Raw genomic sequence first — 70475 nt, 5'->3', positions numbered from 1 at the left:
TTCCATGCATCCATTTCCAACCTAAAAACTTCCACAGCTGAAACTGAACATTGAAGTAATGAACATTTTTCTTGCTGTAGGTGCTCAGAACAAATCCGTTCCCCCCCAGGAGTTGTGCTGGCTCTGCGTGGCCATGGTAAAACAGTTATTATCCCCGAAGGGGAGAGTCTGGGCTAGCCAAGGAAGCAGAACTGAATCATATGCAAATATTTGTTACCTCACATCAAACTTAAATATAAATTCACGTTTTGCCAACATGTTGTGGCCACACATGTAAGCAATATATCTCACTATGCATTATACAAATAATTTTCAACATGATACCAACTTCTAGCATACATAGTTTGCGTACTAACAAAGTAACTCTGGCATAAAATTCAGAAAGTGGATTTAATGGTTCCAACAGTTCTGTTATAACCCAACTGGATAACGATGGGTATTTCTGTATCTAGGATGTGTGCCATGCTTCTTTTAAAGTAAAAGAATGGACGTGTGTTCTGCAAAACCCGCGGATCCTGACCTTATCCTTAAAAACATTAAACATACCCAAATACAGATCGGTGATTGATTCAGCAGCTTGATGGTGAAACACAGAATTAGTGGGATCAATAGGTTCTCCATCACCCCGGGATTGGTAATGCCACGGTTACTCTCCTGATCTTGACAGAATTATTTTGGATTAATCTGATTCAGCTGAAAGGAAATCTGCTCCCTCCGGGCTGTCAGTGCAGGAGCCCAAGCTGGCTGTGAAGGGAAGATGGTTTGTGACGGCCTCTGTGAATCACTGGCACAAGCAGAGCAATGTCCGCATGGCATCAGCCGCTGCCACGGCTCCTGCTCAATGCAGCCTTTGTCACCGCTTCGCCAGGGCGGCCAGGAAACAAACGAGCAGGAAAGAATGAGCTCCCCTTTGGCTCTCGCCCTCCAGCACCCACAGAAACTGTGCGGCCCAAAAGAGCATGTTTCTATATTCATTTACTTAAATTGGCGCAGTCACTTTCTGGGTGGGAATTCAGGTGAGTGGGAGGCCGATGTGAGCTGCTCTGCGTCTGGCCTCACACCGGCCAGCTGGGAGTTGCATCACAGACGCTGCTGGCTGAAAAAGCAATTGAGACACAGCAGGACTGTTGCTTTGCATGGTCTTACAGACATTTTCTCAAGGAAGGCAAAGTGAATTGATGCCAAAGTTCATCGTATTACTGCCTGGACTTTACCCTGCATCCCCACTGCCTTTCGAGCATGAGATGAGTAGAGCTGTGCAGCATGGGCTGCGCATACCCAGGGCCCTGACGGAGCCATCACCGGCTGAGAGCTCAGAGCTGCTGTGGCCGTGCCCCGTGCCCTCCTGGCCTTGGTTTTGGGGTGGCTGCAGGAGGAAGGAAGGAAGCAAGAGGACTCATGCAGAGGGAGAGGGGATGGAGTCACCCGCTCACCCTATGCGTGCATCCCTGCCAAGCCGGGGAGGACCCACCGCCCTGGGTCAGACCTTCCCTCCCCTCCCTGCAGCTGCCCAGAGCGTGGCTGCCCTCCGCCTCTTGCTCTGCACCAGCAGAGCTCAACACATGCACACCTTCCATACGTAACCTCCATTCCTTGAGAGAGGGCAGAGGAGCGGGGGCTGAAATCTTTCTTGAGAAAGAAAGTAAAAAAGAAATTTAACACAACTCCTGAGAGCTAACACAGGCACATAGTGCGAAGGGCAACGAATATGTTAAAAATACAGCAGGAATTTAGCCAGCCCTGTGCAGACACTCCTGTCAGCTGGTCTGTTCCTCACCGCAGTACGGTATGTTTAGTGCACCCTCCCTACGAGACTTTTAAAAGCATATTTAAAACCCCTGTGGAAAGTGTCCAGCAGCTGTGACGCTACCTAATAAAGGCAGGCCCCGCCGGGAGGGCCTGACAGCCCATCCATAACCCCGCTCCTCCGGCACGGCCCCGGCTATAAGGCTGACTCAGCCGGCCGAGGTCTTGCTCAGCTCATAGCCGAGGGAGTCGCGGCGTGACCGCCCCACCCTGCCTTGGGAAAATCGCTCCTCCGCGCTAGCTTGAGCTCTTTATTCGTCCTCCTCTGTTGATACGATGCTCAGCTGTGCGTTTCGGTGATGCATCACAGATGTGGATGTCGTAAGCCAGCAGAAGACTGAATTCCCACCAGCTTTGAAGAAACAGTAATTTTTGAGTGTCCACCATGGGGGCTGTTGGGAGCTCAGTCCTCACTGGGTGTTTTCGGTGCTTTGACACGGCTGGGGTGGTGGCCGAACTGGAGCATCACTGCCTCACACTCGCCTGCCTTGGGTTTGCGCAGGTGGAAATGCCCCAAGGAAGAAATGATGGGAGCTGGCTCCTTGCCACGGCCTCACTGCAAAGCTGCAGAAGTCCATAGTTTGGTTCTAATCACATCAGACCGGCGATACATTAGCACAGGGTGGATCCCAGTAGATGCTGGTGGGACAGGGCTTCGGGGACAGAGGAAGCTGGGGCTGGAGCTGCATGTGATCTGAGTTCCGTTCTGCCAGAGTCGGTGGGAACCAGCCCTGGCTATTTAAAGTACCCCCACCAGCACCAGGGAGCTCGGCAGAGCCCGGCTGTCTGCAGGACACGTGGCGGGCAGTTTGACCTTCCTACTCCTCCGTGGCCTGCAGACGTGCTCACTAACCACAGAAGTGTTCAGCTCCTCTTTGAATCCTACTCGTTCCTAAATAAAAGCAACCTAGTGATAAGACAGAAAGATGAAAAGCCATTACATCTAACATCTGGGTACAGACTGCAGAAGGTCTCTGCATTTGTACATTAACATAAGATATTTATGTGGGCTGAAGGTGAAGGGAGTCTTTCATTTCTTGATGGAGTTTTTTACTCACAGGAAGTCACGCAAAGAGAGAAAGAGGAGAATACATAGTCCCATTTATTACTGCAAGTGCATGAAAAATCACGTACGATATAAGATTATATTATGAGACAGTCACAAGAGGGACAATTTATAGTTAAAGGTCAAAAGAAATGGAAGACTAACCCGCAGAGCAGCTCTTGGCCTTTCTTGTCTCACTCTTTTGCTATGTCATTGTTTAAAGACAGAACTCTGGGCATCCTCCACCACAGGCAGCCTTCCACCCTCTGATGTGCCGTATTTCTGCTTTGAGTTCCTGTTCCCAAGGCAACAAAACTCAACATTATTGGTATTTTCCACACGATCATGCAATTTCCCCTCTGCCCAGGGACCAAGGGCCCCGTGACCGCCGAGGGGATCCAAGCACGTGGGCAGGCAAGTACTTCTGGAAGTGTTGGAGCAAAAAGCATGACACATTGGAGGCTCAGCCTGAGAGAAACCCAACGTAATGGAGGTAACGTCCAGACACCAAGATGAGGCAGACAGGCAGAGCCCGTGCGGCTCCTTGTGTTGATACTGCGGCCCAAAGTCACCCCAGGCTGCTAAAGCGGCTGAGAACTGCCAGACATCAGTGCAGCTCAGAGGGGGAAGAGCACTGAGGTCAATGGAGTTAAAGGGTGTAAACCAGACAGGCGTGATGGGGGTCAGCTCTGTTGTTTCAGCTCCCTTTCCAGTCAGTTCATTAACAGCATCAGAAGTTCTCCAAATACCTGCCCTGGGATACTTAAGTGGTTCCAGCTGCTCCCTCCACCCCGGGAATCTCTGCGGGTGGGTTATTACCTGACACGTTCCCAGCACAGGACTGTGACCCACAGGGTGAAGCTGTCCTCAGAGTAGTTACGGTGAAGCGCTAGTTTACACACCGAGATCTGTAAATGCCATGTTTGCTCCTCACCCTGCAGCTGTGTGGCCTCTGTACTTGGTACGTGTCCCCACTGGGCTGGATCTTACTGATTTCAGATGTTTCTCTCTAACGAGTCTGCAGCCTCTTTTAGATTTGTGTCTTCTCCAGCTCTGGCAAACAGGCTCCCTGCCCTTGGCAGGAGCCACAACAGCGCCTACTGCATGGCCTTGCGATAAGGGCGCTCAAGGCTGGAGGAGTTTTCTGTTCCTCCCTCCCACTGGAGCCAGGCTGCTTCCCGGGTGACCTACACGTGGACGCCAACACCTACGGCCAGACCAACCTCCCTCCCAAGCGCCTGGGCTTCTGAGGAGTTAGTCCAGAGAGTCTGCCCCAAAGCAGCCGTGGTTGCACAGTTACTAACCCATAAGTCAGTCCAGCGAGAAGGCAGCGAGTGGCCAAAATGAAGCTGCTGATCTAACACCTCTCTCCATCCAAAGGGATTTTCTTTTTCCTGGGGGTTTCATACTGGATGAGTCACTTTTCCTTTTAACCTCGCTACTCTGAGTGCATGAATGTACATCTGTCATCCCCGCCACAGCTGGGGTAATGCAGAGGTCGAAGGGATAAATAGCAGAGAGGCTTTATGAACACCCTCCCCCACAAAAAAATCCCCTCTTTGTAGCCAGGAAATAAAAATCACACAAAATCCATCAGATGGCTTGCTTGCGTAATTAAGGCATTTTTGTAAAAAATACCCTGTGTTGACTTTCTTTTCCTTTTTTTTCACCTCCTTTCTCTAAGCCTGTGGAATAGGATGCCCTGTTTTCCATGGTCTCCTGACACGGTGCCAAGCAGCCAGGAGCAGCTGAGGCCATATTTTGTCCCATAACCCCAGAGCTAACATCCTTGGCAATAACTACGCACGAGAGGTTACGGTCATTTTGATACAATGAGTGGATTTCATTCGAGGCCAGTCTGTTTTCATTGGTCTTAAAGTATTCGTGGCAATGCTCTGGCAGGGTGATTAGTTTCATTCACAATCAAATTAGCAGTTTGGCCCTTGCTAACACCATTATTACGCTAAATTGTCGAGAGCTTGCACTCCCTGCTCGCATCTGCTGTCCACCTCAGAGACCAGAAATACAGCCCCAGCGCTCCTAGTTTTTCGTGGTATTGGGTCTGGAGGTAGAGTTGAGTGCATCCCTGCCTCTGTAAATCCTCCTTTTATGAACCCACTTGTTCTCCACGCAGACGGACACCCTCACTGATCGTGGTGCTTGGCCAGGCCTGGCCTCTCTGCCACGTCCGAGTTTCTGGGTAAGAGGGACACACCGGAGAATCCAGGCTCCTCTGCTGTCTCTGCCCATAAAAATGCACACGTAAGAACCACCGCTGATTTCCCCAAATAAATAATTAGCGGTGAGTCAATCGATGCGTGGGGCCAGCAGCTCAGCTGAGACAAATTGGCAAAGCTTCGTTAGCAGAGGCGCCCTCCAGACTTTAAAGCAAACAGAGAGTCTGAGCGAGCTGCTTACAGGGGTTGTGCGAGCGATTAATTCCCGTGGCACCTTCCAGCCGTGGGGAAGGGCAGTGGAGAAGCTGCTCCCATCCTGCTCCCCATCCTGCTCCCCATCCTGCTCCCATCCTGCTCCCCATCCTGCTCCCATCCTGATCCTATCCTGCTCCCATCCTGCTCCCCACATTACTCCCATCCTGCTCCCCACGCTGCTCCCGTCCTGCTCCCGTCCTGCTCCCGTCCTGCTCCCATCCTGCTCCCATCCTGCTCCCCACGCTGCTCCCGTCCTGCTCCCGTCCTGCTCCCGTCCTGCTCCCATCCTGCTCCCATCCTTCTCCCCACACTGCTCCCGTCCTGCTCCCGGGGTCCGGGCAGCCACGACCAGCACCGCTGGCTCCAGCCACTCGGAGCTGTTCTCCCAAGGCAGGACTCGCAGCTGCAGCCACCGTGAAGGTGGTGACAGGAATTTGGGGGTTCTGGCTAAAACGCCCCCGTGTATTTCACGCCGGGGCATGGAGACACGAACAGCTGGAAGGGAAGGAGAGGGCAGCAGCTGAAAATAAACCGTGTTTAGCCAGGATGAGCACAGCCCAATAACAATGAAGTGATGTAAACATGAGGCATGTCTTCAGCAATTAATTAACGTGATTCCATATAAACAAGCCCAGTGGTAACCCTAGCTCGCCTTCTGCTGTAAAAGCAGACACTGACTCACAAAACGCTGCAGTCCAAGATTTGTACTGGCCAGTTTGGCTACTGTCACATAGAAAAAGGGCAAAAAATTGCAGGTTGGGCTCAAGGAATAAATAAAGAGCAAATCCTTGTGAACCTTAGAGCCTGTTTCAAAAATAAAATACAATTTATTTTAAAGCTTCTCTGAAACACAGAAGCTCCACACAGAAACTCTTTGTGGAGTTTCTCAATGAGCTAATAACCCAGAACACTGTGGTTTATTCTAGGGGGGAGACTCCAAAACAAAGAGGCTATTTCAGAGGGTTTTTATGCCCGGAGCAATAGCAACAGTCGAAGATGCTGCTCCCTCTCTGTGGATCTCCAAGTGTTTTTCAGCGGAAGCTGGAGATATTTCCCTGGGTCACGGCAGGGCCGGGGGAGCGCGGGGCTTGTGCAGCTCCTGCAGCAGCAGAGCCAGGACCAGAGCAGACGTTCTCGGGTCCCAGCTGGCTGCACTGGTTGCCAACCCAGGCCACGCAGACCCCCAACAGCCAACTCAGGGCTGTCCCCCTCGGTCATTTTAATAATTCAAGGACCATGGACTTTTGTTGTTCTGAAATGGGGAAGTCTGAGGGGATGTTTGGTTTCATTTACATGTGGAATTATCTGATGCTCAGCATGGGAGAAGCCAACGTTCATTAGGTGTCCCTCATCCAAAGATTTGACCTCTGATTACTAATAAGCTGGTTTATAAATTAGCTGGTTTATAAACTGGTTGCAGAGGGAGTATCCTGAAAAATCTCACATTCATGAGAGATTATCTGTGGCACTAATTGCAAATGTATGTTGGATTTCAGCCGCTTTATATTCTGCTTCACTGAGCACTGTGATAAGGAAGAGCTGATACATCCAAGCAGAAGGTCCATTCACTTTAATGAAACATTTATTTGAATTAATTAGAAACCCAGATTCTGTAGCGCATTACTGCTGCCCTGAGTTCAGTTACAACAGTGTAATCAGTAGTCAAACTCAAATTAATCAAGATTGGTCGAGTTCAACCCAAGAACCCCACAAGATACACTAAGAGTTGTGGGAACTTATTTTCTTAACAGGATCAGATTATTTTTCTGCTCATGTTGTTACTAATACTAGCATTAAACCAACAGTGTAAATCAGCATACGTGCACTGGCCTCAGCAAAGCTCCTTAGGAGCACCTAGTCCTACAGCATGAAAGCAAAAAGCCTAAAGCTAAAAAAAAATCCTTATATTTTTTTCCTTGGCAATGACAGCAAGTGGAATATATAATTTTTTCCACATTTAGAAAACAACAGGTTTCCTCGGGGTTATCCTGAAGTGAACTCGATTTAGGGCTCCAACCCAGCCACAGCAAGTTAAAAGATGTGTCTTTCCACCGACTTTGGTGGGAACCGAAGACTTGCGAAGAAAACATTGGCACATCTTTAACTACGCAGGAATTTTGTACCGAGTCCTTTAGGGAGTAATTCCTTCATTAAATGCAGAAGAAATATAGGACTGTGTGTTAGTGATCGTCCGTGAAGAGAAGCAGGTGCTCCTAACGTGACTTCCAGACACCGAAGGAAATGAAGACCCAGCGCAGCCCGTGAGCTCTGGCAAGCAGCCGTCATGTGGAAACCGTCCACCACGGCACGCTTGCTGCTCCGCGTGCCTGTGGAACACCCGGCTGGGAGAGCAGCGAGTGCCAGGGGAGAGGAGCCACGGGCCCCTCTGGTGTGACACCCCCAGGCTGGCTTCTGCTGCCCGCTGCTCCCATGCCACTGCTGCTCCGGGAGAGGTGCCGGCTCCCCACGCGACTGAGGTGCACCTACAGCCAGCCAGAAAGGACAGGTCTGGATGAATTCATGGGACTGCAGTTTGAAAGACTTTTGTTCCCAAAGGTCTCTGTAAGGTCACTTCATCACAGAATCACAGAATCAATGAGGTTGGAAGAGCCCTCTGGGATCATCGAGTCCAACCATTGCTCTGACACCACCATGGCAACTAGACCATGGCACTAAGTGCCATGTCCAGGCTTTTCTTAAACCCCTCCAGAGATGGTGACTCCACCACCTCCCTGGGCAGCCCCTTCCAATGGCTAACGACCCTTGCTGAGAAGAAATGCTTCCTAATGTCCAACCTGACCCTCCCCTGGTGAAGCTTGAGGCTGTGTCCTCTTGTCCTGTTGCTAGTTCCTGAGAGAAGAGGCCGACTCCCACCCCGCTACAACCTCCCTTCAGGTAGTTGTAGACTGCACTAAGGTCACCTCTGAGCCTCCTCTTCTCCAGGCTAAAATGGTTCTTCTCTTCATCTTTGCACATCTCAGCTTTGCAACCTGAAAAAAACCCTCTTCCTTCTCTCTGTCTTCCAGCGTCCATCCATTAGCCCTGGTGACCCCAGGAGGGGGACACACCAGCTCCCAGCCGGTGCCAGGTCGTGCTGGCTGGTTTTACCCCCCTGCCTGCAGTAGCGGGAGGGCAGGAGGAGGGAGCAGGGCCGGAGCCAGCTCAAAGGGATGCACCAGGGGAGTCAGGGAAGCCGCCAGCCAGGAGCCACAGAGCTGCCCGGGTGCCAAAACACTCCCTACAGCTCTGCTGTCGGACCCGCAGATGGACGATGCTATGGAAACAGTAACTATTGCCACAGAAAATTCTCCTTACACTGAAAGGCCAAACCCACAATATCCTCCTCACATCCACCATATGATTTGAGTCACTACGATCAGGTTTTATGACACAGGTGTGTTTTGCTTCTGGAAGAGACAGAGCACCGTTCTCACCAAAGCACACGCATTTGCACTGGCTCTAAAATTGTAAACGCATTTACTGGCCCAGCTGTGCCGCAGGATGGAGTACGGGGTGTATCTGGCTGAAAAAGGCCCGTGGAAATTAGGGCTAAGCGTGTGCTGTGGCACAACAGTGACACATGACAGAGGGGGCTCTTGTGCCTCTGTGGGCTACCCCTTGCTGGGAAGCGTACGCTGTGTTTGCACGGGGCGGGTGCTGCGTGAACGCGCCCAGCATCACCCCCTGGTTCATGTCTGTGGTGAGGAGAGATGGGGCTGGGGGTCCGGATGGGGCCGGGAGACGGGGCTGTGGGAGCGGGGCTGGCCTCCTCCATGGCGTCTGCTCAGTGGTGGTCTTACGGGGGAATTTACTTACAGGCAATGGGAAACAAATGGGGTGGTTTTATATGTCACATAACGCTGGGCTAGGAAAAGCCAAACAAAAGCAAGAACTTCATTATGCTCAGAACCATCCCTGTTTCATTAGAAAGCGAATGCGTTTGGTCTTCAGCGACTATAAAGCGAATGCCTGGGGAATATCACAAGCAATCCATTCCTCCTTCTAGCCTGCTCCGAAGAGCCACACTGACGGGCAGGCTCACGTGGGTTGGATCGGAGCCAGCACACAACGTTTGGGGGCCCCTTAGTGTGTTCAGCAAAAGTAAATCCCGTTTAGGCTCCAGCCTCGCTCAGAAACTTCCCTCTCAGGCACCTCCAATGGGCCAGAAAGGGCTTTTCTACACCCCAAAGTTATTTTTGGGCATCCGTGCATGACATATCACCTGGAACTCGTGGCTGCCTGCCTCCATCCCCCTAAAGTGTCCTGTTGCTCTCAGGGAGTGGGTCAGCCGAGGAGGGACCACGCGTCCGATGAGGAAAACCTGAGTTTTATACAAAGCACCGTGGAAGTGTCCCCATGCCCAACAGGGCACAGCAGCCATTCCTTCAAGTCCCCTCTGACTCACAGCCCGTGAGGAGTTGACCCTATATATTTTATAAATCTCTAGGAAAACTTATTTTTTAAGAGTGCTAAGGGTCTATAACTAAGAGCTGAAAATTTTCCACGCTCTAATGATTTAGGAAATCATCAGGCTGAGGATTCGAGGCACCCAGCTTTATGCTGTTGTTCTCCCACGGCGACGGGTGCCAGCAGGCCAAGGTTAAGGCACCTGCGTTTCCTCCCGACACGCGGGCCAGGAATGCGGAGGAAGTGCCTGGGAAGGGCGATGGAAGAGAACCAGATTTCTTCATAAATTAACAAGCCTCAAATGAACGTTCAAAGGAAATTACTTTAGTTTCTTGCATAGAAAGCGTTAGGTGAATGAGATTTGATTGCCTACAAGAGGAAAAAACAGGAGACAGAAAAAAAGCCCCTCCTGAGAACGCTTTATAGCCAAGTTACACAACCCTGGGGGGGCGAGCTGGGAGAAGCAGAGACCTCCAGCCACGGAGAAACCGTGTCCGAAGCAGCGAGGTGCAGGGATGTGGGAGCGGGGAGATGCGAAGGGCTGGACCCACTCCAGCCACAGAGGAGGCTCTGCTGGGCAGCAGAAGGACCTGGGCCACTGCAGCCTCAAAGGTCTCGGCCACTGCAAAGCCACTGGTGGCTGCTGTCCCCCCAGCCAGCTCTGATGGGGACAGCCTCCTGGGCCCTCTTGCAAACCAACACCCCTGCAAAATCACAATAGTTCTTTACCACCTACAACAGAATCACAGACTCAATCAGGTTGGAAGAGCCCTCTGGGATCATCAAGTCCAACCATTGCCCTGACACCACCATGTCAACTAGACCAGGGCACTAAGTGCCATGTCCAGTCTTTTCTTAAACCCCTCCAGAGATGGTGACTCCACCACCTCCCTGGGCAGCCCCTTCCAATGGCTAATGACCCTTGCTGAGAAGAAATGCTTCCTAATGTCCAACCTGAACCTCCCCTGGCCAAGCTTGAGGCTGTGTCCTCTTGTCCTAAAACAACCACCATGTCGGCTTTGCTAAGCCCTCTCTTTCCACATCGCAACTAAAGTTAAGAGTTTTCTCAGAATAAGAACATGAAAATATATGAGGCAAACTGTTAGCTGGCATAAAGCAGCAGAGATGAATACACTTGGACACCTCTACGCAGGCTGACACCAGCCAGAGATCCAGCCTCGCCGATTAGCCGCCCACGAGGAGGATTATATAAAAAAGGCTTTTAAAAACACGAACAATAAATTTGCCACCTGGGTATAATTTGCGGGTTTTGGTATTTGTTTAGGTCATCACATATTTTGTCTCAAATGAAGCAGTATTAAAGTAGCATAATATGCTGTCTGACATAAAATAACTCCATAAATGGAGGTAAATTAACACGAGTTCAGTTCAAACCAGAATCAGGCTTTGCGGTTTGTTTGGGCTTCTGCATCCTGCCTGCTCTGCTGCTCGGGCGTGCTGCAGCAGCAGAAAGTCTCTCCCCACCATCCCACCTCGAGCTGATGCTCAGACCTAATGGGATGTGCAATTTTGTCTCTTTTTAGCTTTTTACAATGAGCAACCCAATCTGATGAGCTAACAGGAACCTTACATCATTACAGAGGAGAAAGCTCTGTCCGGGACTAAAAATACCATGTTTGATTGTCCAAAAGGAGAGAAGAGTGTGCTTCCCAGAGCGTGTTGTGACTGTTCAGTTGGACACCGGCCGTAACAGCCTCTTACTCATTAATTCTGTCTTCATAGTCACAGAAATAGAGAAAAGACCTAATAAGCTGCCTCACTCCTTCAGTGAAGAATATTTTCCTGACAGCACTGTCCAAACTTTTTTTGCCAAGTTCAGGAAAGGGACTTTCACTATTTCCTTTGTCAGACCCCGTCCAGGATCAGGAACTCTTAGGGATTTTTCTCCCTGGTATCTATTGGTGTCAGCTGGATTCCATCGCTGCCCGACAGCACAGGAATAGTGTGTGCAGCGCTGGGGGCTGCGGGGACGGTCGGGGGGAGGCTGTGTGCTGGCTGGGGACACGCTGCCAGCAAATCATTTCCAAATGAGTCATCAGCAGTTGATGCTCCGTGACTGCGAGATGCAGGGGAACCTCTCTGCTGTTGAACTCAGCTGCATGCCTGCTCCTTCCCAGCTTTAGTTTAGGAACCATCAAGAGGTTTCTGTGGCATTTCAAGAGCACTACACATCTCTCCTCCTTCAGCTCGTCAGACCCCGTCTGGCTCGGAAAGAGGATCTAACTACAGCGTTGGCCCTGCTTTGAGCGGGAGCTCGGGTCCGATGGCCTCCAGAGGTCCAGCCCAGCCTCACACGCCCTGTGGTTCTTCGAGATGTTTCGTTAGCGCGTGTTGGCCAGCACATGCTAACGAGCGTGTTTCTGACACACAAGTATGGGTAAAGCTTGCAGCACGTACAAAAGCCACGGCCTGGGCTCCCACTGCCACAGCTGCACTACGCTCCTGGGCTGAGTTAGCTGACACAAAATAACTGTGTAACTGTCAGATCTTTCTCTAATCAAGCCTTTGCGATGAGCATCTGTTGGGGACGAGCGGAGCAGAGCCAGCAGCAGCCGTTCCCGGGCAGGGTGCATCACCCAGCACCCATCCCGCAGCACTCCCCGTTCCTCACTCCGCTGCTTCACCACCTTTGGCCACCGACCACTGGGGACATCCCAAAGCAATCTGCCCCCAGCACCAGCTCAGCAATCTCACTGCCTTTGCAAAGTACAGTTTAAAGAATCCTTCTTCTGCCCAGAATTATTTGGTTCAGTCTCTTTTAGAAGAATGATAGTACATCTATTTAAGAAATTCTACAAAAGTGCAACTTGGAAAAATACCTGGGGACCCATAAACTAAGCAGTTTCCTTGAACACGTGTTTAAACTATTCAGGCTTCTCCCAAAACATTCCAAACAGGCACAATCGACCCCGCGTCCATGAAAACAGAAAAGCAAATATCAACCTGCGCCGAGGATTTGTATTCTCTCTCCCTCGGCAGCGACACTGATTGTTTTAAAAGTAGTGCTGAAATTAAGATATTGAAAGCAGCAGTGAACGGTTCTTGGGGTGAGCTAAAGAAAAACCATGCCCCTTGGGGGCATGTCAACTAGACCAGGGCACTAAGTGCCATGGCCAGGCTTTTCTTAAACCCCTCCAGAGATGGTGACTCCACCACCTCCCTGGGCAGCCCCTTCCAATGGCTAATGACCCTTGCTGAGAAGAAATGCTTCCTAATGTCCAACCTGAACGTCCCCTGGCCAAGCTTGAGGCTGTGTCCTCTTGTCCTATCGCTGGTTGCCTGGGAGAAGAGGCCGACTCCCACTCTGCTACAACCTCCCTTCAGTATCTATTGAACCATCATTAGATCAACGTTAGCGCCGCTGAGAAAAAATAATGAGCTTTAGAGCACCATTTAGATTTAAAGCCAACCAAAAAAACATATTAAATCTTCAAAGAGGCACAGAGGAATGAAAAAGGCCAAACAACTCATCCTTCCTGCACATTTTGTGAGCCCCCAGGATTTGTTTGATCTTGTGACACCTCACTCGCATGCCTAAACATCCATAAAAATACCATATTCTTTGGCAGCCAAGTGTTATTTTGTACAATATCTTTAAAAGATGAAATTGTTTCCTTTTGGTGGAATATGATTAGCTTCTCCTGCTAACTGGTGGGTTGTCCAGATGGACCTCAGGGCAAACTGTGGGACAGAAGAGCACCCTCCATCCCGCATGGGTTTTTCAGACACATCCATCTTTTGCTCAAACCCCAGGGGAGTGAATTAGAAGATCAGGTAGGATTTCTAGCACGAGCTGCCTGTTTGTCTTGGAACTGGTTATTTAACCATTTGCTGCCACAGTCTCACTCATTGGTTAGAAACATTATTTATCCTGTCTGCGAGGACAAATTTGGAGATAACGTTTGCAAAAGGCCCTTAAATGCCTCGATTAGAGAAGCAGATGGGAGTTATTTTCTTAATAATAAAAGTTCAGATATAGATTAATTACCATAATGTAATACTGTGCCTGAAGCAGACCAATACTTCAAATGTCCCTAATGTGCTCCTTAAATTTTAAGTGGTTTTTGTTATTTTTCAGAACATAAGGCATCTTTCCTCCACAGTCAGGAAAGCTGAGGAACATAAGGAACTTCATGTGTTAAAAAAGAAATAGCATGAGTCAGCTCTTTATTAGGTGGAATCGCTGATTATCCCAATGCCCACTAAACACTCGGGGTAATGGCCAAGCTGCTCATTGAACAACCTTCCCACCGTCACTGGTGGCAGCTTTTCTACTGATGTCACTGGATATCGGATCGAAGGTTTCAATGCTGTTAGACAGGTTTTTGTACATCACCTAACAGCCTTGCAGGTTCTTAAATATCATTTGTTTTATTTAAATGCCAAGGGCAACGTCTACTCCAAATCATGCAACGCAGCTCTCTCAACCTAAATGATTTGCCCAGATGCAGCCAAAGGCAGAGCTTTGGCCTGGCTGATGCAGTTTCTGTGTAACACATTTCTTTCTACTTCCTTGTGCTCCAGTGAATGTCAGTCCCATTTCTCTGAGTAATGACAAATCCTTCAAAAGACTTTAAATGTTTGTTTTAGGCTCAGCTTTTCCATGTCTGAGTAACTGCATGCTTGGAACGAGGGGGAAAAGAAAATTAAATTACCATTTGTGCAGAATGAGTTTCTTCGAGGAACACGCTCCAGAAGATAACCTAGTGCAATGGTCTGAAGAGATCATAGGAGCATCTTCAGACATAGGAGCCTGCAGCTTATTAACTACATAATTATGTGTCAAGAACCCAATAAAACCAGAGGGCAGGGATGGACAAAGATGTGCTGGACCTCCTCTGAAGAGGGATGTGGATGTGCGTTGTCTGACTGCAGCCATCACGTTATTGGTCTCAGCCTAGACCAGGCCCATCTTAACCATCACTTCAATCCCCAGTAAGAACACCCTGCAACGAAACCTGTTAAAACTAATCTTGTTTGACTGAAACCTACTCATGCAACCAGCCCAGCAGGTACGGGAAGGGTGCTGAGGAACCAGGGGTGATAACTTCATCACCCACACAGCTCCAGCTGAAAAGGATGGGTATCTACACCCTAAAACGACACACACAGGGGAAATCCAGACAGCTCAGACCTGAGGGGGCAGGTACGGAGCTGTGGGCGGGCAGCTGGAGGGCCTGACACATGAAAGGAGCAGTGATGGATGGTGTTGTAGCAACAGTCACTGCAAAAGCAGAGAAGGAAACAAAAGAAACAGGATATGGCTGTTCAAGGAGGTTGATATGTTACATTCCTGCAAGCATTTATGAATTCCTGCTTATGTGCTAGAATACAAATAGTGGCAATTACTTTTATTTTTTGCCTACTTGGCAGAGTTACTGCCTGTGTTCAGGGTTTCTGAACTTGTGCTCTTACATTTGTGTAATCTGGGGGCACAAAAGCAAACTTAGGGTATATTAAGAGAGAAATAAGACAAGAGACATAGTAATTCAAAAGACCAACCTTGAATTGTTATGGCAGTCTTGAAGGTTATATTTGCATGTTATTTGCCTACTTTTGGTCTCACTTGGTGCCCAGGAGGTTCACTCCCAGAAATGGCAGTATTTGGACATCAAAGCATCTTAATTCTGGCCTGCAGGCCCTGGTAGTGAGAGGAAGGTTTAGTCTCTTTGTCTCTTTACAGCAACCAAAAAATGAGGGCTGAGCTAAAGCCCATGACCTCGGTTTCTTCATTTGGTGTTACTGTCACTGAGTTTCTGCATTTAATGCTCGCAGATGATGATTGCTTATTCTTCTGTCTAGCTTGAGCACCTCATAGCGTTTCACCTCAAAGTTCAAGCAAAATATTTTTCAAAAACTTTTTGGAAAACCTCCTCCAGCAGCCCGATGAACTCAGGAAACTGGGAGAGTTCGGATTGTCAAACATGCCTCTCACATCCAGGACAAACACCACCAAATACGCTCTGCATTCTCCATTTCATTCTGGGGGATCATAGAAACATAGAACCATAGAATGGTTTGGGTTGGAAGGGACCTTAAAGCCCATCCAGTTCCAACTCCCCTGCCACAGGCAGGGACACCTCCACCAGACCAGGTTGCTCCAAGCCCCATCCAGCCTGGCCTTGAACACTGCCAGGGAGGGGGCAGCCACAGCTTCTCTGGGCAACCTGGGCCAGTGTCTGGATGTTTCCTTCAGTTCCCCCAAGGCAATAAGAAGTGGTGTAGTGATTCACCATGTATGAGTGGTTTTCACCTGTGGTGTGAAGATGCTTGTGCCTCTATTGATAACTTCTGCAAAAGTCCTGTAAGTGATGAAGAACAGCCTGAGTGGAGGGAGGAAGCATCTACACCAAGTATTGAGCTGAACTGTGTGCTTTGCCCTTGCCATGAATGCAGTTTACACGTTGCAGACTGAGGCCTTTTACGCTGGAGGAGAACTGCTCGCTCTAGATTCCCCCTGGGGCAGCGTATGGGATACCCTCGGCACAGCGTGGATGCCTTAGCACGGGGCGAGACAGCAGCTCATCAACTGGGCTAAATTAATCCTGGCAGAATGCACAGGGATAAGACACCACAAGGCTTATCCCCTCATTTTTTAGCATGCTGTTTGTCCCTCCGTCCCTATCAGTTCAAGGCTGTGGGACACTCTGAAATGAATGGGGAAGCTTCGGTGAAACCCACCTACAGAAACCTTCGTGATTACTGAGGCTTAATACCAGCATCTGTGGAACTCAGCCTTTCAAAAACAGTGAGTTTGCTGTACTTATCTCTGAACGATAAAAGGCAAACTTTCCTTGACCTGCATAAATTGGGATCATTCAGCTTCATTTTCTCCAGTTGTCTGCGTTCTGGAGCTGTACAACACCCAAAAAAGGAAGCATTGCTGTCAATGGGGTCAAAGTTAGGGTGATAAATGGTGAATCCCAAAGAAAGGCTGGGGACCTCCTCTGCTGAATAGGTACAATCACTTGGTTTCTACTGTATGAAATAATTATACTAAAAATGTACCAAATTTGTTTGCAGAGCATACCAACAGCTGACATCTGTCATGATTTCACAAGCAAAAAATACAAAAGCTCAGTGTTTAGCTGCTCGGTGAAGTGACTCACACTACACCAGAGGTTTTGACTTTGTTCTTCCAGGCACCGATTCTGACGGGAAATCAATCAATTTAATCCCATAATGGGAACAATTAGCCTTACAGAAAAAGCAGATCACTTGTAATCTCATCTTCTGCTTACAATATTACGCCAATATTTCTTCTTATTTTCTCAACTGCTGCTCATCCGTCACATTGCCGTGCCTGCCAAGAGGTTACAGCTCATTTAGAGGAAGAGCTGGGGTTAATCCTTCCCTCAAATCAGTGCCAGGGCAGCAGCTGAAGCCGTCGGGAGGAGGTCATGCACCCCCAAAGCAAACACACCAGCTCCTTGCATCTGGTTGATGTATTCTGGGCTTGCAACCTTGGGGGTGAGATGAAAAGGAACCGAGCATCTCCTGCGGTGTGGTGGCAGGGTCCTGCCTGCTTCGCCCTGTCTGGGCTCACCATCGCGTTAGTCTCCGTCTGGGGATTAGAGGCTGGGGTAAGATTAGAGCCAAGCTAACAGGCACTGGCTCATCTGTTTGCTCTGCCTCCTGAGATGGAAAGCGGGACTGAGAATGGGGTGAACACGGAGCCAGTTCATTTTTCAGAAAAATTGAGAGGAAGCAGGGGATATAAAAAGGCCGTGTTTTGTCTGCAAACAGTACGATGGACCATGTTGTGAGCTTTCCATGAACCCTGACGAGCTGCTTGTCCTTCTCCACAGCCTTCCCTGAAGCTGCCCATTATGAAGCACAGGCTTCTGTGCTGGGGTTGTTTAGCCTGGAGAAGAGGAGGCTCAGAGGTGACCTTAGTGCAGTCTACAACTACCTGAAGGGAGGTTGTAGCGGGGTGGGAGTCGGCCTCTTCTCCCAGGCAACTAGTGACAGGACAAGAGGACACAGCCTCAAGCTTCGCCAGGGGAGGTTCAGGTTGGACATGAGGAAGCATTTCTTCTCAGCAAGGGTCATTAGCCATTGGAAGGGGCTGCCCAGGGAGGTGGTGGAGTCACCATCTCTGGAGGGGTTTAAGAAAAGCCTGGACATGGCACTTAGTGCCATGGTCTAGTTGCCATGGTGGTGTCAGGGCCATGGTTGGACTCGATGATCCCAGAGGGCTCTTCCAATCTCATCGATTCTGTGATTCTGTGACACGAGCCAGCCGGCTGAGGCATTGCTGCCTGTGTTCCCCTTTGGAAATCCACCCACCGGCTCCCATCTTGTGTTTAGTCTCAGCTTCTGTGAGGTCGGGGTTTATCCGTGCCGTTCCGTGGGCTGCAAAATGCCAGCCGTAGGAAGTTCTGGTAAATGGCTGCTCTGATGAGCAAGGATTAGAATAATGTGTAAAAATTGTCTCGTTAATATTTGCTAGAACATAAGAATAAACCACATTTGGGTCAGGCCCTGCTGCTTTTTACCCTCTGAATATATTTTACAAAGACAAAAGGATTTACCTTGGTCCTCACTGTGCATCTGCATCTGCTGCATGGTGCTTAGGAGAATCAAAGACAGAGCTGACCACACGCAGTACAGCTTTTTGTGTACAGTTTTCTCCGTGGCCATCCTGCAAAGCTGGGAAGCCTTGTGAGGCAGCAGTCCGCTGCACCCCAACGGGGTTACAGAAGAAGAAATTCTACTCGACCAACGAGATTTCTTTCATTATCTTAATGATTTCTGTCACAGCTGGATTTTTCTCTGTGGGATGCTTAGATCCACGAGATAAAATTTCTAGAAATTATTTAGACAAACAAATGAATTAACTAGAATTCAGAATGACAGCTCCAAACACTTGGGCACCCGCCAAGGAACTTTCAAAAGCCAAAACAATAACTCAGATCTGAGAGATCCCACAAAGCCTGTAAATTAAGTAATCCTTTGGAAAAGTGCAGTTAAATCTGCCATAGGCTTGAGATTTGCCTGGACTTAATCCAAATAATGAGTTTCAAAATTAACTGTTTTCACAGGATGTTGGTTTTTTGGATATTTTGGATTTTTTAACTATTAAGTAAAGAAATAAACTGAAACCCTTAAGACTCTGTTGTACGTGAATTCCATCGGGTCAGGAAGGCACCAGAAAGGGCTCATTTAGGCAATGGAAATGGAAACTAAGAGAAACTGTTGAGAACTACTGATGAATGTAAGTAAGGAAAAGAGGTGTCTATTGTGTCTATCAAGCAATTTATGAATGACTGACTTCTATCTTAATAAGAAGGAAAACACTGAAGAAAAAGTTCATAACAACCCATACATCGACTCATCACCCTTAAACTGATGTCAAAATATCAGAGGATCTCATTTCTATTTCCACTAGACCCAGCCTGCTGCTATAGAGGACTCATGGCTCACTTCAGCCTCCTGAAATTGCTCCAAGGAGAAACAGCCATAGTCCAGAAGAGAGCAATTTTGTGGAGCAAGAAAATCTCCTGACCTGGAGAAGAACTATCAAGCCATAACGATGCTTGAGATCACTCTAATGTGGGCAGATGTTCAAAAACAGTTCTGGGGGGTCATCATCGGGCCTCCCGGATAAGCACGGGACCTCCGCTAGACGTTGGGAGGGTGTCAAGTGGAAAACCTGAATGATCATTCCAAATGGGACACAAATATCCCTAGTTTACCCAGTCGGTCTGTGATAACAAAGGAAGGAAACCGAGAGTGTCACCAGAGGCAAAGGGGAGCCAGAACGGAATCCTCAAAAAAGAAACAACGAGGTGATAAGACTTCGGGGTGGAAAACTACTGGAAACAAACACCGAGGAAAAATACTGAGGGGAAAAAAGATAAAGCGAATGGAGTGATGAGATTGAACTCATGAACACGTGTGACCTCTCTTTTGAATAATGTGTGGTCTTTGTTCGAGCTCGCTGTAGGGTTTCAGCACCCGGCTGAAGAATGAGCCCGTCGGAGATACTGGGTTTCAGCTGGGTGTTAGGGCTTGCTCACAGCAAGGCTCCTGTCATCTTCTGTTGGTTCTGTTCATTTCTCACCCAGAAGTAGAACTCCAATTAGTTTTTGGAAATGACTTAAAATATAATTTTAAAACTCTCAAGTTATCAAAGAGAAAACCAGAAATGTATGAGCCCACTTTGGTTGATTGAAGTGAGAGGACAACTGGGTCCTTTGCAGGCTGTATTGGCTTTGCTCAAAGCAAGCACAGGTGAAAAGGTGTGTGAGCAACTGAAAAAACGAGGCACCTGTGAAACGTGGAGTTCTTTAGCTAATGTTCTGGTAACACAAATCCTGGGAAAAAAACATCTATTGCTGATAGAGAGGTGCCAAATTAATTCCTGATGCAGTTCTCAAGTCTGAGGGCTGCTCTACATGTGGACGCTTTCCATCAGGAGCAATTCAACTGCAGATATTTTATTCAGAGTAAAACTGCCTCAACTTCAGCTCAGTTTAATGTGTTTTGGAATATAGCCTCATTTGGAATAAGCACACCCACAAGTTGATACCAATTTGGCTAATTCTAATTGTGTTTTACCTCCTTTCAGTTTTTGACAAGCCTTAAGTTACACGAGGCCGAGCATTCAAAAGGCCTTGAAGAGGAAGCGCCTCAGAGCCAGCAGTTTTCCCATCAGCTTTTGAAATGAACACTTTAATAGTGGGGATTTCTGTGGTTTGGTCACCTATTTCCCATGCCAGCAGATCTCTTCGAAAGCCCCATCGGTTTGCAGCGCAGCACAGCCTGGGTGCAATTTAGAAACCACCCCAGCAATGAAGCCCCGATAAACACCAGTGGAAAATGTTTGACTCCACAGAGCTGCAATCTCCTTTTTTTTTTCCTCTGCTCTTTTTCTTTTCTCTGTTTTCAGTGTTGCTACTTTCCAGCAAACTTAGTTTCTTTTACAGAAAGGATTTTTTTCTTCTCCCTCCTAAGAGGGAGGAGATGCCAGTGCCAACACGCTGTGTTGCTGCATGTCTTTAACTCAGTCCTTCGGGGAAGGGCTCCTCGTCACCGAGCAGCAGGAGAGGTGGGACATAAACTAGTCCTCCAGCTCCCTGCAAGAGAAATGTCGGTGTTCAGCTGGGTGGATTTCCCAATGCAAGCGAGGAAACCTCAGGGCAGCCCGCTCCCAGGCTCCTGCGGGCTCGGTGATATCATGCAGGAATGGGGAGCTGTGATTCATCACCAGTTGCACAGACAAAAGTCAGCTTTTGTGGCCTCTCTCCGTGGGGCACGCGCTCGCGTGGGGCAAAGAGCGAGGGTGAGAGCTCTGCGGGCACCAGCTGCAGCCGAACTGCTCCTCTGCGGGCACCTTTCTGGCACAGAGAAGGTTATGGGGTGGGGGTTCGTACCTCAGCACACTCCCTGCGTCCACGGTGCTCAGTCACAAGGCTGCAGCACAGCTCGGGAGCGTGGTGAGAAGGCTCAGCTCCCACCCCTGCCTCAGCCCAAAGCCTCCCGGGTAACACGGGCAGTGAGACGGTCACACGAACCTCCCCGTGTCACAGGCACGTGCAAAAAGGCTTCACAGCAAATAGCACATAAATCCAGCTCACAGAGGCCAGGCAACAAGAAGGTACTTGATGAAACTGGACTTTTCAAACAATGAATCCTTTGTTAGGTCCTTTTTTTTGAAGTGGAATATTCCGGCCCAGCCCTTTCCAGGAAGAAAGGCAGCTTTTCCAAGCCTGGGCATTTAGAGTTTTGCTCTCAGTTTTCAGGGGAGACGCGGAGCAGCTGCCCACCCATCCCACCTCCCACCGCGTGCCTACGAGCCATCGCACCGAACACCCTCCGCAGCGTGGACATCCCCTGGGTGCTCTGACGGCCACCGATCTGTCGGTCCCCATGGGAAGCAGGGATGCTCTGCGGTGCCCAGTGCTGCCCCGGAGACCCCTGCACAGCCACAGCGGTGCCGGGGTGCATTGGCCGAGTGATCCCCAAACTGCTTTAAACCCACCCAAATTATTTTCTTGAAACTTTCTCTTTTTTTTTGATGAATAAAACAGTCGTGACTATGCTTACCCACCTATTACACCATTTTCCTCCCCCTCCAGAGGATGAAGGCGCAGTTAAGCAGAGGCTTTGCCCGCACCGAATGCACACACTTTACTACAGCGAGCAGTTGCTCCGAAACCCACCGGTTAAAGGGTTTAGGGGAAAATCCGTGCTAAAGCTCCCCCCCACGACGGTCGGGACGGGTCGGACCCGCCTCCCGGCCCCGCCCCGCGCCACGGGGAGGCGGGTCCGACCCGTCCCGGCGTTTAGGAGACGCGTGTCGCGATCGCGAGTGGGACCGGGAACCGCCGCCGCCCGCGGGCAGGGAGCGTGTCCCCCCCCCCCGCCGCTGCCATGTCCCACTCGGTGGTCCTGCGCGGCCCTTCGCCGTGGGGTTTTCGCTTGGTGGGGGGTAAAGACTTCAGCACCCCCCTGACCATCTCCAGGGTGAGCCGGAGGGGTGGGATGGGGCGGCGGGGAGCGGAGCGGGGCCGGCGGCAGGTGATGGGCGGCGGCGGGGCCGGGGCCGCCCCGGCGGGGATGGGGATGGGGATGGGGCCGGGGCCGGGCCGCTGGGACCCGGGGCGGCGGGCAGCAGCCTGGGGGGTGTTCTTAACTACCCTCTATTACATACACACCCAAGCACAGGCGAGTAACTGTTCCCCTCCGAACGCAGCCCTGTTTCAGCCGCTCTTCCCCGCGTTAACGCGGAGCAGAGAGCTCTGTGCTTTTATTTTTCTGGATGTTAATTCATAACGATCCGCTCTCAAAAGTTTTCAGTGCTCCAGAGGGCTTGGACTCGCGCCCTGGACCGAGTTCACAGGCTGTTGGGGTTTTTTTAGGAAGGCAGGAGTAAAGTCAGCAAGAAGTTCCTCCGTGCAGGCTGCTGCGTTATGGGGTCCCTGTGGGCTGGGAGTAATTACTGTGTAAGTGCACTCGCACTTGTATTTAACCTCACAAAGATGTATTCTGGAAACTTCTTTGCTAAGACACCGCAGCTAGATTGGAATAGGCTTTGTGCGTAGATGTATGTGAAAACAACCCATGCCCCGTGCTGGAAGGAGCACAGCAAGGTGGAGCGATGGGCTGCGCGATGGAGGAGGTGCTGGCCCGAGCTGGGCACGCTCCCGTGGGCACTGGTGGTCCCATCGCCATGGGCTGCCCTGGGAAGGGGCTGGAGCTGCCCTGTGTCCTGGGGCTGGGTGTGTTGCTGAGCGCTCCTGGGCAGCTGCTGCTGCTGCGCCGGAACGAACACGGAGAGTATTGAAGGGCTTTGAAAGGAGCTATAACTTACAAATACTGTCGTGTACAAGCTGTTTGTTGTCTTTTCATTCACCTGCCAAAGCTGTGACAGAAAAGGGAAAATGTACTCTGGGTTTTAAAGAAATAATTATGGATGAGAGCACGTTTTAAAGAGGCTTGGTTTGTATTTGAGTTCAAATGTGCCTATTACGCAGCTTTGTGTCTCTGTTTTTACTTTGGACTGTCCCCTACCAAGTGTTCCAGCGAGGGCTTTTTTGGAGGGGACGGATGGAGTGTCTGTAAAATTCTTCTTTTCTGTGAAGATGAACGTCTTAATTTAGCGGAGGGAGCCTGTTTTCGTCTTACTTTGAAAAAAAAAGTTTGGTTTAACATTAAACAAGACAAAACAAAGTCTGCTTTTGCCTAGGCAGGTGGGTTGCCAAATTCCCTGTTTGATTCGTCAAACCTGGGAGGAGTGAGGGTAATTCTCATCGGGCTGGTCTTGCTTTGGGTCACAAGGAGCTGTAGCACAAGTAGCAGTTGTAGGGTGTTATTTCATGTTACTGAAATGGGATTTCAGCCTTTTAAATGGGATTCTTTTGAAATCCTGCTCCCCCTGAAGAGAGGGGTGATGCTCCGGTGTGCCCTACGCTAACGGCTGCTCCTGGAGGGTGATAAACAACTCGCTGGGAATGTGAATGTGGGTGTAGGGTGCCTTGCTTGGGCTCTAGTCTCTTAACACAAGAAGAGACCTCACTGGCTTTGCAAATAATACCTGAAAAAAAGTTAAAATTGGGGAAGAGAGCTTCTGCTGCAGCTCCTGGCTGTGGGGGTGCAGGAAGGGGCTGCTGGAGGGAGCTGGGGCTTTGCTTGGTGGTGGGTCCATGTAACCCTGCCTCTTTGCAGAGAGCTGAGTGTGGCCGGTGTGGGGCCATATTCGTTTTTATTCTGTAATTGTCTAACCAGTAAATCTGTTCTTTCCAGCTTGCAGCCCGGGCAAGGGAGCCCCCAGCCCCCTTGCCCGGGTTGCAAGCTGCGGGAAGGAGGGAGCCTCTTGCTGTAGCCTGATTGTTGAGGCTTTTGGCTGACTTCTGCTTCCTTCACAGTGCTTTTTTTGTTTTGTTTTATTTGTTTTATATTAAACTGCCATTAAATAACAAACACAGTCTAAAAAGCAGAAATTCTGCCCAGAGGTGGGACCAGACTCTGGGACTCCCGCATCCAGCTGTGAGCCCAAGATGCTGACATGCTTGGGGTGTGATGGGATGTGGGTTTGCTGAGGGGGGCTGAGGACTGATGTGCCACGAGGTGTTTGGGCTGTACAGCTCTGCAAGCATCCTACCTGGACTGGTTACCTTGGGAATTTATAGGTTGCTGTTTGGGATTCACAGCATCCCAAAGCTACCCATGTTCAGTTCTGGGTGCCAGAGGCTGGCTGTCTACTTCGAAAACACAAATTCATCTGGGTAGGGGTTGAAAAAAAAAATATTCAGTCATTAGTAGGTCGGTTTTCTCTACTCTGTGCTGAGCTGCTCCAGGAAACAATTTCTCCCCAGACCTCTCACTAGCTGTAACAGTGCCAAGGTGGGTCACTGCCCCAGGACCCACAGCAAATGATGCTTTGCTGTCTGCTGGGGGGACCCTGGAAGGGGTCTGAGTGGTGTTGCTCCGGGTTAAGTGAAGGTAGAGTTTCTTAATTTTATATTTGTGGGACCTGAAGCTGAGGTGTCACTGCTAAAGGGGAAATAATGAAGCAGTCGGTGTGATTTGAGCTACCAGCCCAGGCTGAGCTGAGCAGGAGGCACTGTGGTGCAGCTGAACACCGGGCAGGGAGAGGTGCCTGGCGTGGGGTGGGAAGGAAAGCTGAAGGTAGTCCCCAAAAGTGGCTTGTGACAGTATTGTCAGGGGACAAACTTGAAAAAAACAAGGATTTGGCAGCAAGGAAAATAGCAATCACACAGCCCTGCTTTGGAATGGGGCTCGACTCACTCCCCAGGACTTGCTTTAGCCTTTAGCCCCTGTGAGGTGACGGCATCTGCAGGTGCAGCTCATGGTGTTGAGCCCATCCCTTGCAGCTGGTCCAAATATGCTCATGAAATCAAGGAATGATCTGTTTTTCTTGAAAGCAGGTCACTTCCCTCTGTGGTTTGATCAAGGTTAAATGACAAGTGCTAAAGGTCTGACTGCCTGAGTGGCTGGAGCAGCTGATGCCGAGCACTGCCCTGGGGAGGCCAGGGCTGGAGCTGGAGTGTGCAGTTCTTCTGTATTAAAGATAAGGAGAAATGCAGATGAAGGAGGGTGTGCTGAGGGCATCTTTCTCATGTCATCACATAAAAAGCTACGTGTGCTAGCCACCCCCTGTTTCTTGCATTTTCTGGGGGACCAAGGTGAGCAGGGCTGGAGTTTGGGGGGCTGGTTTGGAGATAAGCGGCCCCAACGGGTGCAGCAGCAGCTACATGCAGGGCTGACGCTGGTGTGTTGTCAGCATGGTGCTGGGAAGGGATCTGCAGCCCAGGGCTGTGCTCTGGGGAAGAAACCCAGCTCCTTTGTGCCCACATTTAACAGTGAGCCAACACTGGGTGTAGTACATCATGTGATTGATGGTTCCTCCTCCTGGTGGTATTTATAGGGGTAGGGGAATGACCCAAAACATCTGCTTGCAGTTGGCCTTAATGACTTGATAGAAACTGGTTTTAAGACTTAATTAAGCTTCTAGTAGCTGACAGCTGCTTTCCTGTGGTTGAGCAGGCTGATGACTGGATGCTGTTTGCCCTTGGTGGGAGCGGGGCTGTCCTGCAGGGACAGCGTTGCCTTTGACCAGCAGCCACGTCTCAGGAACAGACGTGGAATAACTTACTCAGTGTTGTGCTTGTGACCACATCAGTGAGTGCTGCGGTTCTGTGTGGGATCACAGTTGATCTACCCCTTGCCTGGGATTAAAAGATAATCAGTCATTAGGGTAACTAGAGGAGCTGAAGGCATTTAATCACTTGAACTCCTGTGTCCAGCTCCTAGAGCAGTCAATGTTGTCACGTACCCGACTCTGCAAGTGTTAATCCAAGCACTTGCTGCTGTCACAGTCATAGATAAATTACTTGGCTAAACAGATAATTGACAAATGGACTGATTCCAGTATATTTTTTAAAAGTTTTTAATACAGTTTTTGCTTTATCTGCTGACTTCAGCATCAGTGTACCTGGTAGAAGCAGCAAAAATGCATTTTTCAGTGCTGGCTTGGAACTGTAACACAAGGAGGGTGAGAAATAATTGGTCTGTAATCCATTATCCAGGTATTGTTTGAGTTAAGGTTGACTTTTAAACTCAAGGAGCTTTTGTATTTGAGCAAATACGTGTGCTGTTAAAGGTTAGGACACTCGAGAAGGAATTCTGCTGAGGGAGGAATTCCAGTAAAAGTGGTTGCGTTGCCTCCCTCCACTGGGAAATGCTGCAGTGTGTTGCTGTGATCCCACTTGAATATGGAGTAATCGTTTCTGGGGTGGCCTGTGAGGCTGCTGCTGGTGTGCTCGGGGTTGGGGATGGCAGGGCACGAAGGGCTGGGCAGCGCTGGGGGGTCCGGGTTTGGTTACCCCGGGAACTCCATGTGTGTTGGCAGCGAAGGCGAGAAGCAGAGATGCCAGCAGAGGGAACAGGGCTTTTTGCTTTGCTTTCCATAAGGTTTTTTCCTGGTTTTATGTGTAACTTGTATTTGATTGTTTGTTAAATGGAAGTGATGCACTTTCTGTTCAGAGCTCCCAAATGGACTGAAGCAGTTACTCTGTGTTGATAAACCCTAAAACTAGGACCCCAGCTGATTTCTACTGACCTTTGGTGTTTCTGTTGCCTGTACAGAACCAAGTGATCACAGAATCACAGAATCAATCAGGTTGGAAGAGCCCTCTGGGATCATCGAGTCCAACCATTGCCCTGGCACCACCCTGTCAACTAGACCAGGGCACTAAGTGCCATGTCCAGGCTTTTCTTAAACCCCTCCAGAGATGGTGACTCCACCACCTCCCTGGGCAGCCCCTTCCAATGGCTAATGACCCTTGCTGAGAAGAAATGCTTCCTAATGTCCAACCTGAACCTCCCCTGGCAAAGCTTGAGGCTGTGTCCTCTTGTCCTATCACTAGTTGCCTGGGAGAAGAGGCCGACTGCCACTGCGCTACAACCTCCCTTCAGGTAGTTGTAGACTGCACTAAGGTCACCTCTGAGCCTCCTCTTCTCCAGGCTAAACACCCCCAGCTCCCTCAGCCGTTCCTCGTAGGTCAGACCCTCCAGACCCTTCCCCAGCTTGGTCGCCCTCCTCTGCACTCGCTCCAACACCTCAACATCTCTCTTGAAGTGCGGGGCCCAGAACTGGACACAGGATTCAAGGTGCTAGCTGTTTCTCAGTCGGTTGCATATTCATGTTTGTTATAACATAATAGTTGAAGTGGGATGGGGTTTTTTTAAGTGGAAGGAAATAGTTGTCCTCCTTTTTTGTTCTCATCACTCTTCCAGTGAATGCTTGTTGTAAGGTCTGGCATGAGAGATCTGGGTGGCTACGCTTGGAGCTGTGGTGGTACTTAACAGTTAATCTGAGCTACAGGTAAGGACTAAGGGAAGTACGTAACAGATGGATTTGCTGCTGAAGTTATTCTATTACTGAGGCTTTATTTAATAAGTGAATGAGAAGAATAAATGCTTGTGCTGGTTCAGGAGACAGTAATGGTGGAATATGCTGGAATGAAAGCCTAATGCTAATTACTGTAATCAAGCACACTGATAATCCAGAGTGGGAAAGCAGGCGGAAAGAATGATTCATGTAGGTCCATTCCTGCAAGGTCTGACCTTGGGGCCACTTCAGCAAAACAAACCCAGCACACCCTTGAAAATGCTTCGGGCCTCTGCCAGGCTGAACAAAGCAGAATGGGCTCAGTGTAACGGGGGGATTTCGAGTCAGGACTAGGGGCTTTTGTGGGTTTGGGGTTGTTTTGGTTGGGTTTTTTCTTTTTTTTTTTTTTTCTCTTTTAAATGATGATGATGTCAATTTTCTAACTACTTATAGATTGAAAGATTGCCTGTTGGGACAGGCATTCAGAGTTACTTTGGAAAAGTGCGTGGCTGTATCCCACTTGATACAGAGATAAAGGAGAATGAAGTTACACAGCAGACTTACCAGAACAGCCCTGTTAGTGCAGGAAGCATACAGGGGAAATATGTGGGATTATTCTTTCTTTCTTAAACTTTTTGTTGCTGTACAGCACAACAGATGGTGATAATCCTGGTCCTGCTGGGGGAAGAGCAGTCCTCGAATTTTAATACAAATGTGCCGTTACGGATTGTGTGGAATTAATGCAGACTATTGCTATTTAATTTATTTTTTTGGTAGCATGGGGGGAAAATGCCTATCACAATTCTGCAGGAGTCACATGGCAAATCCTAGAAGGCACAAGTCCTCTTAAATATAGTATTTCTAACTGAATTTGTTGATTTCTGAGCTCTTGAAGCGCATTGACTAGAGGTTCTTAGATACCCAAACACTTAGTGAAAATGTTTTTATTTTTTAAGTCATCTGTGACCACAGGTGCTAGAGTGTGAAAGAAAACAGTACATCTCTCAAGATCTGGTAGTGTTGATAAAACAGCTAAAACAAACATGTTCACAGAAAATACTCTGCTTGATTTGTTGTCGGTGCAGCACTGCCAGATGTGCAGCGAAGCCAACCACGGCGTATCCAGCCAGAGCTTGTTAGTGCAGGGGATTTGTACACAGCCCTTGGCACTGCACTTGCCCCAAGCCCTGGAAGATAAGGTTGTGTTTGGTTTCTACTTCAGGACTTGCACAAAAACTTCAAGCAAACCCAGGATTCATTGGGTTACTTGGAGCAATTGCAAAAATGTCGAGCCGCAGCGGGGCATCCAAGTAGCTCTTACAGCTAGTGGAGACCTCCACCAAACCCCGTTCTCACCACAGGGACCTCCACCAAACCCCGTTCTCACCACAGGGACCTCCACCAAACCCCGTTCTCACCACAGGGACCTCCACCAAACCCCGTTCTCACCACAGGGACCTCCACCAAACCCCGTTCTCACCACAGGGACCTCCACCAAACCCCGTTCTCACATAGAGACCAGAGCTCTATTTTTAAAAAAATTTGCTGTGCAAGAGTATTTCAGCCAATTAATTTTCCAAACACCATGAAGATGCCTCAAAGCCCATGCCATGCTCCCATCTTTCATGTCAACCAGAGCGACTCAAATTCACACCCGTTAAACCTTAAGTAGTTTAACACGTTGTGTGGACTGATAGCAGGTTATGTGCAAATGACATTTTGCAGAAAGCAAAACATACCAGATTAAAGAAGATTATTTAAAGTAATTATTCTTAATTATTAGATATGGGCAATGCACAGGCAGAAGAGAAGCTGTTGTGAACAGTTAAATCCAGGGCCGTTCAGTAACGGGCACCATGGAGGAGAAGCCCAGCTGGGAGGTTTACGGTACGCTGAGTCTGAATGCTGATGTTCACCGTAAGCCACAAAACACTTCCCAGAAGCCTTTAGCACGTGTAAAGCCTCTGGTACAAAAGGCTAAACCCTGCAAAATATCTAACGTTTGCAATTAAACTGGGAGAAAGCAGCTACATGGCGAAGGCACAAATCATGCGACCTGTGTGAGGTTAATGCCTGCCTGGTTCATAAGGATGAAGCTTCATGTTTGCTCACCAGATGAATTCAAACGTTTTGTGTTGGAGAATTTTCTTCTGTTTGGAGATACCTCTGTTGCTGCTTTCCTTTTGATAGGAGAGAAAGCATCAACCCACCTTCCTGGCCAGATGAGCCAGATGTGGGTGTCTGAACAGCCTGTGCCCTTCTCAGTCAGGGCTTCAGGGTTTGCATGCAGGTGAGGTGGTTGGTTGCTCTAAAATTCATGCCTGATTTCATTGATTCTCACCCTTTTCTTTGCACAGAGACCTCAGCCTTTGAGCTGGGTTAGGATCTACACTAAGAATCTGATTCCGAATCTGGCTCTGGATCCATCAGTACTTGGATTCAAAGGGATTTTCAAGTGTCTTGTCTTCTGTAGCACTCACAGAATTAATCAGGTTGGAAGAGCCCTCTGGGCTCATAGAGTCCAACCAGTGCCCTGACACCACCATGTCAACTAGACCAGGGCACTAAGTGCCATGGCCAGGCTTTTCTTAAACCCCTCCAGAGATGGTGACTCCACCACCTCCCTGGGCAGCCCCTTCCAATGCCTAATGACCCTTGCTGAGAAGAAATGCTTCCTAATGTCCAACCTGACCCTCCCCTGGCGAAGCTTGAGGCTGTGTCCTCTTGTCCTATCGCTGGTTGCCTTGGAGAAGAGGCCGACTCCCACTCCACTACAACCTCAACTTGTACTCTGATTCTTTCCCTTTTATGCTCTTAAATTTCATCTTGTTTTCTTCAGCAGTTAAATGAATTCACGTTGCACAAACAGTACTCTTCATTCCCTGGGCTGTGCAGCATACCTAAATAGTGTCTTGATACGTTGGACTTTTATATAAGCGATTAGAAAAATGCAAATGGATTGGCGAGGAATGTGTGTCAGTTCAAGGCAAGATGCTTTGAAAAGCTGAAGAGAATCCCTGGAGAGAATGCTGAAAGGGTTTGGGGAGTTTATCTCCATTAGTTAGTGATTTAACTCTTGGTTCTTCCTGTTTTCAAAGATCTTGCTACCGTAAGATCATCCGCGGCGTCGTGGCGTGCTTCCTGATAACACAACAGGCTCGCTTTGTTTAAAAGCTGAGAATTTTGTCACGCTATCTCGAAAGCCTCTCGAAGGCTTTAATCAGGCCCTTTTGATCACACTTGCAGAACATTTCCCCGGCCTTGCCTGTAACAAACTGCCATTGATTGGAGAGAAGGGTGCTGTGCTCTGGGTGGGTTTGTGTGGGGTCGCACCTCTTAACCCAGTAAATTCTGGGGAGATGGCTTCGTTCGCTGATGGGATATAAGGGTTTTTTTATAAGTGAAGGAGATCTGGCAGAGAGAAAGCTGCCTTTGTTACGTGGGTGTGATCGGCCTGAATAGGGACCTTTTGTTATTTGAGTAAAAGCTACTGCGAGAATCAGTACTAAGTTCTCCTTTCCAATGGCTGTGCCGAGACCTGTGCAGGCAGCGAGGAGGAACCACGTCCCTCGTCCTTGGCTCCTGACACGGGTGATGTTACAGAGGTGGGTTTCTGGGGAAAAGAGTGAAAAAAAAAAGAAAAAAAGGGGTTTAAGTTACTCTAACAAATTAACCTTTCACTACAGCGTTGATTGTTTCAGCTTGTGGTGTTGGCCCAGCCCTAGAGATGGCTTGAGCAAAGCCACGTCTGCGCGGAGCCAGAAAATATTGTGGGGAAAATAACTGGAAAAACTTATTTAAAAAAATTGGTTTGTAGTTGTGCAGCTGCAGCTGGCTGGTTGATGGCTTGGCAAAAGGAGATGGGAAGGTGTGGGGTGTTGGGCCAGTGCTACAGCCTTTGGGTCGTGATTGCCGTCGTTATCCTCAGCGTGGGGGTGATGCTGTGACCGACCCTGCTGTGGGGACAGAGGAGGCAGAGGACAGTGAGAGAAGGGCTCTTTACTGGGCTCTCTTTCTTTTAAAAGTCGCCTTTTCCTGCTATATAAGGAAAGTATAGACTTTATATAAGTATAAAAGGACCGAGGAAGGCATTGGTGTTGGACCTCTGGTATTTTTTGAAGCAGAGTGCTGCAGAGGACATACAAAGGCGTCACAAATGAGACTTGTCCTGAAGGGATTAAGGAGAATAATATGCTTTTTAGAAAAGGGGAAAAAAAATACATTCTGGCTTGCTGCTGGCGTGACTCCCTGCGGGAGGGACGCTGCACGGGGTGAGATGTGAGAGCCTGGAGTCACTTACGGGGGCACGCGCCCTGCGGACCCCCACGGGCCCCGCTGTTACGGTATTGTTAGCTGCGTATGTTTTCTGTTTCTTTGAGTATTTTCTGTTTATAAATATTCTTACGCATCTGCGTTTTATTTGAGAGAAACAAAGAAACAGCTGCTTACTTTTGTGGAGGGGTTAAACACAGAACATTCTTCTCTCTTGGCTTTATGGGATTTGGGGAGAGCACTCAAAAGGCCGCGTGTTTGCGCCGCCTTCCCGGGGCGGGCGCCTCGGGCAGGGTACACACGAGTGTGCTTCCACGGGCGTAAAAGGAGCCGTGAAAACGTGAGTGCCAGGGACCTCCCCAGATGGTGGGTCCAGTGCACAGACCCGTTACTCTGAGTTACTTTGATTCACTCGCAGAAAACCGTTCGGCTCTGCTGGATTGCATCCCAGGCTGTGCTTAAAACCCAGCTGAGCACAAGGGAGGAGGCTGGATGGCACCCAGGGGGGGAAGGCACAGCCAGAAGGTCCTCTCCCCTCTCGTGGGCAAGCCTTGGGGTTGATAAGCTGTCTTGTGCACCTTCACCCCAGGTCGCCGTCAGTTGGCTTTGGCTTTACAGTGGTGGGAGAATATCTTCTCCTAGGCAACTAGCAATAGGACAAGAGGACACAGCCTCAAGCTTGGCCAGGGGAGGGTCAGGTTGGACATTGGGAAGAATTTCTTCTCAGAAAGAGTCATTAGACGTTGGAAGGGGCTGCCCAGGGAGGTGGTGGAGTCACCATCTCTGGAGAGGTTTAAGAAAAGCCTGGACATGGCACTTAGTGCCCTGGTCTAGTTGCCATGGTGGTGTCAGGGCAATGGTTGGACTTGATGATCCCAAAGGTCTCTTCCAACCTGATTGATCCTGCACTTAAAGATCACAGAATCAACAGTCACTAGCAGTGTAAGGTAACCGGTGGCCAGGAGTTCACATCCGTGCTGCTTCATTGCTGTATCAGGTTGTGGCTTTGGGAGCTCAGAGCTTCCAACTGAGGCAGGATTCTTGCCTGGTTGAAAAAGAAAAACCTTTAGGGGAACTTTAATAAAAATATTTACGTTTCTCTAAGCCTGCGGTGTGTGCTGTGGGTTTGGCTCTCAGTGCCGTACACTTGACGGCTCCGAATGTGTCCCGAGGTTGCTGTCACCCCGCGGCAGAAACAGCTCCCTGGGAGGTGGGTGCTGTGCAGGGAGGGACACACCGTGAGCTGCCGACAGCACGAGGGCTCAGACCACCCCGTCCACCCATGTGATTCGCCACCAGCACCTTGCTCCGGCCCCGAAATACCAGCACCCGCATGGGGCCCCGCGGCTCAGCAGGGTGTGCGGGACTGGGCTGGCTCCATGCTGGTGTGTAATTGCCCTTCTTGAGCTCATTGCTGGAGAAAAAGTAGACAAACAGCCCAGCTGCTGGCAGGCACCCAGCGCGGGCGAGACGGGGCACGGCGCACTCAGGGCGCAGCAGGCGCCGTGGGACGGAGCCCTTGGCATTGCGGTGGGGAGACACAACCTGTCCTGGTCCCAGGGAGACCACTCACACCACCCTGGGTTACGTATCCATCAGCCTTGTCTTGGTCTGTGTTCACTCAACCTTGATTTTTTAGAACAGCTTGTTCTTAGCACCGATGGAAGATCTTTGTAGGGAAGAGAAGCTGGTTGAGGAGCGTTCTGGGCTGAGCCCATCGCTGCCTGGACAAGCCACCCAGATCCCTCCTGCTCCTTCCTCATGTCTCTGTTCGTTTCCATGTGACAACAGAGGGTCACCTTTCTTGGGTGTTTTGCTCCAAAACAAAAACCAGTGTCTAAAATTGCATCCTTGTCCTCCCGGAGGTCCTGGCTTTGCCGTAGGCTGTGCGTGTGTGGACGCGCACGGAGCAGAGCAGGGAGGACCCTTGTATGAGGATTCAGACGCAGCCCTGACCCATAACCAGGCTCGTGGGGCTTTCTGTGGCGTCCTTGGTGGCAATGGCTTTGCACAGATGTCGGTTCAGAGAACTTGATTTAAGTATTTTAAACATTATTCTCCAGAATACAAACTTTGGACCTAACAGACATTACAATGCTGGTTCCCAAGCTGCTGTGACACCGATGCTGTATCTCAAACTAATGAGTCCTTGCAGTGCAGCTCTGTTTCAAGCCCTCAGTCATCTCCACAGCTAGCATAAAATGCTAATATGAAGATACTGCCAAAATAATTGAAATAAACCAGAATCTAAAAATAGGAAACAGCTAAGAGCCCCATTTATGAACAGCTTGTTCTCCAAGGAAGCTACAATCTGGTTAAGATCAGTGCAGGGAGAAAAATCCATTGGACATCTAGACAGCATTGAATAGACAAGAACAAAATACAGCTGTCATGGGTCAAACTGAAGGTCTGTTCGTCCAAAAGCCTGCTGGCAGCCAGGGCTGCGGGGCGGACACCGAGGGAAGCGGCTAACAGGAGGCAAGCGCGTGGAGATGCTTCCGTGGAGGTGCTGGTTGAGCTTCTGGTTGGCTTTCTGGTGGGCCTGGCAGCTTCTGTGGGTGTAGAAGGAGCCTGCAGCTCTGTGAATGCCGTGTCTTCTCACACGGGTTCAAAAAACTCATGGGATAAACACATGCTAGGGAAAAAATAAACCTACCCTGGGCTGAAATGTCCTGTGTCAGAGCTTTGCAGCTCTTGTGGGCTGTGTTCAGAAATACCTCCTGTTTGCTCTGAGCTGAGTCACAGGGGAGCCCGGGAACGGTGGAGGAGGGCGGGCAGGTTCTGTAGAGCAAAACAGTCTGGCTGAAACTACTGAAGAGCAAATGGCAAATGTTGATTTACTGTGACAAGGCAACAAAAGGCTTAACTCAGGCTGGCAAAAAGTGGTTTGGAGCTCCTCAAACACCTCCAGGTTCATGTTTCAGTGGTATCATGGCTATAATCACGCAGGGAGCGGTGCAGCGGGTCTGTGTTACGCCGGGTGCCGTCTGGCTGTTTTACCAGCCTCGGTGAAAAAGGACCATGAAGGGCTTTGGTGGTAAAGCTAAACCCTCCTCAAATTCCCTGTGCAAATAGAACTGGAAAAAACAGATCATTTCTTCACAGAAAGGGTCATTAGCCATTGGAAGGGGCTGCCCAGGGGGGTGGTGGAGTCACCATCTCTGGAGGTGTTTAAAAAAAGACTGGACATGGCACTTAGTGCCCTGGTCTAGTTGCCATGGTGGTGTCAGGGCAATGGTTGGACTCGATGATCCCAGAGGGCTCTTCCAACCTGGCTGATTCTGTGATGAGAAGAGGGAGGCGTGTGTGCCTCCCTTTCTAACAGACTGCCTGTTCAATGGTGGCGTGCCATGGTCAGGGGTTGTGGGCACCGTGGAGCAGATGGCCAGGTGCTTGGTCCCCAGCATAGCAGTTTGTTAGTGTCTGGTTGCCCCCGTGCACCCACATAAGCTACATCCGAGGGGAGATGGAGGATGGAGCAGTGATCCTGTCTCCTGGATCTTTCGAGCAGGGTGTGATGGAGCAGAGCCCCATCACCTGGGCTGGGGGATTGTACCCATGTAAATCATGAATGAAAGCACCATCACACTCTACATGCAGTGAGATATGAACAACCAACCATCAGACTCGCTGTACTTTCTCACTTGATAAACCACGTGGTTGGTTAGCGGAGCATTAGCAGATGTTCTGAATGACTGAAAAGGAAATTAGAGGGCAAGCACATAGCTAGTAAGAGTTTAAGCAGACCCATTTACCTGTCCTGCCTGTGCCTTGCATCATTTTATATTACTGCAAAAATTAAAACCACATTTGGGCTGATGTAAATGAAATGGTAATTTCTCAAGGAACTCTTTTATGGGCTGCAGGATTGGTCTCATGGCTGACCACAGACAGCACCTGGACCTGTCGTTAGTTCCTCAGGAAAGAAGTGACGAGTTTTATAAGGTTCTGGCATTCCTACAAAGCCAGAAGGAAAGAGCTGGGGAGACTTAACGAGCTGTGTGATATTCCGTGCAGGGCTAGGAGACAAGTCACTTGAATGACGATCAGGAAAAACTGATGTCAAATGTAACCTCTCCGCAGGAGGCAATTAGGGTGACTGCGCTCATCTTCTAATGACGTGCTTAGCCAGAGAGGAGGGTTGTACGTGCTCTTTAGGGGTTGCCTCTTGCAGCATGATTTAGGGCCTGCAAGCCAAAGGAGTCTGAAGCATCTCTCTTGAAAAAGGGTATTGTGTTATTTTAGGCAAGAGACAAGAAGGGAGGACCTGGTCACGCACTGACGGGGGTTGACAGAAATCTCTTGGTTTCAAAGAGCGTTGTTGTAGAGTACGACCCTTGGAGAACTGGGGCTGACCCAAGAGTCACCATCTCTGGATGTGTTTACGAAAAGCCTGGACATGGCACTTAGTGCCATGGTCTAGTTGACATGGTGGTGTCAGGGCAACGGTTGGACTCGATGATCCCAGAGGTCTTTTCCAACCTGGTTGATTCTGTGATTCTGTGAGAGCCCTGGCTCTGACTTCCAGCCTCTGGTAGATGCTATAGGTATAGGCAAAACACACGTGTCTTCTCCAGAAATAACTGCTCCCTTTACCTGCTGCATACTCCAAGAAACTGGACTGTTTTAAAACCGAGCATTCATTTAACTAACCCTTTTATTTTTCTGTGCCCAGATTAACCCTGGCAGTAAAGCAGCCCTGGCAAACCTGTGCCCAGGAGATGTTATTCTGGCGATTAATGGTGAGAGCACAGAGAACATGACACACCTAGAAGCACAAAACAAGATCAAAGCGTGCGTGGACCAGCTGCTGCTCTCTGTGAACAGGTAGGTGCTCTTGTGTTTGATGTGTTCTTGGGTCAGCCTTGCTCGGCTCCTCTGCCAAAGGCTGGTGGCTGGCCCCGGAGCAGATGTGCCCTTAGGTTCAGTTCTTGGTGCATCCCCATGGTCCATGGAATTGTTCTGCTTTTTTAAAAAGAGCGAGACAAAATTATTGTTAAAAGATTAATGATATTAATAAGTGGGTCAAATTAATTTATAAAAGTCTGGATTCTTGCTTGCACCTTGCAAGGCTCGTGCAGGCTGTGAGCTGAGTCGGATCCTTCGAGCCAAGGGAGGTTTTATTGACTCAAGCAAGAGTAGCACAGGGATCGAAATCTCCTTTGGGTGAAGCCTCCCACTTCATTGGCATCCACCTATCATTTTCCTACGCATCTCTTCAATGAATATACATTAGAAGGTCCCACCAAATGCCCTTTTTTAGATTATTTCAAAGCAAAATGAAGGCTTGGGGTTTTTTTTTGCTTTCCATTGGAATTCTGTAGCTAAAGGTTCCTAATGCAAATCACAAATTACCCAGTCAAAATGAGTGCTCCTTATACGGCTCACAAGTGACTAATGTTATCTGTAATAGATTTAAATAAGTTTATACGATTTTCCACTTCAGTTTAAAAAGACATTTCCTGCTATAAAGAGCTGTCATTTACTGGTTATACTTCCCTTGGAAAACATGTACTTCTGAGCTGCCTGGCCGAAGCAGAGTCCCCTGATCTCAGCCCGTGCTGTGGGGGTGATGTGGCTTCAGCATGGGGAAAGAAAGAAAAAAAAGACTGGATGGTCTTTGACCCTAAATGGGGGCTGTGCCCAGGGTTCCCTTCACAGAATCACAGAATCAATCAGGTTGGAAGAGCCCTCTGGGCTCATCGAGTCCAACCATTGCCCTGACACCACCATGTCAACTAGACCATGGCACTAAGTGCCATGTCCAGTCTTTTCTTAAACCCCTCCAGAGATGGTGACTCCACAAGCTGGTGGAGCTCTCCTTGGAAGAGGTGGAAATCCTTGTGTAGTGACGGAAGGGTTTGGTGAGCTACCAGCTGAGGTGGTTTGGCAGCAGAACAACTTCATCAGGAGTGAGAATAATGTTTTGCTGAAAGCAACTTTCACCTGCGGCGTGGCAGCATTTTATTATTGTGTATGAGGGTTTCTACTGTGTGAATTTATGGGCTGAACTCCCACTTTTACACCTCGTTTTAGTCGCGGCAATTGGCATCTGTTTGTTGGTTGAGATCGGGCCCTCGAGTACTCCTTCTCCGTGGACACAGGGCAGGGGTTGTGTCACACTGATACAGCTCTGTTCCATCGCAAGAGGAGTGGACAGAGGTCTTGCAGCAGTGTGGGTGTGTGCCTTGGTGGGGGTAAGGGTGGTCGATCTGTTTAGCTTGCCTGAGGTGCAGAAATGTTCATTAATGAGGTCGTTGATGAACTGCGAGGTCGCAGTGGTCTGGAAGCTCCTGTGTGGAAGACGTCTGGCAGCAGGAGGATCTGTGGCTTCAGGTTGGGTTTGGCCAACTACACCTACCAAGGTGGATATTTACAACTGTGAGACCTCGCAGCGTGGATTCTCTATAGCAGATGTTGCTGGTGATGGCTCGCAGCCTTGTGGTGCAGGGTTCAAGGGTGAGCTGGCCCGGGCTTAACTAGGCAAGAAGGTAGGCAAGAAGGTTGCAATGTTTTTTTCAGGCCTTAAAGCCTTTATAAATGCAGATTTTAAAGGCTCTCATATCTTATAGTCAGACAAAAATAAATGCCCAGGCTTCTGCAAGACAGGAACAGCCAGGAGCTGGTGACAGTGAGGAGGTGTTCAGCGTGGGGTGGCTCCTCTCGGGGAGATCGCGCTGTTGGGTTGGTTGGGTGGCTCCTCTGAGAGCAAACACACCTCGGCCATGCCCAGGAGGTCCGTGGGAGAGGCCGTTGCCTTGATAGGAAAAACTGAACAGTTTATTTTTTCTGCAGTAAGGAGAGCAGCTCCAGTAGCGCTTTTTTAGGGCTATTTTTAGCTTGGCCCAAAGCGAGTGCTCGGTGACACGGCTCTTGGAGCTCTCCCCCGTTTCCCGAGTGACCTGTGGGATCCAGACGGCTCTGCCCAGCCGTTAGTCATCGCTGGGAGCGCGTCCGGCGCTGCCTCCTCGGCGTGAGCAGATCCCTGCTCCGAGACCTCCCTCCCGAGAGCGGGGTGACCCGGTGCTGGCGAGGGAACCGCGTCCTGGGGCAGTGGCGGGGGATTTTGTTGTCCTGCGTGCCGTTTGTGATCGCTGCGGATCACCGTCCCGGACACTGCTCCGAGGCTGAGCTCCAGGAAAGCCCCACGTGCAGAGGCAGGGATCAGTATCCCTCGGGCAAAGGATGATCCCACAGAATCAGAATCAATCAGGTTGGAAGAGCCCTCTGGGATCACCGAGTCCAACCAGTGCCCTGACACCACCATGGCAACTAGACCAGGGCACTAAGTGCCATGTCCAGTCTTGTCTTAAACCCCTCCAGAGATGGTGACTCCCCCACCTCCCTGGGCAGCCCCTTCCAATGGCTAATGACCCTTGCTGAGAAGAAATGCTTCCTAATGTCCAACCTGACCCTCCCCTGGCCAAGCTTGAGGCTGTGTCCTCTTGTCCTAGCGCTGGTTGCCTGGGAGAAGAGGCCGACTCCCACTGCGCTACAACCTCCCTTCAGGTAGTTGTAGACTGCACTAAGGTCACCTCTGAGCCTCCTCTTCTCCAAGCAGTGCCCTCTCCGTGCGCCGCCGCCTTCAGCAAGATACAGTTTGCGAATCAACACAAGGAGATTTTTTTCTTTTTAAATAACTGTGTTTGTCTGGAATATGCTTGAAATAATGAGCTCATTTGTTGTATGTCTCCAAAGACATGAAATTTGATGTTAATTCTGTTTTACCCAAGGAGGCTCCCTCCAGCCAGGCGTGTGTGCCGAGGGAGGGCAGGGAGCTGTGCTTCCATCCCTCTGGGCTTCTTCCATCCTGTGCCCTTTCTCCATGAACACTTGACATTATGTGTTGCTGAGATACAGAACAAGATTGGGTTTGTTTTCCAGCTGTGGTCAGTACATGCCCTTTGACTAGAAATTTCAGCAGGGAAGTCGGAATGGGGGGAAGACAAGAAGGGGGAGTTCCTGTGAGGTCTGATGGGATGTCCTGGGACCCACGTGGTCCATCTGGGTTTCAGAGGGGTTGGGGCTGCAGAGAGCCCGTTGAATTTGATGGGAGGAGATGCTGATTATCCTGTTTATCAAACTGGCTTCATTAAGACACTTGGATACTCCAGTGGGGAAATAAGAGCCGGGAGGACCAACCTTTTGTAGGTGGAACAAACCATTAGCGTGTAAAACTTCCCCGTGCAGTGCAGGCAATATCTGTCCCCTATACCTGGGAGGGAACAACTGAAGTTAGTGGGGTTTCTGTTGTGATGCAAACTTTGGCCATGGTCAGGCGTGACCGTGTGGCTGGACTGCACAGAGATCAGTGTGTCTGTCGTTAGCACAGTCTGTCATTAGGAACGTCACGCTGGGTGTGATGGTTTTTCTCTTATCTGGCACTGGGATCTCAAAGCTGCTGGGGTGGCCTCAGCTGAGCCCTGCAACGAGAGCTGCTCGCCAATAGCTGGCCCCTGCTCCCCACAGGCATCTCCAGAGGTAAGCGGAGAAGTGGGGGGACTTCTGACTGAGAGGTGTTGCGGGAGGGGCTGTCACAAGAGTGAAAATCAAACAAACGCTCAGAAAATCAGGTCACATCAAGTGGGACATCTAGAGCATAAAATGCCCAAAGCCTGGCTGTCCCGTTTGGTGGGAGCCCACAGGAGACAGGGCTGGGGCTGCGGTGTTGGGGAGGCAGCTCGGAAGGCGTGGGCTGCTGCTTGTAGAGAAAAGCAGAGAAAAGGGCCCCGCTATCGACCCTTCCTTATCCTGGGCGGCAGTCAGCGTCCCGGCAAGCACACACAAGTCCACGGCCCAGAGATAACCAGCCCAGCAGTGCAGCTTGCCCTGTTCTTGCTTACATACTACTGCGTATTTTCTTATCTCTCTTAAAGACAGCTCCTCTGAGTGTTAACATCTCTCGTGGTTGTGCTACAGCCCTGGTTGTGAGGGAAGACTTGTTGCTTCAAATCAGGTCATGCCTCAGATAACAGCAGCCATAAAGTTGGGTGGGAGCTGTGCTTTGGTGAAACCGCCCCTTGAGAGCAGAGGGTTGAGCGCCCAAAGGACCTCGGGCGCTGGACAGGAGACCTGGTGGCATCACTGATGCTGTTCCCGGTGACGCACACAGCTGGAAGGTCCTTGGCAGCACTGTCCAGACCTGCCCGTCCGTGCCAGAGGGGGAAGGCGAGCCCGAAAGCTTCCTCTGAAGCTTTTGTCATCTGCCAGCTGGGAGCATGAAGGCTTGTGCTGCATCCTTCCTGGAGGAGCTGGCCCCAAGCCCACATTGGGAAAACTGCTGGGAAGGGGATGTTGCAGCTTTTCAGGTGTGCTGGGGGGTTGTGGCTTCGCTGTGTCCCCTCAGCCAGAGTCAGCGTTGGTCTCTGTGGGGCTGCCCACGCTCTCGGGCTGTACTGACATCCATTTCTTTTTTAAAAATCTCTTCTCTGTACTTTTCTCAAGGGCTCTCAGCGCTCTTGGGCAGATCTCCCTCTTTCTGCACACCCCCGTTCTCTAACGCCTTTCTTGGCTGGATCCTGTCCCCACTGAGGTTAATGGATGTTTTGTGCCCAGTTTTCACAGAACCACAGAATCAATCAGGTTGGAAGAGCCCTCTGGGATCATCGAGTCCAACCATTGCCTTGACACCACCATGTCAACTAGACCATGGCACTAAGTGCCGTGTCCAAGATGTGCTGGGCTGTTTCTGGGCAGCAGAAAGCAAAGCAGCCCAGTGCCTTTCTGTTCTGAAATGGAGCAGCGGAAAATCCTCGTCAGCTCACGAAAGGAGCTGATTTATGTAACCGATGCTCACGCGGGTGCTGATGTAACGTGTGAGGAATTACCTGGGCATCCCTGTAACGGTGGCTAACAGCTCCAAAACATGAGGCCGGGAGTTGAGGTGGGCTTAGTAAGGCTGGAGCAGCGCCGGGCACCTGGGCTGCGGGGCAGAGGTGGTGATGGTGCTGAGGAAGACTTAGCAGGAGGGTTCAGCATGCCCTGATGGTATCCAGCATCTTCTTCCCAGCTGTTGGATGCCAAGCCCAGGTAGCATGGGGGCTGCTTCGCCTGCCTTGTGGCACCTGCAAGGGAGGGGAAGGGCAGCTCTGTGGCAGCTGGTTGGAGATGATCCCGTGTGTTAAGCGGCCCCGTGAATTATCCCTCACAGAAACGTGGTGTGGAGGTCTTGGTGTTTAGCCACAAGATGTGTGCATTTGGCTGGAGGCCAGGAATTTCAGAGGTTTAAATAATGTAAATGTGTGGATAAGGATGATCACATGGTAAAACTTGTTCTTTGCCTTTTTTCTTGCTATAAAGTTGTCTCTAAGTTACACAAAGGAAGAAATTCCTTATCAGGCAAGAAGTGTGCTTTCTGGCTCCTCCGCCCCGGGAGTGACGTGTTCATGTTCCTGGGATGTGCAGGGAGGAATTCACGTGTGCTGCGAGACTTTTTTTTTAAATTTTTAATAATTTTGGTGCCGTTCTTCCCAGTCCAATCCAATTACAGCCCTTTTGGTAACAACACTGGGGCTGTTTGTGTGTGGGGCCGGGTGGGTGCTAGAGGACTGGGACAGTCACTCGTTTGCTCGAGACTGAGTGAGCGAGGAGAGCAGCAGCCCCCGAGCAGAACCGCAGCGGGGCTGGCAGCCCCAGGCTGTGCGGGATCACAGAATCACAGACTGGTTTGGGTTGGAAGGGACCTTAAAGCCCATCCAGTTCCAACCCCCTGCCACAGGCAGGGACACCTTCCACCAGACCAGGTTGCTCCAAGCCCCATCCAGCCTGGCCTTGAACACTGCCAGGGAGGGGGCAGCCACAGCTTCTCTGGGCAACCTGAGCCAGGGTCTCACCACCCTCACAGCAAAGAATTTCTTCCTAATATCTCATCTCAATCTCCCCTCTTTCAGCTTAAAACTGTTCCCCCTCATCCTATCACTCCATGCCCTTGTAAAAAGCCCCTCTCCAGCTTTCCTGTAGCCCCTTCAGGTACTGGAAGGTGCTAGAAGGTCTCCCCGGAGCCTTCTCTTCTCCAGGCTGAACAGCCCCAACTCTCTCAGCCTGTCTCCATAGCAGAGGTGCTCCAGCCCCCAGAGCATCTCCGTGGCCTCCTCTGGACTCACTCCAGAGGATGGATGACTGAACCCCATTTCCCCGGGGACACGGAGTGTGCAGAGAGCCAGCACGGACCGACGCGCCGTTACAGCTCTGCTGAGTCTGCCTGGAGAATTGGAGTGTGGAGATTTTCTGTTTATTCCTGCTCTGTGTGCAGCGATGGAGTTTCTCTGGAAGGTTCTAAAAGAGAAAGCCCAGTAATGAGTCTGCTGGACGTGTAGCCCCAAAAGTCCCTGGAAGCTCACGTAGTTGATGTTCTTCCGAGCGCCCCTCCCACCTCCCCCAGCTCGGGGGGGTTTTCTCGGGGTCCGTTCGCTGCGAGCTGGACGATGGGAGGGATGACAATGTGGGATGTTCTCAAGTTTCCAGTAAAAGTACAGCTGAAAAAGTGAATCACAACTTCCCCTCTGCAGCTCCTCGAGGACTAATAGAGAGGAAAACCGGCAGCTTTCCAGAGCCTGGATACACAGTGATGGCTTCAGCCGAGAGGAATGAAGGAGGAGAAGTCCCACAGCTTCTCCTTCGTGTGCCCTGGCCGGGCCGGGTCCATCGGGGTGCCCAGCTCCCCCTTACGTTGTCACGGCGAGGTTCACAGTCTGGGGGAAGGGGAAGCATCAGCTGTAGCTGCTTCTAGACCCAGTTCAGCTCCTGGAAGGCTAATGGCCATATCAGTGATAACAATCAGTCGTGACCATAGTGATGCACCCTCATGGGGGGTGAACAGCATTCGGGGGATGGGCAGGAGCCTGGAGTCACCCCCCAGAAGGGACTACACAGACCGGGGTGAGATGCGTTAGCCATTGGAAGGGGCTGCCCAGGGAGGTGGTGGAGTCACCATCGCTGGAGGGGTTTAAGAAAAGCCTGGACATGGCACTTAGTGCCATGGTCTAGTTGCCATGGTGGTGTCAGGGCAATGGTTGGACTCGATGATCCCAGACGGCTCTTCCAGCCTCATTGATTCTGTGATTCTGATTATGTTCTGGAGGTTGGTGTGGCTGTTGCCCACTCACACCTACACATCTGCACAACAGCAGCATCCCAGGTCCAGCCTGGCGCTTTCCTAAGTGCTAAATGTTAGTTTATAAGGGGATGGAGAAATGAGAAATCCAATAAGACCCAGGAATTCTTGCAACTTAAAAGCAGCTCTACAAATGTCGAGAGCAAGACTTGCAGATCATTACCAGGTGAAAAAACATTTTGGTAAAATATGTGAGCACATGCAAGTAATCTTTTGAGAATGACATTGAGTCTTTTGGAAAACAAATCGTGGGATAAAAGGTGTCTGCAACTTTATTTTGTTAGTTATGTCCTGTTAATGGGTCCGTTTCCCACGAAGTCCCGAGTTGAAGGCCTAGCACTAACCCAGGTCAAGTTATTTTTCTTAGGATTGTCCTGTCAGCCATTGGAATAGAGCAGAGAGTTGTTAGTGCAGGGTAATGATTTCCACATAGCTGACTTTAATCCCCTACAACACATCTGAAAACACTTTTCCCGTCCTTGAGCTGTAAATTAAACGACTCGGAACATTTGAGCGCGACGTCTGATCTCTCACCCATTACGTTAGAGAAGCGTCATTAGTTTTTGCTGTTGCCTAAACACAAAGCTCTGACTGTTGGTAGCGTGAACCTGCTGCCAGGGTGGCGTGGGGTGGCCGTGCTGACCCCCAGGTCCCGCTGCCCTGGGGCTTGCTGGCTGCCCTGTCCTGGGGGGCTGTGGGGACACCTCGTCTGGGGGTCCTGCTGGGATGTTGGGATGGGGGGGTTCCCGCAGCCGGGGTTGGGGTGCGGGCTCAGATGATCAGCCGTCCTGCGGTGCCTGCCCATGGCATCTCCTTGGCCAGTCACCTCTTCATTGTTTGATGGGCCACTCGTGAGGCCGCACCTTGACTCCTGTGTCCAGTTCTGGGCCCCGCACTTCAAGAAAGATGTTGAGGTGTTGGAGCGAGTGCAGAGGAGGGCGACCAAGCTGGGGAATGGTCTGGAGGGTCTGACCTATGAGGAATGGCTGAGGGAGCTGGGGTTGTTTAGCCTGGAGAAGAGGAGGCTCAGAGGTGACCTTAGTGCAGTCTACAACTACCTGAAGGGAGGTTGTAGCGCAGTGGGAGTCGGCCTCTTCTCCCGGGCAACCAGCGATAGGACAAGAGGACATAGCCTCAAGCTTCTCCAGGGGAGGTTCAGGTTGGACATTAGGAATCATTTCTTCTCAAAAGGGTCATTAGCCATTGGAAGGGGCTGCCCAGGGAGGTGGTGGAGTCACCATCTCTGGAGGGGTTTAAGAAAAGCCTGGCCATGGCACTTAGTGCCATGGTCTAGTTGCCATGGTGGTGTCAGGGCAATGGTTGGACTCGATGATCCCAGAGGGCTCTTCCAACCTGATTGATGCTGTGATCCTGTGTGAGCAAGCAAAACAAGAACCACCACAAGTCTTGAGTACTGATTTCTTGAACCGATGTGAGTTTGTTTCTTAAACTCCACACGAAGTTTGAGCCTGGAGTTCAAGAATGGTTTCGAGCTTCCTGGTTTTAATATCATGGAACTGGCATCTTCTCTATTTACCGCTGTACTATTTTTGGGGATAGTTTTAGACAAACACATTTATATACTCATTCTCTGGCAGCCCTATATACTATATATATGTTTGGGGTTTTAGTTTTATTGTTTGGGGTTTTTTTTAAAAGAAGTCTGAGGTTTTTTGTTTGTAGTTTTTCTGGGTTTTGGAGGTTTTTTTTAAAGCAATTTAAATTGAGTTTCCTTATTTTCCCCTTGCAGAGCCGAAGGGAAGACCTGGTCACCCGCTGTTCTGGAAGATGGCAAGGCCCAAGCATACCGGATCAACGTAGAGCCGGAGCCCCAGGTACGGCGGCAGCGCTGGGCCCAAGCTGGGCCCAGGCTCGCTCCTCGGGGCAGAGGGGATCCGCACCTGGGATGTGGGGAGCCTCTGCCCTGCCTGCGGTCCGCCCAGAGCTAAAGGAGTTTCTGTGCGTGGCTTTAAAGCATTGTGTTTGTTAGGCTTCTCTGTGCAGGTCTTGCTGTGCTTTCCTGGGGCTGGTAAAGCCCAGGCTGCTGTGGGGAACCAGGTCCCTGCGCTGATCTGGCCTAGACCCAGCCCCGTAATCGCCCTCCGCCCAGGCGAGGCTTTGCTGAATCGGCATGAGGAGGCTGGGCAGTGCTTTGGGGGGCAGCACCCAGCACCAGACCCCCATCGAGGCTGGTGGCCAAGCTCATGGCCAGCGTTATTTCCCACCCCGCGGCCTCCGACGGCGGGGCGAGGGCACTGATGTCCCCAGCAGCCTGCTGCCAGGCGGTGGACGGGGCTGAACAGATCTCCATCCTTTGTACCCAGCTCTGGACAAACAGCTTGGTAGTGAGGTCAAAGATGACTCTTGTTCTCCTTTGGCTCCTCAAAGGGAAGAAGAGCGGTGTCTCGCTCCTCCCTTTCTGCCTCCGAGTTACCTGACTGTTGGGGTTTTGGGTGTCCATGATGCGTGCTGCAGAGGTGTCTGGGGAATGAGGAGGGGATGGGCAGAGGGGAGCTCCTGCTCTCTTGCTCCTCCTTCAATACTGTGTCCAGTTCTGGGCCCCGCACTTCAAGAAAGATGTTGAGGTGTTGGAGCGAGTCCAGAGGAGGGCGACCAAGCTGGGGAAGGGTCTGGAGGGTCTGACCTATGAGGAATGGTTGAGGGAGCTGGGGGTGTTTAGCCTGGAGAAGAGGAGGCTGAGAGGTGACCTTATTGCAGTCTTCAACTACCTGAAGGGAGGTTGTAGCGCAGTGGGAGTCGGCCTCTTCTCCCAGGCAACTAGTGATAGGACAAGAGGACACAGCCTCAAGCTTGGCCAGGGGAGGTTCAGGTTGGACATTAGGAAGCATTTCTTCTCAGCAAGGGTCATTAGCCATTGGAAGGGGCTGCCCAGGGAGGTGGTGGAGTCACCATCTCTGGAGGGGTTTAAGAAAAGCCTGGCCATGGCACTTAGTGCCCTGGTCTAGTTGCCATGGTGGTGTCAGGGCAATGGTTGGACTCGATGATCCCAGAGGGCTCTTCCAACCTGATTGATTCTGGGATTCTGCATGGGCGCTGAGCTGACACACACACTGCAGGCTGTCCCAGGGCCCAGGAGGGAATGGATGGCAGGACCAACGTCTGCTGAGACCTGGGCACTTTGCTGCAGGTTGGCCAACCCTCCCAGAGCAGCGGCAGAGGCACCAGAGCTGCTTGCAAGCTTCGGAAAACAGAAGTGCATCAGTTCAGGCTGACAAAAAACATCCTGCGATTGCCACAGCACTGCAGGAGCACTCCTGTGCTGACGCTGGGTGTTCACGTACTGCCCACGTGGTTTCCTTCTCCACAAAGGTGCTTTTTGTTACGGGCTGTTTTGTGAGAGCCTTTTCTCTGGTGCTCACGAAGTGCCCATGTGTAGATGCTGTTGGCTTAGCTCTGCTGCTCATCCCTGGAGGTGGCTTTTTGGGTGTCCCGACAAGGGTCCCAAGGTCCCCCCACAGCCCTCCCTTGCTCAGTCCAGAAGGGACACAAGACCCACGAGGGTGGAAGAGGGCAGGGTGATGCTGTGAGGAGTGTCAGCCTCGTGTCCCTTTGAGGAGTGGGGACACGGCACCGGCAGCAGAGACGTCACTGAATGACGAGGACGGGGGTGAGATTCTCCAGACCCTACAAAGAGCAGAACCACATAGTCACGCCTGGGACGTTGGCCATTGCAGCCCTGTGACAGATCAGTAGAGTTTGAAATTATTCTTCATTCCCACCCTGGGGCAGGGGGAGAGCACTGGCAAACCTGCCCTGGTATCACACATGATCTGCTCGTCTTTACTGCCCTGACTGACGGAGCAGGGTGATCTGTGTGCCTGGGCTCTGAGTTCTGGCCATGTTTGCTTCGTTAATCAATTACAGCAATCTTTTTTGACAGATATTTTTTCTTAATAGACTTTGATGTGCCCAAAACTCTATGAATAATATTAAATAAGGACCAAATGTGCAGCAGTTCCGCTGCCAGATACAACATTTCTGAGGTTTAATGCAGATTGGATTTAAATCTGGCTATTAATACATGTTACATATGGATCTCTTTAAAAATTAGACAGTTACATAGAGTATAATGAGGGGGTGGGGATGGATTTTCCTGAATCCAGACCTACACCGAAAACGTCTAAATCTGCGGAGTACTCAGTGAGTAAAGCAGATGTGTTTGTGGCCAGGCATTGAGAGGCGTGTGAACAAGAATAAGGAGGTAAAACCAGCAAAGTTCTGCTTGTGCTATCCTTCTCAGTGGCTGTATCCCCACGTCTTCTTGCTTAATAACGGCTTTTTGGGTTTCCCAGAGAGGAGTTGAAGGAGGTACCATGCGTGGCATCGGAGCATTCTGCTGTGGGTGCACCTGAGATTGTTTAGCCTGGAGAAGAGGAGGCTCAGAGGTGACCTTAGTGCAGTCTACAACTACCTGAAGGGAGGTTGTAGCGCAGTGGGAGTCGGCCTCTTCTCCCAGGCAACTAGCGATAGGACAAGAGGACACAGCCTCAAGCTTGGCCAGGGGAGGTTCAGGTTGGACATGAGGAAGCATTTCTTCTCAGCAAGGGTCATTAGCCATTGGAAGGGGCTGCCCAGGGAGGTGGTGGAGTCACCATCCCTGGAGGTCTTTAAGAAAAGCCTGGCCATGGCACTTAGTGCCCTGGTCTAGTTGACATGGTGGTGTCAGGGCAATGGTTGGACTTGATGATCCCAGAGGGCTCTTCCAACCTGATTGGTTCTGTGATTCTGTGAGATGTGCTGGTTGACTCTTCCCCCTCCCCAAACCAACTGAGCGTGGTTTGCGCTGACTGCTCGGACACGTGCCAGCAGCTGTCCTGACCCTTGCCTTAGTGCAGATGTCCTCTGACTTGCGTGACGCCAAGGGTGATCATCAGCACCCAAGAGAGCAGACCCTTGCTGCAGGCATCCTGTCCCCGGGCGCGGAGATCCCGGCCGTGGCTGGAGCTCCCGTGGGGCGATGCCGTAGGAGCCAGGGCTGTCCTGGGCTGGGTTCATTCAGCCCCTGCAGCAAAGGCATTTACTGGACTGTGAGAAAGAAAAGACTCATCGTAAATAGCTTGGCTCAAAACGTGCAGCCTCTAGGTGCACTTCCTCGCATCTGGAAACAAGCAATCTGCTTTGAAACACGGGGGAAAAATCCTGCTGGAATTCTGCCCTCGAATCACAGAAATAGGTTTGGGGTCGTCCTTGCAAGGGTTTTGAGAGTTTTACCCCAAGTGGCCTTTGCAGTAATGGGGAGCACATGTCTTTCCTTCCTCCAGGTTTTACTCTGTCAACTTTTCCATCATCCTGGGGAAAGATGTCTTGAAAGTCTTTTGAATTGTGACTACAGGAATTCTTGCTGTAGAGGCCCCAAAACATGTGAGCATAAGCTGAATGCCTAAATCTGTGTGATTTCTAAGAAAGCACATACCCTATGATTACATTTTTGTTTATTTAGGTGCAATCTGTCTTGAAGGCAGTGAGGCTTCCAGTTACCTTTTGTGCAGGAGAACTGGGAAGGTGTGGACCAGCTGATGAGCGCTCGTCTCCTCTCCTTCTAAATCTGTTGTACTTTGTCAGTTGAGCTTTGCGGAAAACCCCTGCTCAGAGAGCAAGAATGTAATCAATCCTCCCTATTAAAACTTCGATTAATGCTGTGTCTGCAGGGAGTAACTGCCCTCACAACTGAAGAGGCTGGAGGTGGGGAGAGCTGCTTGGTCACAGCAGAAATCACAGAATCAATCAGGTTGGAAGAGCCCTCTGAGATCATCGAGTCCAACCATTGCCCTGACACCACCATGGCAACTAGACCAGGGCACTAAGTGCCATGTCCAGGCTTTTCTTAAACCCCTCCAGAGATGGTGACTCCACCACCTTCCTGGGCAGCCCCTTCCAATGGCTAATGACCCTTGGTGAGAAGAAATGCTTCCTAATGTCCAACCTGAACCTCCCCTGGCGAAGCTTGAGGCTGTGTCCTCTTGTCCTATCACTGGTTGCCTGGGAGAAGAGGCCGACTCCCACTGCGCTACAACCCCCCTTCAGGTAGTTGTAGACTGCACTAAGGTCACCTCTGAGCCTCCTCTTCTCCAGGCTAAACACCCCCAGCTCCCTCAGCCATTCCTTGTAGGTCAGACCCTCCAGACCCTTCACCAGCTTGGTCGCCCTCCTCTGGGCTCGTTCCAACACCTCAACATCTTTCTTGAAGTGCGGGCAGGATGCTACGGAGTCACCTTCGTGAAATAACGCTTCAAAGCAAGCAGGCTTTGGTGCTCAGGTGCTTACAGCACACGAGCCTGTTGTTAGCAGTGAGGGGCTATAGAGGAGGACACAAATTCAGTGACCTCCAAACTTACATCCTAAATAATGAATCCATCAGTTTCTGCAAGTCCCCCTGTCTTCGTCTCCTTGCAGCATGAGCTTGCTGGTCAAAATACAGCCATGTGGTGCTAATAAAAGGAGAGGATGTTTGTTTTCTTGACAGAAACTGGCAGCTTTCTGGCCCAGGGGGGGCTGGAAATGTGGGCTTCGGGCCATGGGGCAGATCCCCGTCTGCGCTGATTGACAGTAGATCAAGTGTCTGGTGTGAGAATAATTGCAGCAGAAATGGAATAGGCAGCGCGTGGCCGAAGCTGGAGTAGGCTGAGAGTCCTCCCAGAGCTGGGCACGTGGCTGAAATAAGCTCCGTGGGGTGTAAGGCTGGGTGGAGAGGCTGGGTTTCCTCCGGCTGTCCGGGCAGGGAGAGGCACTTCCCGTGGGAATGGCATCCCAGTGCCACCCAGCTGGCAGAGCGGTGCCCACTGGGCTTCTCATACCTGCCCTGACCTCAGAGGTAGCCACCTCATAATAGTGTCAGTCTGCTACACTACTGATCGTACTTGCTCCTAATTGAAAAAAATAAATAAAGATGATGATATGTGGGCTTTGGGTGTGAGTCTGAGCCTCTGGTGTCCCAGCCCTGGGCACCTGGGGACAGCAGTGGTGTCCCACACTGGGGCAGGGAGGGGGGTTTGGTCCGAACTTCACAGAATCACAGAATCAACCAGGTTGGAAGAGCCCTCTCGGATCATCGAGTCCAACCATTGCCCTGACACCACCATGGCAACTAGACCATGGCACTAAGTGCCATGTCCAGTCTTTTCTTAAACCCCTCCAGAGATGGTGACTCTACCACCTCCCTGGGCAGCCCCTTCCAATGTCTAATAACCTTTTCTGAAAAGAAATTCTTCCTAATGTCCAACCTGACTTGTCCCTTGGCACTGATTTTAACAGCTTTAAAAATGTCTTAAATATTCTCATATTTATTTTTTTGGTCTCAGTAAATTATTGTTACTTTTTTATTAAGGATGAACTCAACTCATTTGATTAATTGGCTCCAGGTATTGCTTTAAGTTCTCAATGGGTTGGTGTTGTGTGGGAAACTTCCATACACATCTTTGCAAAAGCAAATGGCACAGACCAGGGTTCCTTCTGTGCACTGGGGGTTAAAGCCTCCTCGCTGGAGAGGTGGAGTCTCCTGCCCCGAGGTGAGGGACCTTCCTTCCTCCCCTGGGCCGCATGGACTGGACATGGCACTTAGTGCCCTGGTCTAGTTGCCATGGTGGTGTCAGGGCAATGGTTGGACTTGATGATCCCAGAGGGCTCTTCCAACCTGATTGATTGATCCTGTGACCAGGAGACCATGGGATGGACTGTGGCTGCTCCTCAAAAGCTCTCGCCGGACCCGCAGCCCCCGTCCAGCCCTCGCGCAGGCATCGGTGGGGGGACGGGGAAAAAGTCTGCCTCAGACTTTGGGGAAAACAAAGGATGAGATAATGCCCTGGCACGAGCGCGGGTTCCCGTCGCCTGGGAACTCCCAGCCTGTTGTTTGAGGCCTGATTTAATCGCAGAAACACGCTGAATCCTGACGGGCGCTGGAAGCGGTGTCAGCCTGGGGCTGCAGGGACTCGGGCAGCGTTTCCCACTCGGATCCTGGGGGTTTATACAGCACCAGGATCTGCTGATCTGCTTCACTGGGTGAAGAGCTTACACACAAGTTGGTGTGAGCTTGTGTTTATTGTTTTTCCTATGATATAATATTGAATCATTTGAAAGGAAAGTTTTCTCAGTACCACGGTGACGCGTCAGACTGTTGTAGCTGTAACCTTTGATGTGAAATCCTCTATATAAATATATTCTCTTATATCCTTTATGTATCCTCTTGTATAAATCAGCATCTTTATTAACTGAGCTTCAATAATCCTGGTATATGAAAGAGGAAAGAACAATCTTAGGATAAAGGGAAAAAAATGGGAGTAGAGACTTCAAAGTGGTGTTTTCTTCTGTCCGGGTGACTTGGACAGTTTGTTCTCATGGCAGGGCAGTAGGAGCTGGGCTGAAACACTAACGGTGTGGGTTCATTTAGGAGAAAACAGAAAATGCTGTGGGATGAAGAGCTAACGCAGATATATACCGTGTTATTGCACTTGATAACATCAGTTTCGGTGATGACTGTTAGCGCAGGTAAGGAAACTGCCAGCTCGTGTGCTCAGAAGTTTGGGAGCACACGTGTCCTTCCGTGTTTCTGTTCTCATCCATTGGGGAAAATAACTTCTCCCATTCCACTTTTCCTTGTTGCTCGTTTAAGATTAATTGCTCTTTGCAGGCTCTTGTTTGACCTGCTGGGGTGAGAGTGTGCGGAGGCAACTGTGTCTGAGAGCCTGGGGGATGCTGGGGGCAGGGGAGATGCTGTGTCTCTGCCCACCTGGACGTGACCCACAGGTGTTTTTCAGCACATCCAACACCTGCACGAGGCTGTGGGGCTCATTTTGAGCTCCCGTCCCGACATGTCCCTCGTTGTGCAGGGGTGGCTGTGCCTTCTCAGGGCACGGACCATCCTGGGGACGCGGGCAGGCTGGGGCTTGGCTCCAGCTTGAGTTGTGTCTCATGTGAACATCGTCTGCGGCCTTTTAACGAAAAGACCATCTGATTTTAAGGGTTTGATCTGTTATTTAGGGAGATCTGAAAAACTAATTTGGTGTTCAGCTGACTGTGAAAGGAGTGTAGGAAGGAGGACGTGATGGATAAGGTTTTTCTTCAGAGCTGAAAGAGGAACTGGGCAGAATATTTGAAATCCATCTCATAAAATAACCCACATGGTCCGTTCATCCAGCTTCAGCAAACTACACCCGACCTTTTTTCTTACCTGTTGATCTTCTGAGCTGAGCTAAAGAGTGGGATTGTACTTACTGGAGCTTTTCAGAGTTAGATTGGAGGCTGCTTAGTCCCTAAAACTGGCATCTCGACAGCACATCTGAACAGTGCTCGTAGGGAAATATGTGTTAAAGCGTGTGTAGCTTTTAAAAATTACCCTTTTCCCCCAGCTTTGGGGGGGGACTTCCTTCGAGGTGAGCTGGAGAATCGATCCCACTCCTGTGGACACCAACCACTGTGTAAATCTGTTATTTGCATTCAAATGAAAACCGTGCTGTCCGTCCTGTAGAGCTTCTCTGGGGGTGATAATAAGATTTCCATTTCTGGTACTTCTGAACCAGTTTATCAGAGACAAAGCATCACCGAGGGCAGCCGAGGCGGCGAGCCTGGGGACTTCTCCTTGCCAAGAGACGGGCTTAGTTTAAATCCATGAGTTAAACTCTGCCCAGCTTTGGATCCCAACACTGTTCCTGTGAGGCAGGCAGCTGAACCTGCGTGCTCGCTTTGATGGATTTTAAAAATCTGAAGAGATTTATGCTTTTTGTTGACTCTGCAAAAGGTGGTTTCAGAATATGATAAACTCTCTCCAAAAGAGACAGGGACTGAGACTGACTTTCAAACCTTTCCAAAATTCCTGCAGGCCCCATGTTTTCCTACAGGGGAACACTTACTGCAGCAGCGATTAGCTTGATAGAAGTATTTAATTTTTGAGTCTTCTGCCCTGTTACAGGTTTGACTAAAGACCCTGAGGGATGAAAGTGTCTCAGTTCGGCTGCTCCAGCAGAGTCAGGGGCACAACTGCCATGAGCAGGCAAAGCTTTGTTCGTATTTGTTACCTAGAGATGCTTTAGCTCTGCGTGGTGAAGCCATAGAGTTTATTTCTATTTCTGCTGAAACCTTCAGCTTGCTTCTTTTAGTGCTCCCCTATATGTTTCCTGAAATTGGAAACGATGTGTCCTGTGAAAAGCATTTGAGCTTCATTTCTGTGCTGATTGTGGTCATTGCTGGGCTGGCTGGGTCCCGGCGTTACACTGTATCTAAAGGAAATACCTTCAGCTGAGAGAGGGGAGAAGAGATTTGCTCATAAGCAGGCATGGAGCAGAGGGACTTGCTAGAAATTGAGTAAGTGCTTGTAGAAGAAGGGGGAAAAAAAGCTTTCCCTATTACAGAATGACAGAATCAATCAGGTTGGAAGAGCCCTCTGGGCTCATCGAGTCCAACCATTGCCCTGACACCACCATGTCAACTAGACCAGGGCACTAAGTGCCATGTCCAGGCTTTTCTTAAACCCCTCCAGAGATGGTGACTCCACCACCTCCCTGGGCAGCCCCTTCCAATGGCTAATGACCCTTGCTGAGAAGAAATGCTTCCTAATGTCCAACCTGAACCTCCCCTGGCAAAGCTTGAGGCTGTGTCCTCTTGTCCTATCGCTAGTTGCCTGGGAGAAGAGGCCGAGTCTCACTGTGCTACAACCTCCCTTCAGGTAGTTGGAGACTGCACTAAGGTCACCTCTGAGCCTCCTCTTCTCCAGGCTAAACACCCCCAGCTCCCTCAGCCGTTCCTCGTAGGTCAGACCCTCCAGACCCTTCCCCAGCTTGGTCGCCCTCCTCTGGACTCACTCCAACACCTCAACATCTCTCTTGAAGTGCGGGGCCCAGAACTGGACACGGGATTCAAGGTGCGGCCTCACCAGTGCCCAGTACAGAGGGACGATCCCTTCCCTAGACCGGCTGGCTACACTATTCCTGATAGAGGCCAGGATGCCGTTGGCCTTCTTTCTGGCTCTTTTTTCTTATTTCTGGCTCTTTGAGGAATTCCCAGGATTAAATCCAAGCAACCTGTCTGTCAGCACCTTCCCCTTAAATACAAAAGGGAAATTGTTCCCTTCGTGCTCTTGATGCTGCATGATGTAGTGGGGTCAACGGCCAGGCATCCAAAAACCAGTTACATTTCTCTTTTCTTCTATCTTAATAAGTGGTGGCACCCAAGGACGTGGTTGAGAGTCTGTGTAGGGTGAGGTACGGCTCAGTGCAAGCAAAGCTGATGGCATGTGGCTGTTGGTGGCCGAGGGTCAGTGGAAAGAGATGCAGTAGCATCTGCGTCGGTACTGTAACCGCACGCAAAACCACCCCAAAACTCACCTGCTGGTGGTGGAGTCACCATCTCTGGAGGGGTTTAAGAAAAGACTGGACATGGCATTTAGTGCCCTGGTCTAGTTGCCATGGTGGTGTCAGGGCAATGGCTGGACTTGATGATCCCAGAGGGCTCTTCCAACCTGGTTGATTCTGTGATTCTGCTCCCAGGCATTGGGACTTTGTCCGTCCAAGCAGCTCCTCTTTAGCTCTGCCTCATGCTTATCTGCTGTGGGGTGGCTGCATGAACCGTGTTTGCCAGGAGGCCTGAGCTCCAGGAGCTCTGAACGCTGCGTGTCAGGAGGTTGGTCACGCTTCAGAACTGATGGTCCTAGAAGGCGAGCGTGAGAAAACAGATTGCGAGTCTGTTTCGTAAGCTAAAGAGTTCTCCTCGGTGAAACTTCGCAGGCCAGCTCTGAGGAAGGGTTTGCAAAGCCTCTTAATTTAAAAGAGGCTGTGAAAAGGAGAAAGAAAAGCCAGCAGAGAAAAGCAAATTAGGTCCCAGAGGGGGGGAAATTGTTTCTGATCTTGAATTTGAGAACTGGAAAGAAATCCATCTGGTTCTAGGTTCCTGAGAACAAACGCGTGAGTGTTTTGCACAACACGAAGCCTTGCAGAGGTCTCACAGCCTTTGGGATGGGAAAAAGGAGCCTGAGCTCTGTCCTGGGAACAGCTTTTTGTGCCACGGGAAAGTTGTGTAGCGAAGGCTGGTGTGCTCTCAGAGGGGTCAGTGCTGTCTGTGCGTGTCCCACAGAGCCACAAGCTGCCCCTGACACGGAGCACAGGTCTCCAAAGCCTGTAGAGACCTTGGTGGAGGAGGCTGAGGGACATCCATCGCTCCGTCTCCATGGTCTCGGTCTGGTGGGCGTTAGGGTAGCGGGAGCGCTCGGGGTCGGGCAGGAGGAGCCCGTTGACCCGTATGGATGCTGCCAGGTCACAGCCTTGAGCACATAGCCTCAAGCTTTGCCAGGGGAGGTTCAGGTTGGACATCAGGAAGCATTTCTTCTCAGCAAGGGTCATTAGCCATTGGAAGGGGCTGCCCAGGGAGGTGGTGGAGTCACCATCTCTGGAGGGGTTTAAGAAAAGCCTGGACATGGCACTTAGTGCCCTGGTCTAGTTGACATGGTGGTGTCAGGGCAATGGTTGGACTCGATGATCCCAGAGGGCTCTTCCAACCTCATTGATTCGGTGATTCTATGATGTACAAGTTGCTGAGCCCAACAGGGACATGTGGGCACCGCTTTACAAACTGCCTCGGATTAAAGCAAGGCCATGGAGATTATGGTCTCCATGGGTGGAGGAGGTTTTTGTTCCAGAAACAGTGGCCAGCCCCGTGCTCCCCAACACAGTCTGGGTGTCCCTGGTGCGGGGGAGCCCGTGGGCCAGGGCAGAGGCTCCAGCCACCGCTTCCCTCGCACCAGCTGGGCATCACAGATAATTAACGATAATGACTTTTTAAAAGCACAACTCCGCAGCTCGCACTGCCCTGCCAGCCAGCATGGGCCATTGCTTTTTTTTCCCCTGAAATGTTTATGATCCTTCTTTTCCTCTCTGTGTCACAGCTGAAAGTGTTTTTCTTTATTTCCCTTGAAATAATAATGTAAATCTGGGAACTGGAAACCCGTAGCCTGGTTGTAATTTTCTTTTTTTTTTTTAAGAGTATAAATTGGGGAACAGTTAAAATTATATTATTCCTGGCAGCAAAATTCCTTTTTTAATAGATAATTTGAAGTTGTTGTGTTGGAAGCAGCCTTTCCCACATGTGTGTGCATGCACGGTGTGGAAGGAGCAGTGAGAGAGGGCTCGGGGCGGTTGCCGAGGCTTTCGAGGTGATGGAGCTCGCAGGAGTCTGCAGTTTTTCAACTGGTGGCAGAAAAAAACCCTCAAAGGCACCATCTTGCAGTTCTTAATTACGCCCGGTTTTTATCAATGGGAGTTTTGCCTTAGGAAGGACTGAAGGGTTGGGCTTTCGTGATCTTTTGCTTAACAGGGTCTGGTTTTTATTTCTCTTAGCTGTTCATTTTTACAAGGCTGGGGAGTGCCAGTGTTTTCTGCTCTGCACCACGGGTAGACATTTGTTTCCAATTAGTATTTATTGGATTATTTCGGTCAAAAGTAAGCTTTGTGTTAGAGCCCCGCAATATGTGCTTTGTTACACAGAATCACAGAATCAACCAGGTTGGAAGAGCCCTCTGGGATCATCGAGTCCAACCGTTGCCCTGACACCACCATGTCAACTAGACCAGGGCACTAAGTGCCATGTCCAGTCTTGTCTTAAACCCCTCCAGAGATGGTGACTCCACCACCTCCCTGGGCAGCCCCTTCCAATGGCTAATGACCCTTGCTGAGAAGAAATGCTTCCTAATGTCCAACCTGACCCTCCCCTGGCCAAGCTTGAGGCTGTGTCCTCTTGTCCTAGCGCTGGTTGCCTGGGAGAAGAGGCCGACTCCCACTGCGCTACAACCTCCCTTCAGGTAGTTGTAGACTGCACTAAGGTCACCTCTGAGCCTCCTCTTCTCCAGGCTAAACACCCCCAGCTCCCTCAGCTGTTCCTCGTAGGTCAGACCCCCCAGACCCTTCACCAGCTTGGTCGCCCTCCTCTGGACTCGCTCCAACACCTCAACATCTTTCTTGAAGTGCAGGGCCCAGAGTTAGTGGGTCGCAGGACGGTGTTTGCTTGTTCTGCTTGCTTTTGCATCAGCATCAGCCTCCTGAGAAGGTTCAAGGCAGCATCGCTGGGGATCTGCCCTCGAACAGATTAAACAGATCGCAGCCTCTTACACAACATCTATTTCTGCCATGGCCACGGGCATGTTTCTGCTCCGCGTGGCTGGCGATAGCAGCTGGCACGTGTCCTCCGGCCGTGTCCCAACGGCTGGAATCAGCCCCTCGCTGGGGAAGGGGCTGCTGGTCGCTCCCAGGCTGAGCGTGCACGGGTAGAGCCTGGCCCAGGTGGCTTATGCCGAGATTAGCAGTAGGTACTGTTGGATTTATGGGTGTGCGCGGGGCTGACTAACAAAGCTTTGGCAAAAACACGTAGGTCGTGCTTTGTGGAGCTAAAGTAATATGGAAAACTTGCATTTTAATGGCATCTGAGTTCCTGACTTGAGGTCACATGGCAAAAAGATTTCCGTAGTTTGCCTTGGGAATTAAAAAGCCAACGACAATATGAATGCCAAGCTGAGCACTTGACCATGTGTTTCACAGAATCACAGAATCAATGAGGTTGGAAGAGCCCTCTGGGATCATCGAGTCCAACCATTGCCCTGACACCACCATGGCAACTAGACCAGGGCACTAAGTGCCATGTCCAGGCTTTTCTTAAACCCCTCCAGAGATGGTGACTCCACAACCTCCCTGGGCAGCCCCTTCCAATGGCTAATGACCAGTTTCTCACACTGTTAATGACTGATCTTATTTTGGGAGAAAACCTCCAGAAATGAACATGGATCTTTGCGGACGAGGGTAGCTGCAAGGAAGTGAAAACACCAGGACTGGCCCCTGGGCTCGTGGACTTGCCCGACCCGTGCGGGTGGCTGCAGAGCCCGGGTTTTATCCTGTTTTGCTGATGTAGATCAGGAGTGACTGCCCCAAAGAAGGTTGGATGGGGCTTTGAGCAACCTGGTCTGGTGGAAGGTGTCCGTGCCCATGGCAGGGGGTTGGAACTAGATGAGCTTTAAGGTCCCTTCCAACCCAAACTATTCTATGATTCTAAGTCACGAGAGCGATAAGTGCTCTCGGGGTGATGTAACACGAAATGAGAAGCAGACTCGCAGCCTTTTTTCTGCGGAAATAACAAATATGCTTTTACGGGAGAATAAATGCAGAATACTTGGCAGTGGCTCACTGTGGGGGAACAGGCAAGTTCATCTGGTAGGAGACCAAGGCAAGCTGCGGGGACTCAGCAAGATTTAACTGTGGGTCGAGTCTGAGTTTTCCTTTCCCTGCCGCATATCTCTGTTTTCCCCAGCGCGTGTAAAATATTATTACTGCAAACTGCACGTCCCAACGCAGTCTCTCCGTGTGTATCATACCAAGAGCTGTAAATCTCACAGGTTGTTTCTGCTTTTTCTTCTCTTCCAGGACAACGGGCCCACCCCAAGCAGGAGGGCGATGCCCCACGGGGCTGGGGGCAGCCCCATGGACACGAAGCCGATGCTGAGCGTGCAGCCGCAGCACCCGGCCCGGCCCCACGCTGCCGGCGGCTCCGAGGCGGCTCTGCCGGGGCAGCTCAGCGGGCTCCACATCGCTCCTGCCCACAGGTAGGACGGGGGCTCGGCTCGCACGCTGGGTCCTGCAAACTGGGTGTCAGGGGGGTGCGTTGAGGCTGTGGTGCTCCTGGAGCTCCAGAGATGCCAGGTTCAGCGCCTGCTCCGTTAGTCACAGAATCACAGCATCAATCAGGTTGGAAGAGACCTCGTGATCATTGAGTCCAACCATTGCCCTGACACCACCCTGTCAACTAGACCAGGGCACTAAGTGCCATGTCCAGGCTTTCCTTAAACCCCTCCAGAGATGGTGACTCGACCACCTCCCTGGGCAGCCCCTTCCAATGGCTAATGACCCTTGCTGAGAAGAAATGCTTCCTAATGTCCAACCTGAACCTCCCCTGGCCAAGCTTGAGGCTGTGTCCTCTTGTCCTATCACTAGCTGCCTGGGAGAAGAGGCCGACTCCCACTTCACTACAACCTCCCTTCAGGTAGTTGTAGACTGCACTAAGGTCACCTCTGGGCCTCCTCTTCTCCAGGCTAAACACCCCCAGCTCCCTCAGCCATTCCTCATAGGTCAGACCCTCCAGACCCTTCCCCAGCTTGGTCGCCCTCCTCTAGACTCACTCCAGTTGAGTGTAGGTGGGAGAAAAAAACAAGTCAAACTGAAAAACCAACCCCAAAAACAAAACTAAAAAAGTGGGTTTGGAGATGCCAAATGCTGAACAAAATGGCCGTGTGTATGTATGCAGCGACTAGACGAGTAGATGTGGTGCTGAGGGACATGGGTTAGCGGTGGACTTGCCAGTGTTGGGTTAATGGTTGGACTCGATGACCTTAAAGGTCCTTTCCAACCAAAACAATTCTGTGATTCTAACTGCAACCCTGAATTTAAGCTTGTGCTGCTGAAGCAACGTTCAACCATTTATCTTGGAGATGGGTGAAGGTGCTGGTTTTCCAGATCTACGTAAGATCCTTCTGCTGCCGATGGGGGTAGGTAGGTCAGCGGCATCAGATCTGGTCCCCAGGCTGGGATTAATGCCAGGGAGCAGCACAGATGTCAGTATCCTTGTTTTCAAAGTATATATTCAAGGCAGGACAGAGGGGTTTGCCCTCCTCGGAGTCGGGATCGCACCACCACACACCCAGGAGCAGACACTTGGCCTGGGAGCTGGAGGTATCCACAGAGACAACGAACCCCAGTAAACTCGGGATGTTTATAACTGTAAGATCTGCTCAGTGCAGCTGTCTGCAGGCTGGGAAATAAATAACGGTCGTAGGAAAGAAAAAGCTTTTGTGTAGCCAAGAACAGTTTGGGGGGGGATAGCTCAGACTCTGAGACAGGCCAGGTTGTGGGCTGCGATGCTTTCACATGGCTGATGCTGATTTATGCTCCTCCAGACTGGCAAAATATTCTGCAAGAAAGTAAAGTCTGTATCAAATACAGAGCAGAGAGAGTTTCTTTTCAGCTCAGGAACTCTGTGCCTGCAGGAATTCATATTTCAGTGAGCTGTAGGAGAACCTGGTCGGTCGCTCCCAGAAAGCAGAGCTTTGGCTTTTCTTGGAAAGTGAATTTCCTTTGGGGTTTTTTCCTTTGTTTGTTTGAAAGTGAATTTTATTTCTTTTTTTTTTTAAGCAGGCGTGAATATAATGCTGATGGAGAAAATGAGTCAGGTGATGGCTATAACTGTTAGGCTCTCTGAGGGGGCTCTTGCTGGTTTTGTTGGTTTTATAATGAACTCGATGACCTTCTCCTTAAAAAGGAAGAGGAGCCCCTTCCCACGAAGCTGGGCTGTGCTTTGGGGCCTCGGCAAAGCACAACAGCGCTTGAAATCACAGAATCACAGAACCAATCAGGTTGGAAGAGCCCTCTGGGATCATCGAGTCCAACCATTGCCCTGACACCACCATGGCAACTAGACCAGGGCACTAAGTGCCATGGCCAGGCTTTTCTTCAACCCCTCCAGAGATGGGGACTCCACCACCTCCCTGGGCAGCCCCTTCCAATGGCTAATGACCCTTGCTGAGAAGAAATGCTTCCTAATGTCCAACCTGACCCTCCCCTGGCGAAGCTTGAGGCTGTGTCCTCTTGTCCTATCGCTCATTGCCTGGGAGAAGAGGGAGAATTCGTCTCTACTCAAAACATGTACCCAAAATATTTTTGATTCCAGACGACGCTTTTCATGTTTTGATGTATTGAGTGAACTGGAATAATGGTTTAAATCACTATTTGTTGTCTGTTGTGCCCCCATCGTGCTGCACACAGACAAGGAGCAGCTTCGGGTCTGGGTGCCGAGGGTCGGTGCGGGGTTGGGGGTTATGGGGCTGCTCTCGTGTCCCATCCTCGGTGCTCAGCAGCCCGGCGGGGTGGTTTTTCCATTTAAGCTGTGGGCTGTGTCTGGCAAATGCATCTTTTAACGCAGCCGCCTACAGAAGCACTAACTGGAGAGAGGCGTTTGTGGGTGCTGAGGGGATTTGCTGTCCTGCCTTTGCCCTAACAGCGGTACAAGGGGTGAGCAGATCCCCTGGCCCTGTGTAATTAATGAAATGCATTGTTTTATCCATTTTTTTCAATAAATTCCCGTGTGGCAGAGCAACTTTAGGTGCTTGCAAGCAGCTGCCCTCCTCCTGAAGGCATCTGGTCGCTGGGCCAGCCCCGGCTGTGCTGCTCAATCGGAGCTGAACAGGGAAGGGGTTTGGGGCAGTTCTGGGACAGGCACGGGAACACAGCGGGGTCTGAGGGCATCTGTGGAGGTTTCAGTACCTCCCTGATGAGCTGGCAGTTGCTGTTTGTATTTCACTTGAGCCTTTCTTGCTTTTCCTTAAAACAGCCTGGACCCCTTGAAGTCTCTCCCACGGAACAGAAATGGGATTGATGTGGAGTCAGATGTCTACAAGATGCTCCAGGATTACGAAAAGCCCATTTCAGAGCCGAAGCAGTCTGGGTCCTTCCGATACTTGCAGGGCATGTTGGAGGCTGGTGAGAACGGTAAGGAGCTTGGCACCCCCAGCGTGTCCCAGCGAGCCCCCAACACCTCCCCGGGACTGGGGCCGCGGCGCTGTGGGGCTTCAACCACCACTCGTTCCATGGCCACACACCCGCCAAGCTGCTCTTGGAGGCTCAACCTCCTTCTCCTTCCCTTGATGAGCTCCAGAAGCTTGAAAAGCCTCTGAGGAACGTGTCTGTGAGAGCTGACGGGGTGGGTTTGCAAACTCCTCTGCTCTGGGTCATTTTACCCCACGTCACTTCAGTGCTGGGGCAGCTCAGCTCGGCACGGGAGGGTCCAGGCACCCTGCGAGGGAGAACACCCGGGTGGCAGCTTTCACGTGGGGTTTCATCCACTCAGGCCAGCGTTGGGAGGCTTGCCACATTTTGTGGCAGGCTTGGGCATCATGTGAAAATTGGACCTTGCAAACAGCTTCTGCGTGGCAGCTTGTTTTCCTGAGGTGGTTTGTGAAATGTCACGGCCCAGCGCGGTTGTGTAAGATCACCGGGGCGGAACCGTGGGGCTGGGGAGGTAAATGGCATTTGCATAAACCTCAGCAAGGCAGGGAGGGAGATCAGGAGCTCTTGGCTCCCTCCTCGCGTCTGTCACAGCTTCCTGCCTCTGTCATTAACACAGGCAGGAGCCAGCTCTGAGCATTAAATAATGAGATCCCCAAACTATACATTTCAGCTTCTTATTTTCCTTTCAACCTTAAGTCCATTGGGGATTTTATGTTCAAACTTTCAGGCTTCGCTTCACAGTCATTAAAAAAAGAAAAAAAAAGGCTCCAAGAGGACGAGTTTTCAATCTGTGTCTGTTTAAAATTCTTGGCAGGTGAAAAACTCGACAAGCTGAGCAACCCCCGAAACATCAAGTCGCCGGCGTCGAAGCTGGGCGGTGCCATGTCGGGGCTGCAGCTGCTCCCCGAGTGCACCCGCTGCGGGAACGGCATCGTGTGAGTGTGGCGTGGGGACGGGGACGTGGGGACACGGCTGGGTCCTGCCAGACACGGGTTAGGGCTGACAGCGGGGTACCTGGGATCCCAGGCTGATTCTTGCTAACCGTGCACAAACCTGGAACGGAGGGATGCGGTTGGGTTTGCCCCTTTAAAGGGAATCTTGGAGCAAAACGGGGATGATTCGTGGGGTGGTTTCTGCCCTGCTTATCACAGTACCTGCCCGGGGCCTGTGGCTTGCGCCCTGGCACTCTTCCCCTGCCTCACGGATGCCTCGAGGGTCAAGCAGAAGGGTCTGTGGAGTATTTGTGTTCGTTTGTTGAAGAGTTACTCTCAGGTGGATGGATGTTGGGTCTGATTTCAGAGAGTGTAGGCGCTTTTCTCCTTCATCGTATACGTAATTTATGTCCTGTTGTAACGTATGTTCTGCTGAAGCCAGGTTTGCTGGCTGAGAGCCCGCTCTGCGAGCGCCCGTGAGCACGTTGTTGCCGGTGCTGGGAGCTGAGGTCCCAGCCCGGCCAGCAGTGCTCGGAGGGTGCTGGCTCCCTGTGCTGGGGTTAGAATCCCAGAATCAATGAGGTTGGAAGAGCCCTCTGGGCTCATCGAGTCCAACCATTGCCCTGACACCACCATGGCAACTAGACCAGGGCACTAAGTGCCATGTCCAGGCTTTTCTTAAACCCCTCCAGAGATGGTGACTCCACCACCTCCCTGGGCAGCCCCTTCCAATGGCTAATGACTCTTGCTGAGAAGAAATGCTTCCTAATGTCCAACCTGACCCTCCCCTGGCACAGCTTGAGGGTCTGGGCTCAGCGTAGACGTTTGAGGCTCAGCTTTGCCTCGAGGCGGGTGTGGAGCATCCCTTCCCATGGAGATATGGTGGAGCCATGCCCGGAGGAGGGTGGCAGCTTTGGGTGGGCTGAGATGTTGGGATGGGAATCCACGATAATGCCCTTACGTGCCCCTGCATGCCACTTTCCACTCGAGGCAGCAGGAGAAGCTGTCTGTGCTCGTTGTTCCTCCATCTCACCAGACCTCTCGCCATCTCTCCCCAGGGGCACCATCGTCAAAGCTCGGGACAAGCTCTACCACCCCGAGTGCTTCATGTGCGACGACTGCGGCCTCAACCTGAAGCAGCGAGGGTATTTCTTCATCGAGGAGCAGCTGTACTGCGAGACGCACGCGAAGGAGAGGGTTAAGCCCCCCGAGGGATATGACGTGGTGGCTGTTTATCCAAACGCCAAAGTTGAACTTGTCTAAACCCCGGGCTGTGCTCCGGAGAGGTCGGCGGCCGCGCGCCCACCCACGGCCTCCCCGCCGGCTCGGATCAACCCCGACTGCCAAAGCCCCAGTTAAAATGCCTTTTCCTAGATAAAACCGTTTACACTTGGGATCTCCGGGGGATGGTGTTGAAAGCAAACGAGCAGGTTTTTCCCTTCTTTTTGACACTCTGCTTTTCGGGTTGCCGTGTCGGGTTATTAGTCTGTGCCATAACCTTATCCGAGAGCTGTGTAAATATTGATTAATTCTCTACTTTATTCATATAAAACCAGTATTCCTTTTTTTTTTTTTGCCCCTCTCTTCTGAAAAAGCAAGGAAGATGTTTTAAAAGCTCAAAGAAAATAAGGCACTTTAACAAAAGAAGCTGACCCCTATATCCTGACCTTAATCTCCTGCCCTCCGGCTGCCCCAGTGATTAAAACTGACCCCCTGAGGAGTCTGGGGCAGTACCAGTGGGTCGGGGTCCCCGGCTCAGCCCCGTCCCAGCAGAGGTGGTCTCAAAACAGTATTTGCTGTGACATTCCCTGGATCCGGGCGCTGCAGTTGGAGGCTGACACAGACAGACCCAAGATCCCCGAGATCTCTCCACACTGAGCGTGCGACGAGGCTTTGTCCTTCCTTCCCTCACTCCCAGTTCAGTTGTTCTCTCATCTACTCACCCGTGCAGCGCCTGTAAGGGACACTGAAACAGCACGGAGCTCCCGCGCTCCTGCCCCACAGCTGTCCTCGCTTCGGCCATCCTGACTCTTCCCCAGCTTTTGCTATATTTTTGTAGTCCTTTATTTCTGGATCCCCAGACCGCTGCCTCGCAGCAGGGACGTGGGGCTGAAACCCCTCCAGGCACTTGGGAAGTGGCTGGAGTGGGGTGAGCCCCGAGCCCAGGGGCAGCGGGTTAGATTTGTACCCGTATCCCAAGGCTGCACTTTCAGCCAGGTCCTTCATTCGCTTTATTTGATGGGGAAAAGTTTCTGAGGCTCTTGGGATGTTGCTTTGTTGGATAAATGGTTTTTTTCACATTAGTGTTTGGAGGGGAGAGAGAGTGTTCAGTCACACAGGTGCTGGATGCCAGGGGCCGTGTGTTTGGTACCACGAGGCTACTGCTGCTTTGTGACAGCCCCCTCCCTCCTCCTTGTTTGAGAGAGGGAGGATGGGGGGGAGAAAAAGAAACACCTGTGCTTGCTTCCCTTCCGTGGAAAAGGAAAATAAGAGATGGGGCGATGGCCAAAGCGCTCCTACCCCTTCTGGTTCTCCATAACAGGGGGCTGAGAGATCTGGGAGCGGAGGGTCGGGAGCATCGTCCTGGTTGGGGCTGAGCATGCAGGTTCTTCCTACAGGTGCTGCACCCCAGAGGGAGGGAGGATTTGAGGGTGTTACAGAGCCACAGTTAGACTTTTTCTTGTGGAGCCTCAGAGGGATTTGGGCAGCGCCTGCCCCGTGCCCGGCAGCGTGTGTGTCCTGGCTGGGTACCTGGAGGCTTCCCCTCAACCCCGTACAGCACCGGGAGCGCTGGGCACGGGGCTTTGCTTTTCATGTCAAACCAAGTTCCCACAAATCCATTTTTCCACGCCGTTGGCTGGTGATGCCCTTTCTTAGCATTAATCAACTCATCTGATCCCCCCGAGGAGCCCAAAGCTGGAGCATCCTCACACAGCCCCGTGCCGGGGCACGTTGTTCCTTGGCTTCGGGCCACCTTATTCACAGTGTGGGGTTTGTAGGAGCTGCCCAAAGCCGAGCAAGGCCCCGTGTCACCAGGTGATGCTATTGAACTCTGTAAAACAAGGGGAGGGTGATGTTTGTATGAAATAAAGAATAAAATTGTATTGTCGGGTTTGTCTCGCGTTCCTGGTCTCCCATGGCAGTGCCCGCACGGGCAGGGGTCCCTGGGCATCCAGGAGGACACTGGATAAACCTTACACAGTGTCTCAGGGCCGGAGAGCTGCACTTCTCCCAGCAGGGTGCGTTGGGAGCCTTGTCTGAGGGTTGCTGGGTGGGTTTGGGGGGTGTTAGTTGTGTTTTTTTAACTCCCAACCATCCCACCTGATGGCCCCAGCTCTCGCCGGACCAGGAGCCGCAGCTCTGCGGGCCTGGGGCTGTCGCCTGCCCCGTCGCCGTGGGGGGGATCCAGGCACCCTTCTCCCCAGCATGGTGCACACCACGGTACAGCTGTGAGCAACCAACGCTCCTCAACGTCCCCTCGCCCAGCGCCGGCCACGGCACCGCTCGGGCTCGTGCCCCGGAACCAGCCCAGGGAGCCCGGAGCTGCGACACCGGCATGGTGGGGGCAAAGCTGGTCACACAATCACAGAATCAATCAGGTTGGAAGAGCCCTCTGGGATCATCGAGTCCAACCATTGCCCTGACACCACCATGGCAACTAGACCAGGGCACTAAGTGCCATGTCCAGTCTTTTCTTAAACCCCTCCAGAGATGGTGACTCCACCACCTCCCTGGGCAGCCCCTTCCAATGGCTAATGACCCTTGCTGAGAAGAAATGCTTCCTAATGTCCAACCTGACCCTCCCCTGGCGAAGCTTGAGGCTGTGTCCTCTTGTCCTAGCACTGGTTGCCTGGGAGAAGAGGCCCTGTCCCAGCCCATCATTGCTGACCCTCGAACCACAGCAGCCCCACGGGGGACCAGGAGGGGGAGGGTGGGCACACAGGGGTCTGGCAGCCGTATCAGAGGGATGTTGGCTTAGGTAGCCAAACCTCCCCGGGTCTGGTTTTAATAGTTGATGGGTGTTTGATTCACTGGTGTGTGGGAAAGTCAGAAGAAACAGGAGATAAGTGCCTCCAACAGGTACTTAATCTAAAAGGTTTCATTTGGAAAGTGTTCATAGATGGGAGTTGTTGCTTGTATGTGCCTGAAAATATTTCAAAAGACAAAGCCTCTGAGGTCTGCATGTGGCATGGAAGGTTTTCCTATAGTCTGGGTCTGCGGAACAACATGTCTAATTAATGCACGTAATCAAATAATTAACATGCTCATGACTCTCCAGCTAGTGATTTTTTTGTTCACCCTTGAACACAGACGGATGTTGGGTGTGTTTGTGTTACAGCCACCCCCGTTCCCCCTGCCCTGGGCACTGCTGCTGGGGGGCTTGATCCCCTCCCATGGGGCGATCCCCAGGGTGACAGTGGGGGGGACAGGGTGCCTGGGGCCCTGCCATCCCCGGGGCAGCCCCCATCTGACCTGCCCGAGCCCAGGAGCCTCCTCCAGGCTCCTGGCTGCTGCGTAAGATCAAACACGATGAAGGGCCCCGGTTATTAACTAAATGAGGTGGGACCGGGGCCAAACTGATCCAAGTTCTAATTGTTTAACTTTTTCCATGTATCATCATTAAAGTTTCCTACTTAGCTGGGCATTATTTCCACCACCACACCCCCTTTCTCCTGCTGCTTTTGTTCGGAGTTGTTTAACTTTGCTTTTCTTGCTGGATGGCTGCCTGAGGGACCTTAAAAAAAATCTCAGCGGGTCCATTTGTATTAGGATAAAAGTCCTTGGGCCATAGGAGGGGAGGGAGAGGGAGAGTTCATTCCCTCTCCTCCCTTTCTCGTGTGTGAAAGAGGCTATTTTAATTACTTCAGGGGAAAAAAATCTCCCCCTTGTGTAATAAAACACACCAAACTGCTCCTGACTGTAAGGGAACTTACCTGCAGGTTATTTCGCCTCTGGTTCTCCCCGGGAAAGCCCAGGCTGTCAGGAAACACCCCCAGAGCTCTGCCAGCTTCTCCCACCGGGATATTTAAATGCTTTGAATTTTCTGAGCCACCAGCTGGAGGGGACCTCAGGAGGCCACCCGGCCCCTGCCCCTGTCCCCAGGCAGCGCCAGCCACCCTGTCCCTCGCAGGAGGTGTCTGATCTGTCCTCAGGATGGAGACTGCCCGCTCCCCTGGCAGCGTGTCCCGGGGTGTTCCCGAACATCTGGAGGGGCGCAGGACGTGCAGGGGGTGCATGGTGTGCAGGGGAACGTATGGGATGCATAGGGCAGATAGAGGTAACGGGGGGGTGCACGGGGCTATACGGGATGTGTAGGGGGTATGTGGGGGTACCTGAGGTGTACAGGGGTATGTACAGGGATGGGCACCCAAACAGCCAGCGGGTTCGGGCAGGGTGGGAGAGGAACCTGCGCTGGGGGGTTCCTGCTGCCATGGCCAGTGTCCTGGTTTCCCTTTCACTGAAGTTAAAGCCCTTTCATCAGCAGTTAAACCCAGGGCAGCTGCCCCAGGCTGGCCCACAGGTGTGTGCTACAGCATTGACATCAAGTTCACTATAAAAGGGAGGGTTTGGGGGGGGGAGAGGGGGGTTGGTTTTGCTCTCCTTTTCTCGTTCCCAGTAATTGCTGTTCCTGGAACAACCTGCTGCAGCTCTGTAGCTAAGTATACTTGTGTGTTTTGTGTTATTGTTGATATTGTTTTCTCAATTTTATTAAATCTGTTCAATTTTAACCCACGTGTCTCTCTCTTTTTCCCAGTTTCCTTCCTTGGTTGGGGAAGGGACATTGGGTGAGAGAAAAACTGTTCTTGTTTAGCCCCGGGTGTGGGCTAGATGAAGACAGGGGGTTCCTGGGTGGGAGCAGCCAAACCCCCTGGGGAGCAGCGTTTCTGAGAAACCTTGCCAGCTCCTCACCATCTGATTTCACTTTACAGGAATCTCTCCGACCTCATTTCCCACACACTGCTCTTCATCTAATAGCTGAAGGCATCTGAGCAAGCTGCAGTGAAATGCACCGGCTGCTTTCAGAGGGGTCAGTTGGGAGAACCAGGACTGGTCTGTTCTCTCCAGTGAATTTCCTCTGCGAGTGCCCGAGCCATTTACTGGCCACTAATTCCATGTGGTTTTCATCATCTCCATGCCTGGGTTGAAGCATCCCTGATGTTGGATCAGAAGGGGGGGGGGTTGCAATCTGGGGAGCACCCGGCAAAGGCTGGCAGGAGTGTGGCATCGCTCTGGGCTGAAGTGATTGCCCGCAGTGTACGGTGCTGTGGCAGAGCTGGCTAGAACACAGGGTGTTCCTGTAACTACTAATTGATGTAGATTCACAATGTAAGAGAAAACCCCATGGTGTTTTCATGTTGAACACATGAAATATAGTACATAAAGGATTCGTCTGCAAACCAGATAAACCTGTGTCATACATGTCTGCTTACTTTTGGCATGCTCAATTTGCAGTCTAACCGCAGTTATTTATGAGCACTGCAAATTATTCCTCTGTAAACAACTGCTGTTGACTGAATTATTATTAAGATTGCATTAACATTAATGCTTAAGACAATATACTCCCAATTCCTTATTTCCTCAGGGCAGCAGGCATGCGTTGCCTGCCTTTACTGTGGTTCTTGCCCAGCCCCAGGGCAGGGCAGGCTGCTGCCTGCTGCTGCCTGTGAGCCCCTGATCTGCCCGAATCACCCCCACCCCGGCTCCTGCTCTGCTCTTATCACTGGGGACAGCTTTGGCTGTGGGGTGGCTCAGGCATGGCATCGAGATGCCACCTCCAGCTGCTCTCCAAGCAGGAGGTATCTGAACCTTCCCCATTTATCGCGTGACATCAGCTCTCCATCCCTTATCCCGAGGAGCAGCGGATCGCTGCCTGGCCCGGATAAATGCTGCCATCTGCTTCTCCTCCCCAGGCACTGCCGCAGCCAGCGCTCCCCGCTCTGCGCCTCCGCCATCCCAGGCGCCCACGTAACCCCCTGACCACCTCTGCTGAGAGGTGTTACCCCAGCCTGCCCTTGCCCGCCACCGGCACAGGGGTCCCCAGCTCTGCA

At 51.0% G+C, this 70475-nt stretch overlaps 1 protein-coding gene across 1 annotated transcript; it reads left to right on the top strand.

Annotated features, from left to right (window-relative positions):
• Nucleotides 1-22020: 22020 nt before the first annotated feature.
• On the top strand, nt 22021-64978 carry PDLIM4 (PDZ and LIM domain 4). Its single transcript, XM_068409494.1, has 7 exons — nt 22021-22182; nt 36519-36670; nt 45706-45790; nt 59363-59541; nt 62319-62476; nt 63309-63429; nt 64485-64978. The coding sequence occupies exons 1-7, from the start codon at nt 22090-22092 to the stop codon at nt 64687-64689; spliced, it is 993 nt and encodes a 330-aa protein (XP_068265595.1). The 5' UTR covers nt 22021-22089; the 3' UTR covers nt 64690-64978.
• The last annotated feature ends 5497 nt before the right edge of the window (nt 64979-70475 follow it).

The sequence above is a fragment of the Nyctibius grandis genome, chromosome 10, assembly GCF_013368605.1.
Source record: "Nyctibius grandis isolate bNycGra1 chromosome 10, bNycGra1.pri, whole genome shotgun sequence".
NCBI lineage: Eukaryota > Metazoa > Chordata > Aves > Nyctibiiformes > Nyctibiidae > Nyctibius > Nyctibius grandis.
This window is presented reverse-complemented; position numbering and strand designations above follow the sequence as displayed.

Bases quoted from the DNA above. Each gene is read 5' to 3' on its own strand.
- PDLIM4 (XM_068409494.1), top strand. From the start codon at position 22,090: ATGTCCCACTCGGTGGTCCTGCGCGGCCCTTCGCCGTGGGGTTTTCGC. The intron at 45,791-59,362 runs GTACGGCGGCAG...CTTCTCTTCCAG, and splicing joins ACGTAGAGCCGGAGCCCCAG to GACAACGGGCCCACCCCAAG. The intron at 62,477-63,308 runs GTAAGGAGCTTG...AATTCTTGGCAG, and splicing joins GTTGGAGGCTGGTGAGAACG to GTGAAAAACTCGACAAGCTG.